This window comes from Eurosta solidaginis, unplaced genomic scaffold (genome assembly GCF_040869045.1).
Source record: "Eurosta solidaginis isolate ZX-2024a unplaced genomic scaffold, ASM4086904v1 ctg00001023.1, whole genome shotgun sequence".
Lineage (NCBI taxonomy): Eukaryota > Metazoa > Arthropoda > Insecta > Diptera > Tephritidae > Eurosta > Eurosta solidaginis.
In genome coordinates this window covers 69,608-141,696 of record NW_027136934.1, presented here as the reverse complement: position 1 = coordinate 141,696, position 72,089 = coordinate 69,608, and the positions used below count along the sequence as shown (strand labels likewise).

At 38.6% G+C, this 72,089-nt stretch overlaps 2 protein-coding genes across 2 annotated transcripts; both read right to left on the bottom strand.

Annotated features, from left to right (window-relative positions):
• Positions 1 to 26,544: 26,544 nt before the first annotated feature.
• LOC137235824 (sex peptide receptor-related protein 2-like) lies at positions 26,545 to 36,865 on the bottom strand. The gene is made up of 4 exons (XM_067758646.1): positions 36,856 to 36,865; positions 32,918 to 33,234; positions 32,637 to 32,855; positions 26,545 to 27,279 (listed from the first exon to the last, which is right to left on the bottom strand). The coding sequence occupies exons 1-4, from the start codon at positions 36,863 to 36,865 to the stop codon at positions 26,881 to 26,883; spliced, it is 945 nt and encodes a 314-aa protein (XP_067614747.1). The 3' UTR covers positions 26,545 to 26,880.
• A 95-nt stretch (positions 36,866 to 36,960) lies between these two features.
• On the bottom strand, positions 36,961 to 57,473 carry LOC137235823 (uncharacterized). The gene is made up of 5 exons (XM_067758645.1): positions 57,437 to 57,473; positions 56,385 to 57,158; positions 40,160 to 40,476; positions 39,879 to 40,097; positions 36,961 to 37,844 (listed from the first exon to the last, which is right to left on the bottom strand). The coding sequence occupies exons 1-5, from the start codon at positions 57,471 to 57,473 to the stop codon at positions 37,446 to 37,448; spliced, it is 1,746 nt and encodes a 581-aa protein (XP_067614746.1). The 3' UTR covers positions 36,961 to 37,445.
• Positions 57,474 to 72,089: the final 14,616 nt, after the last annotated feature.

The following is a 72,089-nucleotide window of genomic DNA, read 5'->3' as shown; positions in this document are numbered from 1 at the left end:
ACATATGTATTCACCAGATAAAATCAGAAGCTGGTACTAACACATAAACATGCATATAGCTAGAAGAAAAACATAAATTACAGATATACATGTATGTAGCTAAATAATCAAGCATGAGATACAACTTTTCTAGAAGGCATACTCGTGACCTTAGGAGAAATTGGGGAACGAGGTAATCACGAATATAAAAGCAGAGCGAATTGAGGAATCAATGGTCAGAACACGCTATTAGTGAATTATAATTTTCATTGTGAAGTACTACCATCAAAGTAGTCTAAATAGAGACCATTTCGCAATACCGAAAATAGACTTGGTTATTCGACAGTTCAGCGATTCGAACGTTAGCAGAAGGTGTATAATTATCAGGAATCTGCCAAAATTCGTTACAATATAGTAAATAGATGTACATACGACCTTTTAGATAAATATTAAATAAGCAAAATAGGTAGGTACTTAGTGCGAAGATACAAATTTTCACGATTCTTGTGGTCTGCATGAGATAGCTATGACCATGAATGAGATATCTGAACAATATATGACGTATACGTAAGTATTTGACGAAATTCGGAGCTTCCCGCCGTTAAATTGGGGCAGTACTTACGACATATATGGTGTTTATATTATATAGACGACCGATCTCAACGATTTTTTCAGACAACAATATATTCTATATACGTAAGCATTTGGTGAAATTTTAAGCTTCTAGCTGTTAAAATGGTATAGAAATTGCGAAAATTTCCATATCTGAGCAATCTCTTCGATTTTTTCAGACAACAATATGCGGTACCTACGTATGCATTTGGTCAAATTTGAAGCTTCTGGCTGTTAAAATGGGGCAGAAATTACGAAAAGTTTCTTATTTGAACAATCGGTTGTACGGGACATATGCTATATATACGACCGTTCTCCTCGATTTTTCTAGACAATAATCAGTTGTATGGGATACATACCATATATACGACTGATCTCATCCAATTTTTCAGACATGTTTTTGTGCAATATACGAAAGCATATGGTGAGGTTTCGTCCTCCAATCTAAAAAATTGAGTAAGATATGACAAATATTCTCTTTTCTCGGTTGTATGGGGATGTATGCTATAGTGATCTGATCTGGCCAGTTTCGACAAATATCTAATAGGATACCAAAATATACCCGCTCGCCAAATTTTATCAAGATATCTCAAAACTAGTTTGCATTCAAACAGACAGAAACATGGCTAAATCAACTCAGCTCTTCATCCTGATAATTTCGGTATACTTATTGGTGGATCTATCTCTTCTATCACTTCTCCTTTAGGGACTTGCAATTTTGAGTTTTGTGACAAACTTAATAAACCACTTCATTTTCATGAAAGGTATAAAAATATAAAAATATTGCCAAACACGCAGCAAAGCGAAAATGTACTTTTATGCATGGAATTGCATTGCATATGCTTTAACTTTCAGTTTTTATACTCAGTTTAGCAGAGCTCATAGAGTATATTAACTTTGATTGGATAACGGTTGGTTGAACAGGTATAAAGGAATCGAGATAGATATAGACTTCCATATATCAAAATCATCAGTATCGAAAAAAAATTTGATTGAGCCATGTCCGTCCTTCCGTCCGTCCGTCCATCCGTCCGTCCGTCCGTCTGCCCGTTAACACGATAACTTGAGTAAATTTTGAGGTATCTTGATGAAATTTGGTATGTAGATTCCTGGGCACTCATCTCAGATCGCTATTTAAAATGAACGATATCGGACTATAACCACGCCCACTTTGTCGATATCGAAAATTTCGAAAAACCGAAAAAATGTGATAATTCATTGCCAAAGGCGGTTAAAGCGACGAAACTTGATAGATGGGTTGACGTTATGACGCAGAATAGAAAATTAGTAAGATTTTGGACAATGGGCGTGGCACCGCCCACTTTTACAAGAAGGTAATTAAAAAGTTTTGCAAGCTGTAATTGCAGTCGTTGAAGATATCATGATGAAATTTGGCAGGAACGTTACTACTCTTACTATATATATGCTAAATAAAAATTGGCAAAATTGGATGAAGAACACGCCCACTTTTAAAAAAATTTTTTTTTAAATTCAAATTTTAACAAAAAATTTAATATCTTTACTGTATATAAGTAAATTAAGTCAAAATTCAACTCCAGTAATGATAAGATGCAACAAAATACAAAAATAAAAGAAAATTTCAAAATGGGCGTGGCTCCGCCCATTTTCATTTAGTTTGTCTAGAATACTTTTAATGCCATAAGTCGAACAAAAATTTACCAATCCTTCTCAAATTTGGTAGGGGCATAGATCCTATGACGGTAACTGTTCTCTGTGAAAATAGGCGAAATCGGTGGAAGTCACGCCCAGTTTTTATACACAGTCCACCGTCTGTCCCTCCGCTCGGCCGTTAACACAATAACTTGAACAAAAACCGATATATCTTTACTAAACTTAGCCCACGTACTTATATGAACTTACTTTATCTTGGTATAAAAAATGGCCGAAATCCGACCATAACCACGCCCACTTTGTCGATATCGAAAATTACGAAAAATGAAAAAATGCCATAATTCTATACCAAATACGAAAAAAGGGATGAAACATGGTAACTGGATTGGTTTATTGACGCAAAATATAACTTTGGAAAAAACTTTGTAAAATGGGTGTGACACCTACCATATTAAGTAGAAGAAAATGAAAAAGTTCTACAAGGCGAAACCAAGAGCCCTTGGAATCTTGGCAGGAATACTGTTCGTGGTATTGCATATATAAATAAATTAGCTGTACCCGACAGATGATTTTCTGGATCACCTGGTCCACATTTTGGTCGATATCGCGAGAACGCCTTCACATATACATCTAAGGGCCACTCGCTTTTAAAACCCTCATTAATACCTTTAATTTGATATCCATATCGTATCATTCTAGAGTCACCCCTGGCCCACCCTAATGGCGATATCTCGAAAAGGCGTCCACCTATAGACCTAATGCCCACTCCCTCTTAAAATGCTCAGGAACACCTTTCGTTTGATACCCTTATCGTACAAACATTCTAGAGTCACCCCTGGCCCGCCCTAATGGCGATATCTCGAAAAGGCGTCCACCTATAGACCTAATGTCCACTCCCTCTTAAAATGCTCAGTAACACCTTTCGTTTGATACCCATATCGTACAAACATTCTAGAGTCACCACTGGCCCACCCTAATGGCGATATCTCGAAAAGGCGTCCACCTATAGACCTAATGCCTACTCCCTCTTAAAATGCTCAGTAACACCTTTCGTTTGATACCCATATCGTACAAACATTCTAGAGTCACCCTTGGTCCACCTTTATGGCGATATCTTGAAAAGGAATCCACCTATAGAACTAAGGATTACTCCCTTTTAAAATACTCATTACCACCTTTCATTTGATATCCATATCGTACAAACACATTCTAGAGTCACCCTGGCCCACCCTAATAGCGATATCTCGAAAACTCGTCCACCTATAGACCTAATGTCCACTCCCTCTTAAAATGCTCATTAACAGCTTTCATTTGATACCCATATCGTACAAACATATTCTAGAGTCACCCTTGGTCCACCTTTATGGCGATATCTTGAAAAGGAGTCCACCTATAGAACTAAGGATTAAATAAATAAATAAATGTAAGGCGCGATAACCTCCGAAGAGATCTAAGGCCGAGCTTCTCTTCCAATTTGCGTCGTGCTCCTCTTGATTTTTCCCTACAAATTGGCCGGACGGGGCCTACATGTTTTATGCCGACTCCGAACGGCATCTGTATGGCAGATGAGTTTTCACTGAGAGCTTTTCATGGCAGAAATACAATCGGAGCGCTTGCCAGACACTGCCGGGGGGCGACCCCGCTTAGAAAAATTTTCTTCTAATTGAAAAATCTTATTTCTAAAATTTTGATGTTGCTTTGCCCGGGAGTTGAACCCAGGGCATACGGTGTGATAGGCGGAGCACGCTACCATCACACCACGGTGGCCGCCACCTAAGGATTACTCTCTTTTAAAATACTCATTACCACCTTTCATTTGATACCCATATCGTACAAACACATTCTAGAGTCACCCCTGGCCCACCCTAATGGCGATATCTCGAAAAGGCGTCCACCTATAGACCTAATGCCCACTCCCTCTTAAAATGCTCAGTAACACCTTTCGTTTGATACCCATATCGTACAAACATTCTCGAGTCACCCCTGGCCCAACCTAATGGCGATATCTCGAAAAGGCGTCCACCTATAGACCTAAGGCCCACTCCCTCTTAAAATGCTCAGTAACACCTTTCATTTGATACCCATATCGTACAAACAGATTCTAGAGTCAGCCCTGGTCCACCTTTATGGCGATGTCCCTAAATGGCGTCCATCCATAGAACTATGGCCTACTCTCTCTTAAAATACTCTTTAATACCTTCCATTTGATACACATGTCATACAACCACATTCCAGGGTTACCCTAGGTTCATTTTCCTACATGGTGATTTTCCTTATTTTGTCTCCATAGCTCTCAACTGAGTATGTAATGTTCGGTTACACCCGAACTTAGTCTTCCTTACTTGTTGTATATATGTATATAAATATGTAGCACAAAAGCTCTCATATAATATGCATAGAATTTGCGCGCCAGCCATAACAAAATGCATAAATATCACTCATACGCCATGGCGTCCACCAAATGCAATGGCATGCATAGCAATGCATACGTAATTGTTATTAAGCCAACATAAGCTTTAAATTATTTATGTGTGTATATATGTAGCGTTTATAAATAAATTATTCCGTTAAAGCAATTTGTTTTTCTTGGGTATAATATTTATTAATATATATTAATTTATAAATTTACTATTAAAACATTTAACTGCACCCGTCGCGAGATAATATCATACTACTCAAAATAGTATGTACCTAAAGACGAGTTAGCTTATTGATATTTCTATTATGTTCGTCGTTCTCGCAAACCACTATGCGCAACAACAAAATGCATCATAGGTTGAGAGTTAATTATAAATATGTATTTACATTTACTTCACTAACTATAAGGTGAATATGGGAATTAGTGGGAATGTAATTGCCACATTACTTCCCTTCTTAAAAAAAAAAAAATTATGTAAAATGAATTTTTGTTATTATGTTAAAGCTTTTACTAAATACAGATACGAAATATTTGCAATGACATAGTTTTATGTATGTAACTAAAAAGTTTGAATGTACGTTAAGAATAACTAAAAAAAAAATTACACGAAAGCAGTTAACTAAGCGTACAATTTAATTTTGTATTGAATTTTTTAATATATTATTTCTTCTCTTATGAAATTTAGTTCAATTAAAATGAAAAAAAAAAAAAAAATAATTAACTGTGTTAGCTTAGGTGTCCTCAGTGGCGAAATATACGGGCTTAAGCCGATCGATTGAAATTGCAGTATTGCAATTTTTATAGTTGACAATGAAATATTTATCGTGCCGTGTGATGACTTCGAACGAACCTTCGTACGGTGATGAAAAAGATGGCCCAATTTGGTCATTGCGAACAAATACGTGAGAACATGAATTGAGATCTTTGTAACAAAAAACCGTACGGGTCCCGTGACGCGATGTCTCGGTTGGAGCTAACGTGTTGAAATGGTTTTTTAAATCGATGAGCACAGTTTGAACGTTGGAATACTTGTTTCATGGAGCTAGTAATTCGCCGGGCAGCCGAATCGGTTCGCCGTATACGAGTTCAGCTGGAGTGGTTTTTATATCTTCTTTCCGTGCTGCACGCAAACCAAGTAATACAGCTGGTAGGGCATCAAACCATGTCTCATTGTGGCATAGTAAAGCGGTTTTGAGTTGCCTATGCAGCCGCTCTACTAGGCCGTTGGATTGGGGCTGATACGGTGTTGTGCGCAAGTGCTTAATGCCAAATAGCCTCATCAATGATTGCAACAATGTTGATGCGAATTGACCTCCTCTGTCAGATGTTATTCTGACAGGCACGCCATATCTTGAAATCCAATTAGTGATCAATGCGAATGCAACTGTGTCTGTATCTCCATTCTTTAATGGTACGGCTTCTGGGAACCGAGTGAATCTATCTATGATCGTCAAACATTTGTTGTATCCTCGTGACGTTGGCAGAGTGACTAAGTCAATGTGTATATGTTCGAATCTTTCTGTTGGTATTTCGAAGCGGGCGATAGGTGACGTCACGTGCCGATGAATTTTATTTTGCTGACATTGCAGGCACGATTTTGCCCATTCACGGCAATCTTTTCGGATTGACGGCCAAACGTATCGTTTACTTACTAGCTTCTGCGAAGCCTTAGTGCCGGGGTGTGCAAGAGAATGCAACGCATCGAATACTTTCTTTCTGAGAGCTTTTGGGACGTATGGACGTGGTTTTCCTGATGAAACATCACAATAAACCGCGATCGGATAATCGTCGAACATAACCTTTTGCCAATGTAGTGACGACGAAGTGCTTTCGATGAGCTCACGTAACTCGGGGTCATTTTCCTGAGCTTTGACCAACTCACGCGTAGTTATTGGTGGTGAAATTGTTTCAACTCGGGACAGAGTGTTTGCTACGATGTTCTCACGGCCAGATATATGTCTGAAATCACTCGTGAACTGCCCAACGAAGTCTAAACAACGAAATTGCCATGGCGATGCTCTATCGATACGCTGTTGAAAGGCATGGAGCAGAGGCTTGTGGTCAGTATAAATTGCAACATGTTTACCTTCGAAAATATGCCGGAAGTGGCGTACAGCTTCGTAAATCGCGTGAAGCTCCCGATCATACGTCGACAATTTTTGTATCGAAGGCTGCAGTTTTCTGCTAAAGAAAGCTAGCGGCTTCCATTCTCCGTTGACCAGTTGTTGGAGTACCGCGCCAATGGCTGTGTTTGATGCGTCGCAGAATATGGCCCAGAGTGCATCAGAATTCGGGTGTGCCAGTAAAGTTGCATTTGCTAACGCTTGTTTTGCGTTATCGTAAGCTAGTTGCAGCTCCGTTGTTATTGTTATCGGCGTCGAACCTTTTACTTTTGGACCTTCCAGTAATTTGTTTAAAGGAGCAAGAATTTCTGCCGCGTTTCGAATGAATTTTCGGTAAAAATTTATGGTTCCCAGGAAGCCACGCAAAACAGCAATTGTAGTTGGGAATTTCAAATTAGTGATGGCCTCAACTCTGTCTGGTAACGGCTTGATACCTCTGGCGCTAATATTATGGCCTAAAAATTTCACTTCATGTTGGCCGAAAACGGACTTCGCCACGTTTATTACAAGACCATAGTCTTGCAGACGTTGAAATAGTAGTTTAAGGTGCTCAAGGTGTGTTTCTTCATTTTCTGATGCGACGAGCAGATCGTCCAAGTAGGGAAAAACGAATTGTAGGTCTCGTGTAGCCTCGTCAATAAAACGATGGAACGTCTGGGCGGCATTTCGAAGACCAAACGTCATGTATGGAAATTCGAATAAGCCGAATGGGGTGATAATAGCTGTTTTCTCTACATCGTCATCGGCGACCGGTATCTGGTTAAATGCACGGACCAGATCTAATACGGAAAATACTGTTTTCCCGTGTAGTGTCGCTGTAAAATCGTCTAGCAGCCTGACTGGGTAGTTATCAGGGATTGTACGCGCATTAAGTGAGCGATAATCGCCGCAGGGTCGTCAGTCACCAGTTTTCTTGGAGACTAAATGCAATGGTGACGCCCATGGGCTGCTTGAAGGTCGAGCTATACCGAGTTGCACCATTTTTCGAAATTCGTCTTGCGCTATTTTTAATTTGTTTGGTGCTAAACTTCGCGCCTTACAAGTCACAGGAGGACCGGGTGTTGTTTTTATATGGTGCATCGCAGAATGCTTCTTTGAGGAAGAGACACCTTCTGGCCGTATGATATTAGGGTAGCTTTGAAGCAGCTTATGGTATTTCGTGTTGCCTTCGGAAATGACTTTAATGCATTCAACACTTGTGCGTATAGAGTTAACGCTCGGGTGCAAGCCAGTGGCTCCGTCGCATAGTTTTTTGCTTTTGAGGTGGATTAACAAATTAAAATAACTTAAAAAATCGGGACCAATGATGGGTCGCGTGACGTCGGCAATAACAAACCTCCAAGTGAATTCGCGACGCAAGCCTAAGTTTAGAGAGATTGTAATACATCCATAAGTCTCTATTAGTGAACCATTCGCTGCATATAGTTGGTATCCTACTGATTCAGGCTTGAATTTCCAATTGCTTATATGGGAAAACTGATAGATCTGAACCGGAATCCACGAGATATGGTGTATTTGTGGTCAAATCTGTGACGAACAGGCGGTTAGAAGAGGATAAGGAGTCGCAATCCGCCACTAGTGACTCCCGCTCCCTTTTCCCACGAACTTGCAGCCTTTTGAACACTTGTACGCATCTTTGCCAAATTTTCGGTGAAAATAGCAAATACCATCCTTTATTGTACCACGAGATTTGGACCTATTGTATGATTTGTTGCTTCGGCCGCGCGATTTGGATTGTCCTCGCTTACGCAGTTCACCGCTGAGTTGATCGAAACGTTTGGTAAGAGCACTTATTTGCTTCTCAAGCTCTTGCGTCTGCATCGCATTTGTGGATGACGTAATGGCCTCCGTGTGTGTTACCTGAAATATTTCGTGCAACTTGTCAGTGGTTTTAGCTAATGATTCTAGTTGTGTCCCTTGGGGAGAAATGGCGAGAAACTCTTGCGTTTTCTTAGGCAAGTTTGCCAGCCATCTTGTTTTCCGAACAGCTTCGTCAACTTTGGGTGCAAGGGCTTTAAGATGGCGTAGAAATTGGGATGGCGATCGGTCGCCGATAGCCTCTCCGTCTAGCAATTGACGCAATTTTCTTCCTCAGATTTTGAGAAGCACTGTATTAGCATAGTTTTAAGCTCGGTATATGGGTTCGTTTGTGGTGGGCTGATGATGAGAGTTTCAACTTCTTGCGCGTATTCGGTGTCTATAAACGAGACGGCATGATGGAACTTATCTTTTTCTTTCACAATTGCGTGTATTGCGAATTGAGCCTCAAGTTGTGCAAACCACAAACTCACTCGCTTCGGGTTAAATGTTGGTGCTTTAAGAGCATTGATTATCAAAGGCTTGACGTCTTCGTCTTCTTTAGTCATAATGAAGTTATATTACGCTGTAGAATTCGACCGCTTTTAATGTAGAAAAAAAAATTGTCAGGCGATACTTTACCTAACGGTGGTCACACAAGAATAAAATAAAAAAAAACAATTTTTTTTTTGTACCGTTCTAGCACTTTATAATAATTTTGTGATTTTGGTAAATCTTTATCCGGCACTTAAAATAAGTGCTTACGTTGCTACTATTCAATTTCATTGAAAGGAATGAATGTTTGTGTAAACAATAATTTTATGCGCTTCCCATTTGGGAAAAACTGTTTTTTGTATTTTTTTTTGTTAGTCGCACTTTCGACGAATAAAAGTCTAAATTTACTTTATTTAAGCGTGTAAGTCGCGGGTCACCAATGTAGCGTTTATAAATAAATTATTCCGTTAAAGCAATTTGTTTTTCTTGGGTATAATATTTATTAATATATATTAATTTATAAATTTACTATTAAAACATTTAACTGCACCCGTCGCGAAATAATATCATACTACTCAAAATAGTATGTACCTAAAGACGAGTTAGCTTATTGATATTTCTATTATGTTCGTCGTTCTCGCAAACCACTATGCGCAACAACAAAATGCATCATAGGTTGAGAGTTAATTATAAATATGTATTTACATTTACTTCACTAACTATAAGGTGAATATGGGAATTAGTGGGAATGTAATTGCCACATATATAACCCTAAAAAACACAACAATGCCAAAAATAATAATCATATCAATAACAAAAACAAATGCAATAACAGCAAATACATATGCGCGCGTAAAATTCAACTACAAAACAGCATACAAAGCAATTTTTGCCTGATTTTTGTAATGCAGCTGCATCTGCGGAAAGATTCGAATTGTAATGCTGTATTTCCTGCAGCAAACAGCAGGCAGTCACACCTACTCCATATGCATAAACACAACTACATATGCATATTTATTTATGTCTACTCCCATATGCATACATGTCATAGCACTTTCAGCAAATAATGGTTCATGCAAATAGACGCACCCACACAAAGTACACTGAGACAGACAATGTAGGAAGTTGAAAGTTTAGTACGCACATATTTGTAAACATCCATACTCATATATTACTTGGCACTTATAAGCATTGGAACGCGTTTAAATTCCAAATAGTAGTCGCTGTAACGCCACAACCCTTGAGTTTATATTTTTCAATTTTAGTTTTTTCAGTTACCTACAGATTTTTGTTTTTGTTTGCTTTACATATGTAGCGCTGCATGCATGCAGTTGTAACAGCAATAGCAAACAAGTTAATTATTCGTACGTGTTTTTGCTGTAATACCCTATTCTGTACAGGAAATCGTAACGTTGTGATTGCGTAGACTGCGTGACTGCAGTGGAAAGGTTTAAGGGCTTATAATAGGTACATGCTTGTGGTAGTCTACCTCGTAAGTACTGTGATGTAAAAGTTTAACAAAATATATGTATATACTCATTAGGTAGAGTTTTCTATTGGCATGACAACTGTCACATAAAGGAAATGAACTCATGGCTAACAGCAACCTGTCTATCATTCAATATTGAAAACAAAATCAAAAAGTAGAGATTTTAAGAAAAACTTAGGTTTACTTTAGGCGCGAAGTCGCATAATGTAAAAAATCTAAAATAAATGAAGTTTTATACTCTTTAGTCTAACATTCCTACACCAAATGCAAGTCAGTGTCAGTCGAAACTTCATTGTATAGGGTGCTCATAAATATAGAGAAAGCAGCGTAACAACAAAAATACGCTCTAGGTGTTTTCTGGGAAGTCTCAACACGTTTGAGGTAAATCCAGCCATATCAAATTAGATCAACTGCATGCTAAACTACAGCATGATCACGTCGCAGCGAGGACTATACGCGGCAACAAAATCTGTAAACACCGGAACCACGCAGTGTGGGGTGTTATCACCAACACTGTGTTCGCTGGTTTTCAACCAATAGCTAAGGCAGTTCGGCCGCAGACCAGGCAAACTAACGACATATGCCATCATAAGCGGCAGATGTCTACCAGCAATCCACTCTCTTATTGATCAAGTGCTCTGGGATGTACATTCCTGGGCGTCGGGAGATGGGTTAAACACTAACACGAAAAAAAATGATCTAGTATTTTATACTAGGGAGCGTAATGCCGCTAATTGGACTAATCCTAGATTTGGAAAGTTAACTATACAGCCCAAAAAATCTAGTAATCGAACAAGATAGTAAGTTGTCAAGGAAACTTCATGTGAAAGAGAGAGCGAAGAAAGCCCATCTTTTATTATGTGGTCCTAGTTTGGTGGACAGCCAGTCAAAAAAGTGCATTTACTAAAAACCAATGAATGACATAACATCAGCATTGCATGCTTTTCTGCACATCCCAGCTACAGACCCAAAGGCCAAAAATCTTGCGTAATCAACTGCCACAAGGCTTAAGTCTCGGCGCATCTTGAGTGCAAGCCGTATGGCCAAAACTTATAGCGCCATTAATGATAGGGCCATAACTTATAGCGGTATTATAGTTTGTTCGACATGAGAGCTTGAAAAATGATCTTCTGGCCACAATACAGCCAGATGGTTGGTACAAAGGCGGGCAAATGGCAGAACATTCTACGCTAGTGTATCCCGATGATTTCGAATCAACAGAAGAGATCGGGGCTGCTTTTTACTACGTCAACTCAGATATAAGTAGATCCTATAGGCTTCCAGATCGGAGCAGTATCTTTCAGGGAAAAATTTTAACCGCAAACGAAACAGCACAGGTTCTGGAGGAAACGTGTTTAGCTGCAGTCGGGTAAATATGTATGTATATTGCTAGCGAGGCGGGATAAATGCAATAATCTCACACAGTACTTCTTCAATAAGTTTCCTGCATAGCAAAGAAGCATTAGAGAAACTTAGCTCAGGCCGGAACAAAATTCTACATTGGGTGAGAAGGTAACGAAAAATACGATGAGTTGGCAAGGGAGAGGATAGCACTCGATGAATCGGCGGAGGACTTCCCAATTTGTTTTGGAGAAATCGTAAGTAGACAGAAGCTGCATTTGCTCGATAAAGCAAGCAAGCAAGGTGGGACAGACATGGCGGCAAAACTTCTAAGATCATGTGCAAATTCCACGACGTTAAACTTACAAAGTTGCTCAAACCTCTAAAGCGAGAACTTAAGGGTATACTAACTGGACAGTGACTGCTGATTACGCATACATACACATAAGTTAGGGCTCCCCAGTAACAGCAGAGGTAGGAAGTTCAAGCTGCAAGACAAAACAGTTGAACGCGTTCTGTGTTCGTGTCTTGCGCACGCAAGGCCAAGGTTCCAGTTGCTTGCGCGGTAGAGTAGCAGGATTTTGGTGAGCTATAAAGAAAGATCCGGGAAAACTTCTAGAATTTTCCAAGCGTATGGAGTTATCCTTGAACATAATTCCTGGTACCTAGTTGGGGCTTTTTGTCGGCTTTTGTTTCAGTCTATGTTAGGTCTTCATTGAACGGCAAGTTCAACCATATATAACCTGAGACAGAATCATAGAATAGTCTCGCAGTTTTATGCATGACATGCTTTAGTGCTTAGAATTTTGAAACATGAAGACAGTTTCTGGCAAATGAAAAGCGAATATTGTTTAAAAAGATAAATGGTATTGTGCGGAATATTAGCAGCACTATGATGTTAGTAAATAATGACAACAACAAAAAAGCAAGCAGCCACACTTATGTACATGTACACATTAAAGAAAGCAGCCACACTTTTGTACAAGACAATGAAGAATATTCCATACACATAATCAGCAACTCGAAGCGAAGGCTTTATTTCACATACACATATGTAGTCATCAGCTAAGAGCAGAAGTTGTTACCTGCACATACTCAGGCATATAGCTAAATAACCAAGTATGAGATGCAACTGTTCCAGAAGGCATGTTCGTGAAAAGTTTAGACCTTGGGAGAAATACAAGAACGAGACAATAAAAGCAGAGCAAGCTGAGGAATAACTATTTACTTTGATTTAGACACGCTAGTAGTGAAGTATAATTGTGAAGTACTACTCCCAAAGTAGTCTAAATAAAGGCCATTTTACAATACTGATTATTGCAGTTATTTATTCGCAGTTCAACGATTCAAACGTTAGGGTGCATAAAATAATCACATCTTCTCAAAATTCGTTACAGTATTATTAATAGGTCGTCTTCGGTACTCGAAGACGATCCTTGTAAAACGATTTCACCCTTAAGAGATGCGTAAGCTATCCTTTCGAAATTAATTTTTACAGCTATGAAATCCGAATATGAGAATTTACTTTGCACCATTTAGTTACGAACTCCCACCTTTTCATAATGACGTAAGTGTTTCATCGGAGACAGTACCTTTCGGAATCATTCCGAATCATTCGTGGACTACTTTGGGACTTTTTCTATACCATTTCAGGATGATTTCGAGAATTTTTGGGTAGAACTTCATTGGCTTGTGATAATCCCAATAGAGAGAAAGATCAAAAACATTTTGACTGTTTGCTTTCAACCTTTCTTTTCCATTCGGCTTTTGATATTTGTAAGTTTCCCTTTTTCTATACATTTTTCAATACAAACAAAATTCGGGCATGTCTATAAAATAAATCATAAAATCAACTATTTTTCGGGTTTAAATTTTCAAAGTAATTCCATATTCAATACAAATACAAATATAACTTTCACATATGTATGTGTCATCATGTATAATTCCATCATGATATGTGTGTTAAAAGGTCACATATGCATTGTCTGTATTGACAGTAAATTTTATTTAAGACCAACAACAAACAGGATTTACCAACGACCGCTAGACTCAGCAGGCAGACAGACAAAATGCATAGATAGTACGCTGAAAATTAATCCCCAACAAACAAAATGAACACACACATACATTCCTATATACAGCACTGTTCATGCATGGCGCAGCACAGTGAAACGCGCTGTGTAAACGTAAACCGATGCTGATTCATCTCAAAAAACTCGTATATTTATATTTGCTGTCTCTGCTGCTGCTCGCCCAACCAGCTGATGTTACATTAACTCAGCATTCAGTCATCCGTTTACACATTTATCCTTTCATTGATTTACTCTTTTTGTACTCGTATTTATGTACGCTGTTCGATACATTAACATAAATAACAATTTTCATTTTCAATGTAACTTTTATGATTTACAACCTCCGTGTCCGTGTGACTAGCTGAGCGAATGCTTATTTGGTATGCATACTTTAGAGCGCTTCTTAGCATATAAACATACTGATTCATTTCATTATTCTGGATATAGCATACATTTTTCGTTAAACTAGAAAATATATGACGTTCACGTAATACGAATATTTGTTGAAATGTCAATCAATTTGAAATATGTTAAAGCTTTCAAAAAGTATGAGGGTTTATGTGGTCACTCATACGCTGTAGAGTATGTGATAGTTTTCACGATTACTTGGAAAATCACAAAATGTGTCTAGCGTTTAAGTGTAAAGCATCCTTATCCTTCAAAAAACCACACAGGAGTTACATACTCACTGGCTGAAATAGGTTAGGTTATGTTGAAGTGGCTTCCCGAGGTCACGTACTATATAGGTCAGTGACATTAGGCACGTTGTGATGCCGCGAAAAGCCAACATCACCTTCCTTCTTCGAACAAAGAAAGCACTGCTTTTTGGAGGTAAACAAAGAGGCACACCAAAAATGGTAAGACCAATGTGCGCTGAATCTTCAAGGAGGCATACGGCGGAGGCTTTCAAGGGCATCGATGTTCATTACATTTTCATATCCTTCGAAGCACCTGCGTTTGTATACATACCTTTTAACTCAGTACATTAATACTGGTTTTCCAGTCGTAAAGGGAAAGAAGTTAACGAAAATGTCAATACGTTGTCCAAGCAGGGTGCAGTACACAATAAATCGACGGCAGACACCCAAAACGGTTGGGAGACATCAAAAGGAGGCAGAAAGTGCATATGATCCATCAAGTATCAAGCAGGAAAGGCGTGGACAATAGCGCGAGGCTGCAAATTTCTAAAACCCACGGCGTAGACTCACAGAGTTGCTGATATACATACTAACTAGACGCTGTCCTCTGGCGCCAGATCCTTATTAGTTAGGCCTCATCAGAAACTGCAGATGTAGGAAGTGTGAGCTAAAGAAAGGAACGGTTGATCACGTTCTGTGTTGGTGTCCTGCGCTCGCAAGTTTGAAGCTCCAGCTACTAGAGGTATCATAGTTGCATGATCCGTAAACAGTAATTAAGCTAGGTCATAAATAAATTCTAATGTTTGCCAAGAGAACGGAGTTATTATATAACATAGGTCTTCTCACATGAGTGGGGTTTTTACGTATGATCGTGAAACAAATTCTGGTAGCATTATGGATACTTTCAGTCTATATGAGGTCTTCATTAATCAGCCAGTTCAACCTGACCGAGTTTGAAGCTCCTCGCATACACGCCGTTCTGCCTCTCGTTTTTACTTTCTAAATACGCGTCGCTCTTCTTTCATTGCACCATCTTAGGCGTTCACCGTTGTACAAAATCTGATACAATGAACTATGGGAACGTCCCATCTTAATTTTTATGTAGCTTATTCACTCTTCGGCTAACCCAAATTGCTTAATGTGTAAGGTAGTTTAGTTCATTTCACTTTTTGTAGAATTCTAGTAGATAATGGAACAAACGCGCAAAAAATTCTTTACTTAAAAACAGCAATGAAACGCAGTAGAACGACTGAGTTTCCATTCCATACATCAGACCTCAACAGATACATATATGCAAATCCGAGCACTTTCCTTAGCACCTCCCTTTGGATGTTGTTCTTTCGAAATATTTGGCTTTGTTTTAAGCAAGAAATTTGTCTCCCATCCATACTGATTTTCTGTCTTTCCTTCCTTTCCTTGCTCTCTTGCTCCACATACGTTTATTTCTTTTCACTAAGCTATTGATTCGGGGAGATATGGCAAATGTGAATGGCTTCTTCTGAGAGGTATGAATCGAAAAGATGTGGGATAAAGATAATTTGAAGCTTTTCCCTGCCATATGTGTTACACTCTTAATTATTCAAATGCTATTTTAGATCTCTATCTTGCACAGCTACTGCGTTAACCAAACATGAAGATTTCCTTAAGATCAGCTGAGGAGTTTGTACGTAGACAAAGGATACCCGCGGAAAGTAAATTAGTACGAATAAAATTTTTTTTAATTTCTTTTTATTCACAATCAAGCTGCTAACTTTTGTGGTCGCCAAATTTGCGCATTTAATAAGGATATCAGCTTAATTGATTTCGTTATCGTTTTCCAAAGCTTAATTAAAGCCTACATGGCTGCCAACCGACAATTTTTGATTGCATCTGCATTCAATTTACGTGCGTCTGGTTAGCTGCCATTATGCCCAAGTCGTGGATGAGAACATATTTTTTTTTTTTTGGCGCATATTAATTTGCATAAAAAAATTTCAAAGCAAAATGGCTATGAAAAAATGCAATTAGCGTTAAAAAATCAAAGAAAAATTGAAATATCGTGCGTTAAATAAAGAAAACAATTAATGACGGGACTGTCTTCGGCTGTGCCGAAGGCTTCATACCTTTCATGAATTTGGCTAAAAAATAATTTTTCCCATTCGTAATCTCCAAATAATCGGATGTATAAGATAAGAAATATATAGTGAACAGATGTACATACCTAAGCGAATTTAAGATAAATAAAAAAAATGGCAAAAAACCCACTTATCTGAACGATCGATAGTATGGAATATATATTATATATAGCTCCGATCGAAATGATTTTTACAGGAAATCTTCTATGATATATTCGAATATAAATCACCAAGTTTCACGTTTTTATATTGGAAATTAAGCGAGAAATGGCTAAAAATCTTTCTATCTGAACGATCGGTGGTATGGGATATATATTATATATAGCTCCGATCGAAATGATTTTTTCATGATATCTTCTATGATATATTAGAATAAATATCACCAAGCTTAACGTTTTTATATAGGAAATTAAGGGAGAAATTTCCAAAAATTTTTCTATCTCAATGATCTGTTGTATGGGATATATACTATATATAGCTCCGATCAAAGTGATTTTTTCAGAAAATCTTCTATGATATATTAGAATATATATCACCGATTTTCACGTTTATACTTTCTAAATTAAGGGAGAAATGGCCAAAAATCTTTCTATCTATCGATCGGTTGTATGGGAGATATATGTTATAGTGGTCCGATCCTGCCAGATCCGGCAGATGTCTGTCAAAAATACATCCTTGTGCCAAATTTCATTGAGATATTTGAGGGACTAGTTTGCGTTCAAGCAGACAGACGGACGGACGGACAGACGGTAATGGCTATATGAACTCAGTTCAGCGCCCTGATCAATCCGGTACACTTGATGGTGAGTCTATCTTCTATATTTCTCAACGTTACAAACATCGGACCAAAGTTAATATACCATTTCATATCCATTAAAGCTATAACAATTAAGGGTTACTAAGTTCGGGTGTAACCGAACATTATATAATCGGAGTGAGTTTAAATTGTACAGTTCACTTCGGATAAATTGCTTTTTCGAATTTCGTTACAAGGCATTCATTTATTTATTTTTAACTCTAGAAATGTTGTGTAATGATTGATCGGAATAGGAGCGTGGAACTGCCCATTAATAAAAAAATGCTTTCCAATTTCCTCTTACAAAAAAACTTTGTAAGTGATATGATGATGATACAAAACTATTTTTCGCTAAGAGATAGCTTATTGTTCTAGCCTACGACCCTTTTAAACGTCTCTTATAAAAAAGTGGGCATGGTCTTTAACCGATCCCATCCATTTTTACTAGACATATTTCCTGCTATAAGGAAAATATGGGTACCAAATGTTATGACGTTCCGTTAATTTTTCTTTGAGTTATGTATATAGAAAATGTGTGAGGTGGGTTTTGTCGAAGGCTGAGGTAAGATCAGCCGCTCCAGGGTCAGGCGAAGGTCCCACTAACCTTTTCCAATTAATAACACAAGTAGTTGTTGTTTTGTTCCGAACACGCACACACACACGATGTGGCTTTTGCCTTTCGATGCCGGCAGCCTTTGATCCCAGAGAGAGAGAGGGAGAGAGGGATAGAGAGGGAGATGCCACGGATGATAGCGCAGGAGCGACGGAAGCGGGTCTCGAAAATGACGGTACGGGTCGCGGTTCTCAGAGAACGGTGGTGATGATCTTCAAATAGAATCTTACCCCCAGAGAAAGCTTACTCGGATAGGTTCAGGCGGATTGCGGAGGTGCTCCTACGGCTAACGATTGACGGCGGCGGGCAAGAAGGGCGCAGTTTCACCTAGGTGAAGTATATAGTATCTATTAGTAATACCCAACGTATAGATGTATTTGTATACATGGGTGCTGGGTAGATTCAGTACTCCTCTCAGAGAGCCTGGGACAAGAGTCCTAGCGACCGTAAGTGGTGTAGTAAGCTCCACCGTTGCATATGTCTCGGCACTTCACCCAGGGAGCGGGGGAGCGAGATGATCCTCGGCAACCCTGAGTGAACTGTCCGCGACAAATGCCACCCGTATTGATACGTATTGGGCCTGGAATGTCCCTCAAGTGGAGCCCAGGACTGGTCCTGGATGCGCCTTGGGGACTTACCCGTGCCCATCCGTCCTTCAAGGTAGAAGGGGAGCGTATCCCCTCCTACCCCGTGGGACGTTGTGCAAAGGTTGGTTTTCCATAGGTGGGGGGGGGGGGGGGAGATCCATAAGCCCGATGGGTTCGCTGAGAATCTTCCCCGTTCACCTTGGGACCCCTTTGATACCTACAATTGTAAGTTGGCCTCAGCCTTACTTACCTAGGTGAAGTATGCAGTGAGTGATGGCGTTTAACATTTCATACTTGGTAGCGTATAATATTGTTAAGAATTCAGCTCATCAATAACTCCTCGTTATGATAGCGAATGAAAAATGCACGCCAGATAGTCAATACCACACGTGCCCCCACCAGCCCTTTTAGCGTTTTATCTTAAAGTGGGCATGGTTCTTAACCAATTTCGTTAATTTTTCTTTGAAGCATTCATTATAGTAAAGGCAACCTCTCTGTCGAATTTTGTTATGATACATTTAACGGTTTTTGATAAATAATATTTGCAAAATTGATTTTTCACAAGTGGGCGGTGCCACGCCCATATTTCTATTTTTTTATCAAGAGTCTCAATATTAACCTACACATCAAATTTCAACACTCCAGGTGCATTATTTGCTAAATAAACTGGTTTTTGTTTTTATTATATATATAAAGTGGGCGTGGTTATCATCCGATTTGGCTCATTTAAAAAAGCGTTGGGGGATGAGTGACAAGAAACCCACATACCAAATTTCAATATTTACTCCAGTTATTGTGATTACAGACAAACGGTAGGATAGATGGACGAAGAGACGGACAAGGCTAAATCAATTCCTTTTTATCCTGAACACTTTGAAATAAGGAAGCCTATATTTATCTCGATGCGTTTATGCCGTTACGATCAAACATTATATTACGAAAGTTAATGCAAAGCACGTTGAGTATAAAAAATACATCAAAAATATCTTATTCAATAACATTCCATTTCAGTTAAAACTTTTCACCTTCAGGGCACAGACCCACCTGGTTGTTTTTTTTTTTTCAATTTTCCAATTCATGCGAGCATTCCGCATAGTTTTTTTGCCACTTTAGTTGTTCGAACTGTATTAAGCATTTGTGTTTTTTCCACTATAATTTTTCAATAGACTTCACATTTTTTTCTTCTTTTCTTCTCTTATCTTTTTGCTTTATCTGTAGCTTTTTTTTAATTTAGCTGAAAGAAACTCTGCAAAAAAGCTTAGCTCAGCTATCAAAATATTTAATTTAATTGATTTTAGTTCTATGCTCTGCTAAAACAAAGTTTGAATAAAAGCTTTAATACTGTCAGAATTACCCAGCAGCATAATCGTTTGAGGTAAACATTGATTTTGTGCTGTAAAAATATGAGCACTCATCTGTGTGAGAAATTTCGTTTGAACAAAAATAGCACAAATATCGTGAATAGTCAACTAAAATTGAAGATAGCGCACAAATCACGTTTTAAGCAATAAAAGCGCCTTTTTCAGAAGAACAAAAACGAAAACCTTGCAGCTCATCTTTAAATCTTTTTTAGTCGCGGTATCCTTTTTGCCCATAAATTTATCTAACTTTTTCTCCAATAGTCCCAAAACCGGTTCACCTAATGTTTTCATGATCCATGCTTCTAAACTATATGGCAGGACGGATACGATAAGTGACTTGTAGAGCATGTCTTCGTTTGCCAAAGAAGACTTTACTTTTCATTAGTTAACTCAGCCCAAAGTCGCATTTTTTGGAAGAAGTGATTCTTATCTTGAATTCTAGAATGCTGGCTCACTTTACTATTTCCAAATTATGGCTACCAACAAATTCGTGTTTGGTAGGACGCCTGTGCTGACTCTTTGCCTGATCACAGCAGGTAATTTGGTAAATTCCCGATGATTATACACATTCTGCTAATTTTCGAATCGCCGAACTGTCGAATAAATAACTCCAATATTCAGTATTGCAAAATAGTCTTTATTTAGACTACTTTGGGAGAATTACTTCACAATTATACTTCACTTCGCAATTAATAGCGTTTTTAATCAAACTGATTACTGAATCTTCAGCTTGCGCAGCGTTTATACTCTCGGTTACCTCGTTCGCCCATTTCTCCTAAGGTTTAGACGTTTCACGAACATGCCTTCTGGAACAGTTGTATCTCATGCTTAGTTATTTAGCTATATACATGTATTCCTGTAGTTTATGTTTTTCTTCTAGCCATATGTGTGTATGTGTAAGTAACACCTTCTGTTCTTATATGCCGGCTATATAATCTCTCTGCTTCAAGATCCTGGTTATGTGTATGGAATATTCTTCGTTGTCTTGTACATAAGTGTGGCTGCTTGCGTTAGTGTGTACATGTACATAAGTGTGGCTGCTTGCTGGTTTTGTTTTTGTGATTATTTACTAACAGCATAGTGATGCTCATACTCGCCACAATATCTTTCACATTTCTTTTTCCAGCCTGTAGTAAGCCAAACTTACGGTGAGGGTGTTCAGGCCGATGAAATCATATTATAGAAATCACATCATAACGGCCACCTTGTACGAAACTTCGTTTAGTTTCGAACGGCTTGGAGAGGTCATTTTGCACAGCCGTATAAGTTTTGCGAAGAAATCAAGTTCAGCCAAAGCAGCATATAAGCAGCTCATTTTAGTGCCTCTTGAAGCCGCACCCTTTTTTCGCACGTTTCTTCCAATATGTGGTGAAAATTTGCACGATGATAAATACATCAAATCTGAAGCCGCACTGATATGGTCCAATGATCCGACTCATTCGCACAATAAGCTTGACCTTAAATGCAGTACTGAGGTGGATGTTTTTGCGATATTTTGCGCAATTGGCAGGCTCCCCTGCTTTTGGACTTGGTAAAAAACACTTTGATTTAAATATACGGGCACGCACCCGTTCAAACGTATTTTGCATAGACGCTGCTGCATGTGTCTTACCAACTCATTTCTGCCGTATTTGTGCAGATCTGAAACCAGTACATCAGAAACCACGCCCTTGTTATTTTACATGCTTATTGGTAATCGGAATTCGTTAAAGTCTGGTGGGTGAACATTAATTTGCTCACCAGTGATTGCGGGCACAGGTTCATCATCTTCCCTCGACGTTCTATCTTTCTTTCCAATTATGAGCATAGAGAAGTATTTGCCTCTGCTTTCTTCCTACAAAATGCGTCTTTCTAACTCGCTGTAGCGCAGACACACTCTTCTTCCCTGTAAGCAGTTTTCTTTCTTTAGGTTACAATGCGGCATTCTCCAAAGATATTTTTCCTTCTTCGGCGATAACCAATTTTTCCCACTCCTGCATTCTGTCGATTTGCTCATGCCGTCAAAGCTTAAATTACAGTCATTTTTATGGACTCATTATGAGGGCAAACTTTTCAAATTTGGTCTATTTTCTGACTCTTTTTCAGCTCCAAATGTTTGCTGGAAAAAAACCTGTATAAAAACTGTTCATCTTGACTTCTTTTTCTTACATATAAAAATTTTATTTATTCCTTTTTTATTGCTAAATACTCAACAAATTACAACAATCATCATTTTTCTCTATTAACACATCTTTTTTAACGCAGCTTAAATTCTAATTGCTTACAATCAACGCTATCGCTTTAGAAGCCGCCGAACCCAGCCAGCACACAGTTAATATTACTGAAAAAGAAATAAGAAGCAAAAAAAAGGTGGAAAAAAAGTGTAGTAAAATTTTCATACAAAAATCTATGCAAGCTCCAAAAAGTGTAAGCTAAAGCCATAAAAAAACCTGAGTGCTATGGAAAATTGTATTAGATAACGCTTAGTATCATGCTATTTTAAGCTTAATTGCATTTATGTTGAATCTGTAAAAAGTGAATCAAAAAAAGTTTATTGACGAAAAATTCTTAAAGATAGATGCAAATAATGAAAAAAGAATAAATGAGAAGTGAGATCGAAATAAGTTGCACGAAGAATTCATGTTTATCTATTATTATTTTAGTGCCATAGCAGTTCTTGGTTCCTCCTCTAGCAAAAGCTGACTCCCATGAGCAATTTTAAAGTAAAAATTATTGTAAAATAGAAAACTGTTGATGAGATTTGTTTTGTTCGAAACTTTTTAAATAACCTTTTTATTTAAATAATCAAAGTAACTTTCCTTCGATGGCTGATATTGACACATTGTTATCAATTCGAACTCCATCCTTGTTATTATCGATACTCTTTATATTTGCACTCTTTTATGGTTTTGGGATGTTTTGAATATGAAAACTCAAAAGCTTTTTCATCAATCTGGCAGCACAGTTAGAAGGCCAAGCAGTGTTTGAAATAGAACCAGTCTTTAGATCTTTGTTTTCGAAAAAATAAACGTTTTAAGCGAAAAATTTGCTTCATACCCAATGCATTTTCCATCTTTTATTCAAAATTTCACGCTTTCAAAAAAAAAAATAACTTCTCATATTTATTGCAAAGTATGTAGAATCTTTCGTACACTGATTCTTTTTGAAGCACTTAAAATGCTTACCTACCAAATTTATAAACAACGTATAAATGGCCAACGTTGGACGCACTAATGTCACTTGATTCTAATACGATTTCTTTAGAAAATAAAATGATTTAGCAAAGATATTTCGATTAGAGGCGGATAACTCACCTGTATAGCGGATTTTCGTGGATATTTCTTAGCAGTGATTGATTTGGCAATGAAAAGGAAAACTCATCTTCCTTACAGATGCCGTTCTGGGTCAGCACAAAACATGTAGGTCCGTCCAGTCAGTTTATAGGAAAAGTCAAAAGGAGAACGGCCCAAATCGGAAGAGAGGCTCGACCTAAATCTCTTCGGGGGTAAAACGAGTCAATTATTTTTTTATTTTTAGCTTGGAAAGATAGAATTATGGCTGTTAGAGAGCGAAAACAAAAGTATTTAAATGCATATGGTAATCATTTTTCTAATTTTTTTTTTAATTTTGGGAAAACTATAAAAAGTATTTCAAAATGTGTTATAATGCACATTTTAGAAAAATGATGGTTGCGAAGATATGTCTAGCATCTCAAAAGCTGAAGCTAGCTAGCTCAGAAAAATTAGCAATCTACGTTCGAGAGCTATTAAACAAATACGCTTCCGTTTGCATACCAGCTGTAATATGAGTCCTAAGATCGAAGTGATGCTAAAATGCTTAGAGCATGTTGCTTGGTTGTCGAGTGAGGACTTGCCTTTTAAACTGCTTACTCAGCCTCAAAGTAGCACTTCATGTCTGGAATATTTTCAGCTGTATTTCAAAAATAGATTCATTTTTTATCTCATTGCTAGTTTTCGGATTCACAAAGTTCTTTATAGTTAATGACTATCCTTTTCCGCACACACCTTAGGAAATAACAGAACCACATTACGGCCGGCACAAGATACTTCCTACACACTTCTTTGAGCTTTTGCAAGCTGATTTCCACCTTAAAAAAATAAAAAAATAAATGTAAGGCGCGATGACCTCCGAAGAGATTTTAGGCCGATCTTCTCTTCCAATTTGCGTCGTGCTCCTCTTGATTTTCCCTACAAATTGGCCGGACGGGACCTACATGTTTTTACGCCGACATCGAACGGCATCTGCAAAGCAGACGAGTTTTCACTGAGAGCTTTTCATTTCAGAAATACATTCGGTGCGCTTGCCAAACACTGCCCAGAATCGACCCCGCTTAGAAAAATTTTCTTCTAAATGAAAAAAATTTTTCTAAAATTTTGACGTTGCTTTGCCCGGGGTGTGAATTCAGGGCATACGGTGTGGTAGGCGGAGCACGCCACCTTAAGTATTCAATTACTTTAAACTGACGGGATTTAGGGTTGTTCTTCTTCCAAAATGCTATATATGTGGGAAAAGCTCAGAAATTCATTCAGCCAGCAAGAGCCATTGTCTATAATCATTTCCTTTGAGATGATAAGATCAAGAAAAACCATGTCTTTCTCCATCAGTCTTACCGAACTCAGTTCAGGTCTCCCTTACATCTGCTTTTAAGTACCTGTCCTATCGGAAGGGTTTTTTGAACAAAAGGTCTACCTTTTTTTATTCGTTATCCTATTTCAATATCTGTTTGAAGCTCATGCAGCTCATACAGCTCATCATAAAACTCCTTCGCTATATACAAATAAATAAAATACCATAAATCTTGCCGAGTGATTTTCGCCCTAATACTCTGAGAGCTAACCCATCCATATATCAGGACAGATATGTATTACGAAATACTTATAGAACTTTTCATTTGCCTCATTTTATTTTCTTTTCCATTTCCAAGCTGGAATTCTTTCCATTATTAATGCTTACTTGCAGTAGCATAGGCCAGCCACTGTACGTTATTACTCGTATTATAGATAAAATCTGTGGCTAGAAAGATTGCTTATCCAACTCATTTTTCAACCCCACCTACCAGTGGTGAATCCTGTTTCCAAAGCAGCCGAAGCTCTGGCGACCCCATGTTCCTCATGGAAGTAGGGGGTGGTGGGTGGGATGGCCTAAACCCTTCAATGGGTTGCCAGCGTAATTTATAGCCGCTCCTACCCAATTGTCAACATTACCTATCCATGGCGAGTCCTGCTTCTTTAGCAGCCGGAGCTCTGGGAACCCCAGTTCCTCATGGAATTAGGAGGAGGAATCGTGATTGCCTAGAAGGTTCAATGTGGTCATATTAAATCGTTATCGAAATAGAATGGCTTGTTACAAGAACGTTATGAAGTTATATCTATTATATATTCGGAGAGTGTTTTTAATGTTACAACAACAACAACAACTTCGCTCAGGCGTGACCATACATATTATACTGTATTCCCAGCCATAAAGATATAGAGTGTAACGAAAAGGCCGATGAGTTAGCAAAGAAGGGCGCTCAACTCGTTGAATCGACGGTATACGTTGCAATCGTCTTAGGAGAAATGAAAGGAAAACACAAGTTGCATATGATCCAGTAAGATGTGGACATAAGTGCGAGGCTGCAAAATTTCTAAAAACGTGTGCAAATCCTGCGATATCAAACTTGCAAAGTTGCTCATATTTCTAAAAAAGAGAAAAGACGTAAGACTCATGATTGTCATACTAACTAAACACCGCCGTCTGGCGTCACATACATAGCTTTATATGTCGTCAGTAACAGCAGCTGTAGTAACTGAGGACTGCGGGAAGAAACGTTTGAGAACATGTCGTATACGTGTCATACGCTCGCGAGGTTAATACTCCAGCTACTAGCAGGGGAAAAATGGTCAGATCTCGCGGCTTCTGTTAAGCTAGGTCTTAGAAATCTACAAGCACTTGCTTAAAGGACAAATTTATTTTATAACCTAAGTCCTGGTGCTTAATTGGGGTTGCCCGTTTGGACATCAAACAAATTCTGGTAGCACTGTGGATATATTGCGCCTATATAAGGCCTTTGTGGACCGGCCAGTTCAACCTCACTTTAACTGTAGTTTCGTAGGGGTTTGAGTGGCTTGGCGAAATCCTTCTCTCAGGGAGCTGGTAGTGCTGTTCAGCGTCATTTGCAAAAGCTTAAAGAATTTAAAAACAGTTAAAGCGTTTACTCAATAATTAACAGCTCTGGTTTACATTTTCCCATCTCTGATAAAAGTAGACTAGAAGTAAAAGTCGATTCGTTCCATTAGCTTTATTTATATTTTACAATCAACAATTTTGTTTGTTCATATTTTTCGCTAGCTTGCTTAAGCTATGCACAGGATTAAATGTATATGTATGACTAATATACTAGCACATAAATAATATAATTAAATTATTTTGCTGATTCGATTGCTTATACAAATAAATTTTAATCTAATACTCAGCCAGCATAAAACAAACAGCCATTTCGACGACTGTTATATACTTACATACATATATCTAGTCAATTAGGTACTTAACAGTAAATCACTTAGCAAAAATAAAAACAATTCACTTAAATTAAAGATTACAAATATTTACTAATAAATTCTAACTAAATTTAATTTATCAATGATTTTAATATTCAACTTAAATTGTGAAGTGTTTGAGAACACGCGCACATATAATGACAGAACAACAACAACACGAATGAATGCATACTATACAACTAATACAAATGTACAGTTAAATGACTTTTGCGCTAAACGCTGCGTAATTCACCACACGCTCTCTCTCTCTCTCTCTCTCTCTGTCGCTCATGCTCACTTCACCACCGTCGCCGTTGACGCTGTTGGACGATAACGTCGGCTACCATTCAATGCTTGCGTTGCATGCGTACTCGTATAGAGACTCGCACTGGCGCTCGTATTACGCGCATGTCCACGATATTTACAGCCGGATATAAGCTCGCGTACCGTCTTGCGGTACTTGTCTGAGAGTACGCAATAGAGGAAAAAATTCGCTGCTGCATTAATGGCAGCAAGAAAATTGAATATGTTACCGATGACCGCTTGCACATTATTATCGATATCGACATTTTCAGAAACGATTAAATAAATTGCCCATGGTAATTGGCAAACGATGAAGAGCAAGACGACTGCAATGAGTGTGACGGTGATGCGATTCTCCTGTGAAACGGATGAGCTGTGAAATTTGCGTGACTGTGAAAAGGAGAGAAAGAAAAATAAAATAAGATAAAAAGGCAGCGAGAGATAATAATTAAATGGTAATTTCCGATCAGTTTTATTAATTTATATGTAGTTTTTCAGCTTTACTGATCTATTAGGGTCAAGTGCAAATAAAATGTTATTTATTCCACCATTTAGCCCAACGTTTCGATAATTATCCTTATCTTCTTCAGGGGCGGTCTATATTTGTTTATAACAAAATACAAAAGACAAAAACAACATTAGAAATAAAATTAAACGATCTAAATTACATAGTTTCAAACAAAGTTTTTCACAATTATAAATTTGAATTTTACATGAAATATTACTTCATAAACAATTATTTATATTCACTCACATTGGTATTTAAAAAACGATTTTATTATTACTTTACAAAAAATTAATTAAATGCTACCATCACTATATGGTAAACTTGTCAAACTAAAACTAATTATCTGTGTCATAGGCATAATAAGTAAGTCGCGGCTATGTCTTGTGTATCTTCTTTCTTGTTCATTGCCTTTTCTCTGTTTTGCATTATTCTTAGGCTCTCGAGTGTGTACCTTGTTCTTTCTCTCGTCTCTTTGTCTATTATTTTTGTTGTTGTGAAATCTACTGTGTGTTTGTTGTTTACCGCGTGTTGTGATAACGCCGTGCTGTGTTTTTCTTTGTTGATATCGGCTTGGTGCTCTGCAAGTCGTGTGTTTAGCGCCCTCTTCGTAGTGCCAATATATATTTTGTTGCAATGTTCAGTTTCATTTCCTTTGCACTCTATTTGGTATACCACGTTACTTTGTTGTTGTATGTCGATCGGGCTTTTTGTTTTTGTAAAGAATGTTGATAGAGTGTGGTTAGATTTGTAAGCCAGTGTTACTTTTGGGTTTTTTGTTATGTGTTGTGCTAGATTTTCTGAGAGCCTGGGAATATAGGTCGTACTAAAATATTGTTTTGGTTCATTCGGCGACTCTTTCGTTGTGGTTTGTGTGGGAATATTTATTAATTCTTGTTGTTTACGGTCAATTAGATTACATATTAATTTATTGGGATAATTGTTACTTCTTAGCGTCATTTTGATTTTTTCTATATTAGCGTTATGAAAACATTGATTGCTGATGGTCAGTACTTTATGTATAAAATTTTTGGCGGTATTTAATTTATACTTAAAGGGTTGTGATGAAAAGAAATTTATTAGGCGACCAGACGATGTAGGTTTTTTGTACCGGTCAAGTATAATTTTATTGTTAGCTCTATATATGCGGGTGTCTAAGAAGGGGATGTTGTTGTTTTTTTCCATTTCAATGGTAAATTGCAGTCTATTGTGGTATTTGTTCAGTGTACTTAAGATAATTTCCGTGTCGCTTCGTTTTATTATTGCAAATACGTCGTCTACGTATTTGACAAGAAATTTGATACCAGTGTTTTGTTGTTGGTTCAGCTCAGAGTACATATTGTGTATAAGGTCGTCCATCACAATGTCCGCTATGGTGGGGGAAAGTGGGTTACCCATCGGCATTCCAAAAGTTTGTTGGTAAATATTGTTATTGTACATGAAATAGTTATTTTCTTTTAAGCAGAACTCTAATATGGTTAAAAATTTGTTTTTCGGTATGTTTGTGTGTTGTTGGACTTTTTCCCATTTTTTCATGACTATCTTTATTGCTAAAGCCGTCGGTATGTTGGTGAAGAGCGAGACGACATCGAACGATACTAACACATCATCATTGTATACATTTACATCAGCTAATCTATTTTTCAAGTCAAATGAATTTTTAGTGTTGTAGTCTTCTGATATTAGTGGCGTCATGATTTTTCCTAAATATATGGACAATTCATAACATGGAACATTTATAGAAGACGAAATTGGACGTAAGGGGCATTCGGGTTTGTGGATTTTGGGTAAACCATAAAGTCTCGGTGCGGTTGCTGCCAACTTTTGGAATGCCGATGGGTAACCCACTTTCCCCCACCATAGCGGACATTGTGATGGACGACCTTATACACAATATGTACTCTGAGCTGAACCAACAACAAAACACTGGTATCAAATTTCTTGTCAAATACGTAGACGACGTATTTGCAATAATAAAACGAAGCGACACGGAAATTATCTTAAGTACACTGAACAAATACCACAATAGACTGCAATTTACCATTGAAATGGAAAAAAACAACAACATCCCCTTCTTAGACACCCGCATATATAGAGCTAACAATAAAATTATACTTGACTGGTACAAAAAACCTACATCGTCTGGTCGCCTAATAAATTTCTTTTCATCACAACCCTTTAAGTATAAATTAAATACCGCCAAAAATTTTATACATAAAGTACTGACCATCAGCAATCAATGTTTTCATAACGCTAATATAGAAAAAATCAAAATGACGCTAAGAAGTAACAATTATCCCAATAAATTAATATGTAATCTAATTGACCGTAAACAACAAGAATTAATAAATATTCCCACACAAACCACAACGAAAGAGTCGCCGAATGAACCAAAACAATATTTTAGTACGACCTATATTCCCAGGCTCTCAGAAAATCTAGCACAACACATAACAAAAAACCCAAAAGTAACACTGGCTTACAAATCGAACCACACTCTATCAACATTCTTTACAAAAACAAAAAGCCCGATCGACATACAACAACAAAGTAACGTGGTATACCAAATAGAGTGCAAAGGAAATGAAACTGAATATTGCAACAAAATATATATTGGCACTACGAAGAGGGCGCTAAACACACGACTTGCAGAGCACCAAGCCGATATCAACAAAGAAAAACACAGCTCGGCGTTATCACAACACGCGGTAAACAACAAACACACAGTAGATTTCACAACAACAAAAATAATAGACAAAGAGACGAGAGAAAGAACAAGGTACACACTCGAGAGCCTAAGAATAATGCAAAACAGAGAAAAGGCAATGAACAAGAAAGAAGATACACAAGACATAGCCGCGACTTACTTATTATGCCTATGACACAGATAATTAGTTTTAGTTTGACAAGTTTACCATATAGTGATGGTAGCATTTAATTAATTTTTTGTAAAGTAATAATAAAATCGTTTTTTAAATACCAATGTGAGTGAATATAAATAATTGTTTATGAAGTAATATTTCATGTAAAATTCAAATTTATAATTGTGAAAAACTTTGTTTGAAACTATGTAATTTAGATCGTTTAATTTTATTTCTAATGTTGTTTTTGTCTTTTGTATTTTGTTATAAACAAATATAGACCGCCCCTGAAGAAGATTAGGATAATTATCGAAACGTTGGGCTAAATGGTGGAATAAATAACATTTTATTTGCACTTGACCCTAATAGATCAGTAAAGCTGAAAAACTACATATATGATAATAATTAAATATTATGAAAAAACAAAAGTTCAAAAAGACTGTAGAGACTTTGCGAAAAATATTGGCCCAGGTCCAGTTGTTTGTTATTTTTGAGTTTCTCAGAACGAGTTAAGTCCGGATATCTACTGATAATGGCTACAAACTCCTTGAAGTCATACTCTACGAACTGGTGCAGATTACTCACAGGAAGCGCTGTATCGCGCCACTTAGTGCCAGGCAGTTGCAGTTTGCATGAACCACTGCTTCTTTCTCTTCATCGTCCATGCAACTCCTGCAGCATCGACGATAAGGCGCTCCTAGCATTTTTGCATAGCTACCTACATATAAGGCAGTGACTAGTTTGTACTTCCATCAGTGTAGAGATTTTATCCCAACTTAGAGATCTTTTTTCTTAGATGTCCGATAACCCGATATTAGTATCCATATTTCTTCGTCTTGACAGTAGATATGCTCTCTAAGCTTGCATGTGGCAAGGAGCTTATCTATCTAAGCGTTCTTTGTCGGGAAGAATCTGCCTGGTCATACACTGCCTAGCTAGCTCGTCTGCAATGCAATTTCCCCCCGCCTGTGCCCGGGAACCTATGTGAGATGTACACGGCTCTGTTGGGTTATTTCTTAAAGTGATCGATATCAATTAAGTTTTAGTTCAAAACTGAACGAGTAAGAGCCAAAGAGATTTGATAGCCGCCTGGCTGTCGCTGAAAATAAATATTTCCTTACCGATATTGTGTATCTCTATCCCTACTGCGGCTTCCATAATGGCTGATACTTCTGCCTGGAATATACTACAGTGATCGGGCAGTCCGTAGGAGAGCTGAATGTCCGTTTCCCTTGAAAATACTCCTCCTCTCACTCTGACGTTTGGTTTATAGCCGCCAATGTATATGGAAATGCTGTCGTCAACAGTAAGGCTTCTGTGATTACAAAAAAAATTGCTTTCCGCCAAATTTATGGTCACACAGCTATCCTTGCTGGGAGGAAGAAGCCGTTAACTTAGGGTCGCCGGTGTATATAGAAATGCTGCTGTCACCAGCGAAACTGCTATTCGACTCGGCCAAATCATCTATGCTGGGAATATTTATAATTTTGCTGTTCCAATTGAATAACCCTCTTTAACGCAGGGCCGACGTTGCCGCTGCTAGATAACCAGCAAAATCTAAGGGTAGGATGTCAAAAATACGCCGAAGAGCTTCCCTAGTCTAATACTAGATCTATGTACTTTACCCAACAAGTAAAGCTTTGACGCCTTGCTCTAGGCTGACCACCGTACAACTATCCCATACAGCAGTATGGTTCGAATAGTTGCGGTATTAATCCATCTGCATATATTGTGGATAAGTCTCTATATTCCAATGTCTCTATTTCACGCACTTGTATAATGCCAAGTACGCTTTCTTTTAGCGCTGAATAACGTTTGTCCTTCCAGTTTAGCTTTTTATCGAGAACTAAGCCTAGAAATTTGGGCTTGTCTCCAGGTTTATGTGTAAATTATGTAGTTCTGGCGAGTTCACCGGTGGTATTTTATAGCGTTTGTTCGGCTTTTTTGAATCGACAGTGGGTACGCATCCGGATGCACATAGGGACCCTGATCGCAATGCTACCTGAATCAGGTCTTAAAAAGGTTTGAGGGAACCTGCCTCTGTAAGCTAACGTAACTAGGTCATCAGCGTATGCCACACCCTTCCCAATTGCCCATCTTGTATCTCTCGCTAACGAATTTTACGTTTGGTTCCATAGGAACGGGGAGAGAACTCCACCCTGTGGCGTGCCCCTTTGGGCATAGCGTGTTAATTGAACATTCTCTAGTGAACGAATTACTTTCCTTCGGCAATCAAGTTTTTCTACTCTAGCCTAAAACCATTTAAGGTCCAATACAAACTGTTACTCATGAACTGTATAAAAATAATAACAGGAATAACAGGTTCCGGAATAGCTGCCGAATTATTAGTGTTTTAAACCCCTAAAAAACTTCAAACTCACCTCTTTCCCACTCATACGCGACCTCCGTATGCTATTCGCATTTGTCATTTCACCACGTAAATTCTTTGAGCGACGCACCAACATAATCAAAAAACAATTAAACGTAGCCAGCACGAATAACGGTATCAAAACGAAAACAAAGAGGGTTAAAAAATACGAGAGGCACGTGTAGAGCGCATTCTCACCCAAACTTGACAAGGTTTTTTGATAGTAAGTAACCTAGAAATTATTTGAAAGTTATAGTAAACTGAAAAAAATAAAAACTATTACAGTTTACTCACCTCTTCACAATAGTCCGTTATATTGAAAAATAGTGACTCATTCTCTTGCGTTGTTTGTTTTACTTGAGACTGTGTTTTCCACTCTTCCGCTCTTATGTTTGCATCAGCTGGCAACTGTTCATGCTCTATCTCTTTCTTATTGTTCTCGTTATCGTATTGTTGTTCTTCTTCTACATCGTTGCTTTGAAGTGGTGTTGCAGTGCTCACCAAAAATTCGCTATCAAGCAAAAGATCCGAATTGACATCCAAAGCAAAATAATTTGCAATGATTCTTGGTATTTGCCTAGCGGCTGGTGCTAGTAGGGATCTTTTGAGGCCTAAGGATAGTAAGTGAAAAAAAAAAAATGTTGGAATGAATGATAACAAGGAATGGCAGAATAGATACTCTCTACCCTATAAATACTTTTCAAGTCGTGTTATGGATATTTGCTTTCGGTCGCTATCAAAATATTAAATACTAAACGCGTGAATTGCACCGATCTCATTTTTTTACAAAAAAGTTGGTGAGGTGGGCATTGTCGAAGTTTGAGGTATTACAGATTCAATACAAAGTAAAATAAGCCCTAATTCCTTTATAAAGGAAAACACTTTGTGGCTTCATTTGCGCCAGCAGCACAGAAACACCGTGACGAATGGCTGTAACTACTCGAGATGATGGGAAATCGAGCTGCAATAGATCCCCGATGAAGGTATGCTAACAAGCAGTTAGTGGTGAATTCGTTGGATAGTGCCAAAGTTGCCGCTAGATTCGCTTAACGGATGGCTGATGTTAGAGTTGCAGGTGAAATGTGTAATAGGTGAATCGGTGGCCGGAAACCCAAATAGAATCCATGACGGAAGAATCAATGAGTTGGTAAATTGGTTAACGAATGCCTCAAAATGGGCGGTGAAACAGGTGAGCGACGATTCAATTTCTGAATACCCAAATTCACTAATATAGTCAGAAAACGATGAATCGGCGACTGGTTAATGGTAGATGGTTAGTTAAACGGCGCATTCAAGGCTCATCAGCCGATACCAAACAACCGATGGATTGGCGACCAATTAATCGAAGTTTAAGAACCGGTGGATCAATCGCAGGTGGATGTCGAGACTCAGAGCAAATAGCGGGAACCTGGGCGCAGGGACAACAGTAGGCTCTTAAAAAATGAGAAAAATGGAACGCCACCCTGAAGTAATGCGAAGGTGGTACCGGTGGGCGACGGTTTTAAAACTAGGGCTGTTTTTTAGTGCATGGACACACGGTTGCTGCGAAGGCAGCCCATATATTGTGGGGAATGTTAGCGATTTCGAGGCGTCACTGTGCCGTTAGTAAACATATGCTATACAACAACAGTAAACCATATACACACATGCATAGAAGGCAACGAACAATATGTCACATACACAACCAGCAGCTTGAAGCGAAGAGAATATTTCACACGCATAGACATCAATAAAGCATATACAGATATACATTTATATAGCTAAATAACCAAGCATGATATACAACTGTTCAAGAAGGCATGTTCGTGAAACGTCTAGACCTTAAAAGAGATGGGCAAACGAGGTAACAGAGAGTTTAAAGCAGTGCACGCTGAGGTATCTGGAATGAGTTCGATTTTAACACGCTATACGTGAAGAACGCGAGTATTGTAATTGTGGAGTATTACTAAGTACCCAAGTAGTGTAAATAAAGATCATCTGGCCATACTGAATATTTGAGTTATTTATTCGAAAGTTCAGAATTTGGAACGTTAGCAAAAAGTGCATAATTATACCACAAAATTTGTTTCGCATTCGGCCGAACCATGAGCGACTGTCGTAGTCGCCAACAGCCAACCCTTCTATTTAATAGAACTTAGGCTTAAGAAAACCTAAACATGAATTTAAATGAATTTAGCTGAATTTTATATTGAAGGTTTTTACATATGTACCTTTTACGTATAAGTATGCATCGTGAATTATTTGCATGTACAAATACGTATATTCTAAATTACGTACATATTCCTTATTAACGTTAAGTATTTGAGACGTTTGTATTGTACGCTAACACGCCAGCGTATTTCACCTCTCTGGCAACCCCAACAATGGGTTGACAGATGTGACTATCTACACATACATATATTTATTATTGTTTTTTGACTTTTTACTTTTTATTATACATTCGAATTCTTTGCCAATCCCGTGTGTGACACAAAATCGAAAAAATCTCACCGAGTTATAGAAAATAGTTTTATTACACATTATACAGTGCCTTTTTCTTAGTGAAATACCAAAGAAAGTGTACTCTCTGTTTAACACTTAAGCATAATAAGAAGCAAGTAGTTTGAAGTCAAATTCAAAGAAAGTGCTCGTCATCACGCCGCCTAGAGTCACGGGAAAGGGAAAACACTCTTATACAACCGCATATCAGGAACTCTAGAATCATTGCCATCGCCACAACATTATCGCTATCACCCCCGCAGCAACCGCATCCCAAAAAAGGAAGGTAAATTTATACTCCAACCCCCCTAAACAGTGGTCCTTCGACGCCACTAAGGAAACCAGCGCAATAAAAACGCAAGTACCTTCGCCCTTTTTGTAAACCGTGAGTATTAAATGAGATATAATACAACCCAATCACGGAAAAAATATACATAAAAGAGAAAAATCAAGGCAATTTTCATTTTCGAGGATTAGAATTTCCCGCCAATAATCCTCATTTCCCGCCAATACGTTATTACTCGTATTATAGATAAAATCTGTGGCTAGAAAGATTGCTTATCCAACTCATTTTTCAACCCCACCTACCAGTGGTGAATCCTGTTTCCAAAGCAGCCGAAGCTCTGGCGACCCCATGTTCCTCATGGAAGTAGGGGGTGGTGGGTGGGATGGCCTAAACCCTTCAATGGGTTGCCAGCGTAATTTATAGCCGCTCCTACCCAATTGTCAACATTACCTATCCATGGCGAGTCCTGCTTCTTTAGCAGCCGGAGCTCTGGGAACCCCAGTTCCTCATGGAATTAGGAGGAGGAATCGTGATTGCCTAGAGGGTTCAATGTGGTCATATTAAATCGTTATCGAAATAGAATGGCTTGTTACAAGAACGTTATGAAGTTATATCTACTATATATTCGGAGAGTGTTTTTAATGTTACAACAACAACAACAACTTCGCTCAGGCGTGACCATACATATTATACTGTATTCCCAGCCATAAAGATATAGAGTGTAACGAAAAGGCCGATGAGTTAGCAAAGAAGGGCGCTCAACTCGTTGAATCGACGGTATACGTTGCAATCGTCTTAGGAGAAATGAAAGGAAAACACAAGTTGCATATGATCCAGTAAGATGTGGACATAAGTGCGAGGCTGCAAAATTTCTAAAAACGTGTGCAAATCCTGCGATATCAAACTTGCAAAGTTGCTCATATTTCTAAAAAAGAGAAAAGACGTAAGACTCATGATTGTCATACTAACTAAACACCGCCGTCTGGCGTCACATACATAGCTTTATATGTCGTCAGTAACAGCAGCTGTAGTAACTGAGGACTGCGGGAAGAAACGTTTGAGAACATGTCGTATACGTGTCATACGCTCGCGAGGTTAATAGTCCAGCTACTAGCAGGGGAAAAATGGTCAGATCTCGCGGCTTCTGTTAAGCTAGGTCTTAGAAATCTACAAGCACTTGCTTAAAGGACAAATTTATTTTATAACCTAAGTCCTGGTGCTTAATTGGGGTTGCCCGTTTGGACATCAAACAAATTCTGGTAGCACTGTGGATATATTGCGCCTATATAAGGCCTTTGTGGACCGGCCAGTTCAACCTCACTTTAACTGTAGTTTCGTAGGGGTTTGAGTGGCTTGGCGAAATCCTTCTCTCAGGGAGCTGGTAGTGCTGTTCAGCGTCATTTGCAAAAGCTTAAAGAATTTAAAAACAATTAAAGCGTTTACTCAATAATTAACAGCTCTGGTTTACATTTTCCCATCTCTGATAAAAGTAGACTAGAAGTAAAAGTCGATTCGTTCCATTAGCTTTATTTATATTTTACAATCAACAATTTTGTTTGTTCATATTTTTCACTAGCTTGCTTAAGCTATGCATAGGATTAAATGTATATGTATGACTAATATACTAGCACATAAATAATATAATTAAATTATTTTGCTGATTCGATTGCTTATACAAATAAATTTTAATTTAATACTCAGCCAGCATAAAACAAACAGCCATTTCGACGACTGTTATATACTTACATACATATATCTAGTCAATTAGGTACTTAACAGTAAATCACTTAGCAAAAATAAAAACAATTCACTTAAATTAAAGATTACAAATATTTACTAATAAATTCTAACTAAATTTAATTTATCAATGATTTTAATATTCAACTTAAATTGTGAAGTGTTTGAGAACACGCGCACATATAATGACAGAACAACAACAACACGAATGAATGCATACTATACAACTAATACAAATGTACAGTTAAATGACTTTTGCGCTAAACGCTGCGTAATTCACCACACGCTCTCTCTCTCTCTCTCTCTCTCTGTCGCTCATGCTCACTTCACCACCATCGCCGTTGACGCTGTTGGACGATAACGTCGGCTACCATTCAATGCTTGCGTTGCATGCGTACTCGTATAGAGACTCGCACTGGCGCTCGTATTACGCGCATGTCCACGATATTTACAGCCGGATATAAGCTCGCGTACCGTCTTGCGGTACTTGTCTGAGAGTACGCAATAGAGGAAAAAATTCGCTGCTGCATTAATGGCAGCAAGAAAATTGAATATGTTACCGATGACCGCTTGCACATTATTATCGATATCGACATTTTCAGAAACGATTAAATAAATTGCCCATGGTAATTGGCAAACGATGAAGAGCAAGACGACTGCAATGAGTGTGACGGTGATGCGATTCTCCTGTGAAACGGATGAGCTGTGAAATTTGCGTGACTGTGAAAAGGAGAGAAAGAAAAATAAAATAAGATAAAAAGGCAGCGAGAGATAATAATTAAATATTATGAAAAAACAAAAGTTCAAAAAGACTGTAGAGACTTTGCGAAAAATATTGGCCCAGGTCCAGTTGTTTGTTATTTTTGAGTTTCTCAGAACGAGTTAAGTCCGGATATCTACTGATAATGGCTACAAACTCCTTGAAGTCATACTCTACGAACTGGTGCAGATTACTCACAGGAAGCGCTGTATCGCGCCACTTAGTGCCAGGCAGTTGCAGTTTGGATGAACCACTGCTTCTTTCTCTTCATCGTCCATGCAACTCCTGCAGCATCGACGATAAGGCGCTCCTAGCATTTTTGCATAGCTACCTACATATAAGGCAGTGACTAGTTTGTACTTCTATCAGTGTAGAGATTTTATCCCAACTTAGAGATCTTTTTTCTTAGATGTCCGATAACCCGATATTAGTATCCATATTTCGTCGTCTTGACAGTAGATATGCTCTCTAAGCTTGCATGTGGCAAGGAGCTTATCTATCTAAGCGTTCTTTGTCGGGAAGAATCTGCCTGGTCATACACTGCCTAGCAAGCTCGTCTGCAATGCAATTTCCCCCCGCCTGTGCCCGGGAACCTATGTGAGATGTACACGGCTCTGTTGGGTTATTTCTTAAAGTGATCGGTATCAATTAAGTTTTAGTTCAAAACTGAACGAGTAAGAGCCAAAGAGATTTGATAGCCGCCTGGCTGTCGCTGAAAATAAATATTTCCTTACCGATATTGTGTATCTCTATCCCTACTGCGGCTTCCATAATGGCTGATACTTCTGCCTGGAATATACTACAGTGATCGGGCAGTCCGTAGGAGAGCTGAATGTCCGTTTCCCTTGAAAATGCTCCTCCTCTCACTCTGACGTTTGGTTTATAGCCGCCAATGTATATGGAAATGCTGTCGTCAACAGTAACGCTTCTGTGATTACAAAAAAAATTGCTTTCCGCCAAATTTATGGTCACACAGCTATCCTTGCTGGGAGGAAGAAGCCGTTAACTTAGGGTCGCCGGTGTATATAGAAATGCTGCTGTCACCAGCGAAACTGCTATTCGACTCGGCCAAATCATCTATGCTGGGAATATTTATAATTTTGCTGTTCCAATTGAATAACCCTCTTTAACGCAGGGCCGACGTTGCCGCTGCTAGATAACCAGCAAAATCTAAGGGTAGGATGTCAAAAATACGCCGAAGAGCTTCCCTAGTCTAATACTAGATCTATGTACTTTACCCAACAAGTAAAGCTTTGACGCCTTGCTCTAGGCTGACCACCGTACAACTATCCCATACAGCAGTATGGTTCGAATAGTTGCGGTATTAATCCATCTGCATATATTGTGGATAAGTCTCTATATTCCAATGTCTCTATTTCACGCACTTGTATAATGCCAAGTACGCTTTCTTTTAGCGCTGAATAACGTTTGTCCTTCCAGTTTAGCTTTTTATCGAGAACTAAGCCTAGAAATTTGGGCTTGTCTCCAGGTTTATGTGTAAATTATGTAGTTCTGGCGAGTTCACCGGTGGTATTTTATAGCGTTTGTTCGGCTTTTTTGAATCGACAGTGGGTACGCATCCGGATGCACATAGGGACCCTGATCGCAATGCTACCTGAATCAGGTCTTAAAAAGGTTTGAGGGAACCTGCCTCTGTAAGCTAACGTAACTAGGTCATCAGCGTATGCCACACCCTTCCCAATTGCCCATCTTGTATCTCTCGCTAACGAATTTTACGTTTGGTTCCATAGGAACGGGGAGAGAACTCCACCCTGTGGCGTGCCCCTTTGGGCATAGCGTGTTAATTGAACATTCTCTAGTGAACGAATTACTTTCCTTCGGCAATCAAGTTTTTCTACTCTAGCCTAAAACCATTTAAGGTCCAATACAAACTGTTACTCATGAACTGTATAAAAATAATAACAGGAATAACAGGTTCCGGAATAGCTGCCGAATTATTAGTGTTTTAAACCCCTAAAAAACTTCAAACTCACCTCTTTCCCACTCATACGCGACCTCCGTATGCTATTCGCATTTGTCATTTCACCACGTAAATTCTTTGAGCGACGCACCAACATAATCAAAAAACAATTAAACGTAGCCAGCACGAATAACGGTATCAAAACGAAAACAAAGAGGGTTAAAAAATACGAGAGGCACGTGTAGAGCGCATTCTCACCCAAACTTGACAAGGTTTTTTGATAGTAAGTAACCTAGAAATTATTTGAAAGTTATAGTAAACTGAAAAAAATAAAAACTATTACAGTTTACTCACCTCTTCACAATAGTCCGTTATATTGAAAAATAGTGACTCATTCTCTTGCGTTGTTTGTTTTACTTGAGACTGTGTTTTCCACTCTTCCGCTCTTATGTTTGCATCAGCTGGCAACTGTTCATGCTCTATCTCTTTCTTATTGTTCTCGTTATCGTATTGTTGTTCTTCTTCTACATCGTTGCTTTGAAGTGGTGTTGCAGTGCTCACCAAAAATTCGCTATCAAGCAAAAGATCCGAATTGACATCCAAAGCAAAATAATTTGCAATGATTCTTGGTATTTGCCTAGCGGCTGGTGCTAGTAGGGATCTTTTGAGGCCTAAGGATAGTAAGTGAAAAAAAAAAATGTTGGAATGAATGATAACAAGGAATGGCAGAATAGATACTCTCTACCCTATAAATACTTTTCAAGTCGTGTTATGGATATTTGCTTTCGGTCGCTATCAAAATATTAAATACTAAACGCGTGAATTGCACCGATCTCATTTTTTTACAAAAAAGTTGGTGAGGTGGGCATTGTCGAAGTTTGAGGTATTACAGATTCAATACAAAGTAAAATAAGCCCTAATTCCTTTATAAAGGAAAACACTTTGTGGCTTCATTTGCGCCAGCAGCACAGAAACACCGTGACGAATGGCTGTAACTACTCGAGATGATGGGAAGTCGAGCTGCAATAGATCCCCGATGAAGGTATGCTAACAAGCAGTTAGTGGTGAATTCGTTGGATAGTGCCAAAGTTGCCGCTAGATTCGCTTAACGGATGGCTGATGTTAGAGTTGCAGGTGAAATGTGTAATAGGTGAATCGGTGGCCGGAAACCCAAATAGAATCCATGACGGAAGAATCAATGAGTTGGTAAATTGGTTAACGAATGCCTCAAAATGGGCGGTGAAACAGGTGAGCGACGATTCAATTTCTGAATACCCAAAATCACTAATATAGTCAGAAAACGATGAATCGGCGACTGGTTAATGGTAGATGGTTAGTTAAACGGCGCATTCAAGGCTCATCAGCCGATACCAAACAACCGATGGATTGGCGACCAATTAATCGAAGTTTAAGAACCGGTGGATCAATCGCAGGTGGATGTCGAGACTCAGAGCAAATAGCGGGAACCTGGACGCAGGGACAACAGTACGCTCTTAAAAAATGAGAAAAATGGAACGCCACCCTGAAGTAATGCGAAGGTGGTACCGGTGGGCGACGGTTTTAAAACTAGGGCTGTTTTTTAGTGCATGGACACACGGTTGCTGCGAAGGCAGCCCATATATTGTGGGGAATGTTGGCGATTTCGAGGCGTCACTGTGCCGTTAGTAAACATATGCTATACAACAACAGTAAACCATATACACACATGCATAGAAGGCAACGAACAATATGTCACATACACAACCAGCAGCTTGAAGCGAAGAGAATATTTCACACGCATAGACGTCAATAAAGCATATACAGATATACATTTATATAGCTAAATAACCAAGCATGATATACAACTGTTCAAGAAGGCATGTTCGTGAAACGTCTAGACCTTAAGAGAGATGGGCAAACGAGGTAACAGAGAGTTTAAAGCAGTGCACGCTGAGGAATCTGGAATGAGTTCGATTTTAACACGCTATACGTGAAGAACGCGAGTATTGTAATTGTGGAGTATTACTAAGTACCCAAGTAGTGTAAATAAAGATCATCTGGCCATACTGAATATTTGAGTTATTTATTCGAAAGTTCAGAATTTGGAACGTTAGCAAAAAGTGCATAATTATACCACAAAATTTGTTTCGCATTCGGCCGAACCATGAGCGACTGTCGTAGTCGCCAACAGCCAACCCTTCTATTTAATAGAACTTAGGCTTAAGAAAACCTAAACATGAATTTAAATGAATTTAGCTGAATTTTATATTGAAGGTTTTTACATATGTACCTTTTACGTATAAGTATGCATCGTGAATTATTTGCATGTACAAATACGTATATTCTAAATTACGTACATATTCCTTATTAACGTTAAGTATTTGAGACGTTTGTATTGTACGCTAACACGCCAGCGTATTTCACCTCTCTGGCAACCCCAACAATGGGTTGACAGATGTGACTATCTACACATACATATATTTATTATTGTTTTTTGACTTTTTACTTTTTATTATACATTCGAATTCTTTGCCAATCCCGTGTGTGACACAAAATCGGAAAAATCTCACCGAATTATAGAAAATAGTTTTATTACACATTATACAGTGCCTTTTTCTTAGTGAAATACCAAAGAAAGTGTACTCTCTGTTTAACACTTAAGCATAATAAGAAGCAAGTAGTTTGAAGTCAAATTCAAAGAAAGTGCTCGTCATCACGCCGCCTAGAGTCACGGGAAAGGGAAAAAACTCTTATACAACCGCATATCAGGAACTCTAGAATCATTGCCATCGCCACAACATTATCGCTATCACCGCCGCAGCAACCGCATCCCAAAAAAGGAAGGTAAATTTATACTCCAACCCCCCTAAACAGTGGTCCTTCGACGCCACTAAGGAAACCAGCGCAATAAAAACGCAAGTACCTTCGCCCTTTTTGTAAACCGTGAGTATTAAATGAGATATAATACAACCCAATCACGGAAAAAATATACATAAAAGAGAAAAATCAAGGCAATTTTCATTTTCGAGGATTAGAATTTCCCGCCAATAATCCTCATTTCCCGCCAAATTTTCTCAAGTTCCCACTAAAATTGCACATACCATTTCGTATATATATATATATATATATATATATATACATATAGCAATAACCCCATATTGCAAAACTCAGTACGGTATATGTGCAAAGCAAAATAAGAAAAACTCAGTAGTTAGCTACAGTGGGCACACTTGCTAAAAGCACCCCTTATATTTTAATGCGACAAATCTCTTAATAATTTAAAATTTCCTCATTTAAATTAAAATATCTCTTGTCGTTAATTAAATATATTGCACACCCTCTGCTAACTTCTGATTTCTCCCCATTGAATTAATAAAAAAAAAAAAAAAACGCAAGCAAATTTTCTCGGTTTCCTCATTTGCGTATACAAGAAAGCGACATAAGCGGTGAAACAAAATCTCATACAGTGGTACAAGAGTGGTTCAGTGCGTACACTAGCGTTTGAAAAATATATCTCTCTTGTGTAAAGCTAAAAAATTTTCCCGAGTAATTTAGTATTTCACTCTGTATCCCCATTTATACAGTCCACAAAAATATCGATAGTGAAAATCTTAAAAAATAATTACTCATATTTACATATCTGATCTGGTAACCTTGCCGTGCGCGGACGTGTTTTTGATCGCTCTTCGAATTGTTATTCTTTTTACTTTGTAAACAAGTTTTGTCTTTTATAAATATTTATTCATATAATAGAAAACAGTTTATAAGTTTAATTTCGTATTAAATCTTTACACAGTGCAATATACATAGTGGCTTTTTGTGCAATTTAAACATTCAGTCTGTGTGTTCATATATCATAGATTTTCACGAAAAATTGTGATAACTGCATACCTTTTTATTGGTAGCTGCTATTAGCAAGTCATTGTGTGCCCTTTTTGGTTTGTGTTGTGTTCGCTGCTAGCTATACGCTGCCTTGCGATTTGCATCCAGTGCTCCAAAATAACTCTTGCCCATAATTTTTGAACAGCTGTTCAATTTATCTTATACTTATAGTTTCTTTTGCCTATTTTTCTTTTGGGTTTGTTTAACTTTGCAATTATGTTGGATTGCTGTGTCAAGAAGTGCACCAATCAAAACAAAATTTCCCGTGGTGATAATTATGTTTGTTGTTGGCTCTGTGATAATATGGCTCATGTTATCTGTGCCGGTTTCTCTCACATAGGTGGTCGGGTGGTTGACCTAATATCCAGCAAAATTGGACTGAACTGGACATGTCATGATTGTCGTTCCGTAGAAAATGACATGCGAGCTTTTATGAGGCAAACTCAGAAAGAGTTCAACAACATTTTTATTGGGTTTCGTGACCTTAACGAAAGATTCAAAACGATGGAGGCTCACTTTAAAAAATTGAAAGTGATATCTGAATCCCCAAAACGAAAGAAATGTATGCCCAACAATGACTCCAACTTGTCTTCGAGTCAGGGGCAAAGCTGTCCTCCTACGAATGTCCCTTCAACCGCGTTGACTAATACGAACAGGCTAACCAAAGCCGTTATGAACAATGCAGCTCAGGAATCTCCACAAGAATCTACACAAGGTTGTGTCGAGACTTCCAGTGAGACGATCTATGGCAAATTAAACGATGCACGAACTAATAGTGGTACTTTTGCGGCTGTTTGTTTTACGTCACCAATGTTGATTTCGCTGGACTCCCCAATTCATCCTACACCTCCACCCGTATCTTTAGCTCCAACAATAACAGTTACCGATACTGGGGTTGTTGCTAACGATACAAGTGTACCTGAAAAAAATAGTACGGGCTCGATAACCAACGCTATAACGGCCGCACCTTCCCAGCTCTCTGGTGCGCTATCCGCTACTCCTTCGCAGGTGACTGCCGTGCCACCTCGTAGGGCTGTATTTGTGTCCCGATTACATGCCTCGCTTACCGAAAATGACATTGCTCATTACGTTTGCTCTAAACTTGGTGTTGCACCCACTAGTAACATCAATGTGTATAAATTTAACTTTAAATATCAGAGAGACATCTCCTCATTTAAAATATCCCTTTCAGATGAATATTTCGATAAGGTACTTGATTCCTCTTTTTGGGCCAAGCATACTGTGGTTCACTTGTTCACGAGAAAGGCGAGGGCCGAACCTGTTTTATTACAGCCAAAAAACGGTATGACGAACACAGTAATAACAACACAAAGGTAATTGCTGATCTGTCCCGTCTTCTCATTAATTATCAAAATGTTCGTGGTTTACGATCAAAACTTGTTCCATTCTTCCTTAATTCTTTCAACTTTTCTGCACAAGTTGTAGCTTTTACGGAGACCTGGCTAAAGCCTGATAATTACAATTCTGAGGTTTTTTCAAATAAATATGCTGTTTATCGGCGTGATCGCATCTCTAGAGCGGGAGGTGTCCTTATTGCTGTTGAATCTAACCTATCGTCTGAGTTGATTTCGCTGGACAATATCTAGGCTTTCATTCGGTAGCTATAGCGTAATTGTTTGCTGTTCGTATATACCACCTCGTACGGATATGGATGTTTATGCTAGTCATAGCTCGGCTATCTGTGATTTGCATTCGCAGTTGGGAGATAACGATCGACTTGTTGTTGTTGGTGACTTTAACTTGCCAACAGTTAGTTGGGTTAATATAAGTGATTCAAACTTTTTAACTCCCACTGCTCAACATGAGTTTCTCAATTGCTTGTTAGACTCATCTCTTTTACAGATTAACAATGTTCCAAATAGTGGAAATAAAATGCTGGATTTAGTATTTGTGGATGGCTCGGTGGGTACTGCCCTTACGCAAATACTACCTTTATCCCTTCCAGAAGACCCTCTTCACCCTACGCTAGAGATATCACTTGATAACAGCCTACCCCGTAGGATTCAAGTACAGTCTCGTCCCCGATCTAGATGCTTCTACAAAGCGAATTTCATTATGCTCAATGACCTGTTGGCTTCTCATGATTGGTCGGATCTCTATGCTTGCACTGATGTCGATTCGGCTATCTCTATATTTTACAGTACGCTTGGTAGCTTCTTTGATACCTGCATTCCTACTCGCTATACCCTATGTTCGAATAAGCCCCCTTGGTTTTCAAGGCAACTTATCAGACTTAATAACATCAAATCTAGGCTTTATAAGAGGTTCAAGAAATCTGGAGCATCTGCAGACCTCTCTAAATATCTAATAGCTCGTTCTAAATTTCACCGTCTTAATCAGCTTTGTTATAAAAATTACTTGAGTTGTTGTAAAGCCCAATTTTTTAGAAATCCCAAAAAGTTTTACAGTTTCGTAAATTCAAAGCGGAAAACTTCTGGGTATCCTTCCTCATTAACCTTTGGAGGTAAAAAAGCTTGCACTGATGACGACGTTGCTGAACTATTTTCTGAGTTCTTTAAGTCCACGTATTCATCCAGTGGTTTTCATTCTGGTCAATATCCCTATCGCTTAGATAGCTCGAATTACATTAGGAATCCTGCTATTGATGGTAATATTGTTCTTCAGAGTCTTCAATCTTTGAAGCCCACCTTTTCTCCGGGACCGGACGGTGTTCCTAGTTGCGTGCTTAGGTACTGCGCCGAAAACATGTATGAGCCTATTTTAAAATTATTTGAGCTATCTCTGGGATCTGCGTCATTCCCAGCACTTTGGAAACAGTCTTTTATTATACCCCTGCATAAAAAAGGTAGTAGGTCAAAAGTTGAGAACTACAGGGGTATTGCTAAACTTTCAGTCATTCCTAAAGTCTTTGAAAAGATTGTCACCAATCAACTGCAATATCAGTGTTCTAGTCTTTTATCTCCATGTCAACACGGTTTTATTCGTCAAAGGTCTACCACTACAAATTTGCTTGTATTCACCTCTATAGTTATGGAAGGATTTTTAGCGAACAAGCAAACGGATGTCATCTACACGGACTTCAGCAAAGCATTTGATACCGTCAACCACGAGTTGCTTATTCATAAGCTTGATTTACTGGGCTTTCCGTTTCACCTATTAATGTGGCTGAAAAGCTATCTTTCTAACCGGACCCAAAAAGTCCTGTTCAAGTGCAATCTGTCGGAATCGTTCGGAGTTTCCTCTGGCGTACCCCAGGGAAGTCATCTAGGCCCTTTGCTCTTTGCCCTTTTCATTAATGACTTGCCACAGACAATATTATATTCCCATACTATAATGTATGCGGATGATGTAAAACTTTGCTACACTTACTGTCCTACCGATTTGAGTTCCTTGGATCTTCTTCAGGCCGACTTGGACTCGTTCCAATATTGGTGCACAACAAATTTACTAGCTTTAAATTGCTCTAAATGTAAGCATATGACATTTCACCGAGTGAAGTCAGCATTGAAATCTTATGTAATAGATGGTACGCCTTTGGAGCGTATATCTATTGCAAATGATCTAGGTGTCCTTTTTGATCCGAAATTGAATTTTAACATGCATATTTCATCTATTGCCAACAAAGCGTTGGGTTTACTTGGATTTGTTAAAAGATGGGCTAAAGAGTTCGATGATCCGTACCTCACTAAGGTTCTTTACACATCGCTGGTTCGTCCAATACTCGAGTATTGATCATGCGTTTGGTCCCCTGTTTCTCAAAAGCATATAAAGCGTCTTGAGTCAGTTCAAAAGCAATTTTTGATATTTGCATTGCGCGGCCTTAATTGGGACTCAAGTCTCCACCTTCCTCCATACAGAAGTAGACTTCTTCTTATTAACTTACCCACTCTGGAAAATCGGAGAATATTACTGGGGGTATTGTTCATCCATAAGCTCATTATTGGAGAAATTGATTCCGCGGACCTCCTCAGCCGCTTGTTTTTTGCGGTTCCCCCTAGAGTATCCAGACACTACGTTCCTTTCTATTTACCACTTTGTCGACGAAACTTTGCTAAAAATAATCCTCTTCTTATCTGGTGCGCGCACTACAATGACTTGTATAGCTGCATCAGTCTTGAAGGTACTTTTGCCACTATACGTAATGCAATACTTGCCTATCTAATTTAAGAGATACAAGCTAATTTAATTTGCCGGCATTTTATTCCTTCGATAAAACACAGGAACTATCTCGCTTAAGGATGGAGGAACATTTATCACCATGTATCATTAAGAAGGAACAAGACAGTTCTGTGTTGATTGGAATCTGGTGCATTCCAACAACGTAAAATACATGCTTTTTCATGAGTCACTGACCGGAATCGTATGCATTCCGGCAGTATAATCTTATGGGTCAGGCATCGAGCTGATTGGAATCCGGTGCATTCCAACAACACAGGTCATGTTACTTTTTTATGCCTTGTGATGGCGTATCCTCATTACACTACTCTTAGCACTGCCGGATTCCCATGACATGCTGATTGGAATCTTGTTGCATTCCAACAGGGAGATTGGAATCCACTGCATTCCGAAATCATGCTGAGCGGAATCTGATGCATTCCGCCAGTATAAAATTTCGGCATAAGATCTTATTTCTGCTCATATTTCTTATTATTATTATATTCTGAAATTAAATAGTAATGTTCATTAATATTTCTTTGTTTGTAATATAACATTGTTGAAAGCTCGATATATCTTAAATTTTATCTTTTGAGTTGTATATTTATATATCTTTTATATTATGCAGTCGACCATAGTTTGTCGTCGACTTTAAATAATAAATAAATAAATAAATAAAATAAATAAATAAATAAATATATATATTTGTATTTTTCCCACGTATATTTAAACCACCCTCATATACATATATTAAATATAGTGCAAACGCAGCACAGTGGTAAAATTTTCTCAGTCTCACCCTCAAATAAATTTAACTAAAAAACTTTTTTTGGTTTTGAAAAGTATTCTCTCTTGCTATTTAACGTGAATATTTAAACGTAACTCCCTCACAGAGTTAAAAGCAAATACTCTCTCTTCAAAAAAAAAAAAAAAAAAGTTTTCTCTCTGAAGTTAAATTTTTTGTTAATTCTCAACTCTAAGTGACATAAAACAAAGCTCAAAAAAGAGTGACGATGAAACCAAAAAAGGTGGCTCCAAAACTCAAGGAGTTAAAAAATTTAAAATCTCGTCTGCCCCCAAAAAATTTACATCCGAAACGGACAATTTTTTCGAATATTGTGCTCGGTTTAGGTCGACGTCGCTCCAAGACAACACGGAGTCCTCACTCAAAATAAAAAACGCCAATATAGACAAATTTTGGAATAGAGTCCAAACCGTCTTCGATAAGATTGTCGAAACCCCAGATCAGGACCTGCCCGAAGATTTTCCAACATCTGCGAATAGCATATACAGGTCCTGTCTCATAGCATACGAAGACACAAAAGCCCAGATCGAAGACCAGCTTCAGTTGCTTAAACAAGCAAATGCCCCCGCTCCCCCTACCGTCACACCAGGACCATCCGATAACTCCGGTATTTCGCTAAAAATTCCTCCCTGTAAAAGTAAATTCACTCCTCCTCAAACTAGGCCGCCATTTAAACCCCAACAGTCACATGCGTTTCCAAATAAACCGACCTCCCACACCCAGTCCCATGTGACAGAGCAGCGGACAATGTACAAGTGCGCTATGTGTAAAACCTCATCTCACCCCCTTATAAGTTGCTTCAAATTTAAGAAGCTGTCGACCTCTAATCGCAGAAGGTTTATGAGAGAAAACAAAATGTGTTTCAATTGTCTCTCTCAGTCACACATATTGAAAGACTGTTCCAGTACTCAAACTTGCAATCAATGTCAAGATCGGCACAACTCAGTTCTTCAGGAAGACTCATCTCAAGTGCCGAAAAGACAACCCTCACGATTGCAAAGGACAGCCTCACAAGCCGCGACCACGAATTCCACAGTCTCACCCGGTAATACTCCCGATCAAGCCAATGCTCTGGATGAAAGCCCTTCATGCTCGCAGAAAAGCCAAGTGCAATCGTTTTATTCCGAAAACGATTGTGAAATAATTTTACCCACGGCTATCGTTTCTGTAGAGCATAAAGGAGAAATTTTTAAACTACGAGCTCTTGTGGATCAGGGATCTGAACGAACCTTTATCTCTACCAGAGCCCAATATAGACTCAAACTCCCATTCAAACCCTCTAGATTTGAAATATCAGGGATGGGCGGCAAGGTAGTTCAGACCTCAAACAAATTGTGCTCTCTGACTTTGGTATCCCCCGATTTCAAAACCAGAATAAGTGCAGAGGCAATAGTATTACCCCGGCTAACAAAAATGCTCCCCTCGCTTAAGCTCACTGGCGAGCTTCAAGCAAAATGGGCACACCTCAACCTCGCAGACTCGAACTGTCACTCTCCCTCGCAAATAGATCTCGTCCTAGGCAGTGATGTAATACCGCAAATCATCCAAAACGGCGTTGAGAAACTTTCCTCCCATCTTCTAGCGCAGAAAGGGGGGTTTGAGTATAAATTTACCTTCCTTTTTTGGGATGCGGTTGCTGCGGCGGTGATAGCGATAATGTTGTGGCGATGGCAATGATTCTAGAGTTCCTGATATGCGGTTGTATAAGAGTTTTTTCCCTTTCCCGTGACTCTAGGCGGCGTGATGACGAGCACTTTCTTTGAATTTGACTTCAGACTACTTGCTTCTTATTATGCTTAAGTGTTAAACAGAGAGTACACTTTCTTTGGTATTTCACTAAGAAAAAGGCACTGTATAATGTGTAATAAAACTATTTTCTATAATTCGGTGAGATTTTTTCGATTTTGTGTCACACACGGGATTGGAAAAGAATTCGAATGTATAATAAAAAGTAAAAAGTCAAAAAACAATAATAAATATATGTATGTGTAGATAGTCACATCTGTCAACCCATTGTTGGGGTTGCCAGAGAGGTGAAATACGCTGGCGTGTTAGCGTACAATACAAACGTCTCAAATACTTAACGTTAATAAGGAATATGTACGTAATATAGAATATACGTATTTGTACATGCAAATAATTCACGATGCATACTTACACGTAAAAGGTACATATGTAAAAAACTTCAATACAAAATTCAGCTAAATTCATTTAAATTCATGTTTAGGTTTTCTTAAGCCTAAGTTCTATTAAATAGAAGGGTTGGCTGTTGGCGACTACGACAGTCGCTCAAACATCGTCCCCGCCCTAGGCGCGTTCAGCGGCTATAGCCTCTTGCAGCTCTTGAAGAGTTCGTAGCGCATCTCGTACGAGGAGGTCAGACACCTTTCCCCTGAAAGTGGCAGTTTGCAGCCCTTGAGCGGTGCACCGAACAGTGCGTCGAGCGGCAGTAGATGCTGGCGGTTGTGCTTCGGTAGCTGGACGAGACCGAGAGATAGCTGGGCGAGAACGGGGTCGCACGGTGGGGGCAGAGGGTACCTGAGGTGGTACTACTTGGCGACCAGGCCGGGGTGCCTGGGTATGACGTGGGATGCTCGGGATTGCATCCCGTCGATGTAGCAGAGAGTGATGTCGTAAGCCGCAAGTTCGGCAGCGATCATGTGAGCTGCATTCATCTGTGGCGTGCGATAGCGCTAAGCAATTTAGGCAGAATTTATGCGCCCTCGCGAGAATCCATCGTTGTGGCGGCTTCAGTTGCTTGAAGACTCTGCAATTGCGAAGAGCGTGGGTTTGCATACATACGCGGCATCGTCGGTAGTCGATTTGCAGCGGCGGGCTGCGCGCGACCACTGCTGACCGCAAGGAATTTCGGGGTGCCCGTTGCTGCTCGCGATTCATGACAATCTGAAAGTATAGTTGTAAATGCCTTTTAGGTGAGAGAAATGTTAAGGCAGGGAGTTTCAGTTGGCATTATGTTGCGAAATACGACTATTAGTGACAGCGATGTGGTAAGAGTGGACAGAGGTGGTTTGAGAGTAGCTACGAATTCTCCGGGGTTGCCCGAGAGGGTGGGCTTCCAATCTGAGGGAGGAAACAGAGCTTGACAAGTGGTCGTGTGAGGGTGCCGGTTTGAGTACGAACGTCAACAACACGTATATGGCCGTCAGGACCTGGATGTATTTTTTCAATACGTCCAAGGCGCCATTCAGTCGGGGGAAGTGAGTCGTCGTGAATGCAGACGCACTCACCGACCTTGGGTTCGGGTTGTGGATTTTTCCACTTCTGCCTTTTTTGGAGATCCTTTAGGTAGTCTTCCTTCCACCTTTTGCTGAACTGATGATGTAAACTTTTTACCCTGTCCCATCGGTTTATAAGAGATAAATCCGCGTGATCCACTTCAGGGATAGCGAGGAGGGGGCTACCTCGGAGAAAGTGGCCGGGGGTCAGCGCGGTAAACTCTGTGGGATCTTGGTATAAAGGTGAGATAGGACGAGAGTTTAATACGGCTTCAATTCTTACCAAGAGGGTGGTAAATTCTTCATATGTGAACTTGTGGGCTCCTGCAGTCCTCTTGAAGTGCAGTTTGAAATTCTTCACTGCAGACTCCCACAAGCCGCCCATGTGGGGAGCTCCGGGTGGAATGAATTTCCAATTAATGCCCTGGGGAGAGTATTTTGCGATTACTTCTTGAGAGGCAGTTTTCATGAAGTCAACGAACTCTTTTGCCGTCGCTCTTTTAGCTCCAATAAACGTTTTGCCGTTGTCACTCATCATTGTGGCAGGATATCCACGACGTCCGACGAAGCGAGCGAATGCTGCGAGAAAGGCATTTGTTGTTAGGTCCGAGCACAGCTCAAGGTGGACAGCTTTTGTCACGAAACAGACAAAAACGGCCACGTAGCCTTTCAGTAAGGTGTGAGACCTTAGCAAGGAGGATTTTATTTGGAAAGGCCCCGCAAAGTCGACACCGGTAGTGGTGAAAGGCGGAGCATATGTGCATCGTTCCGGGGGCAAAGCCGCCATGATTTGCGATCGCATTTGCTGCTTGTGGAGGGTACAAGTTTTGCACTGATGTATGCATCTCTTTATGAGGGGTTTAAGTCGTGGAATACAGAGATCCTGTCTGAGGCATTGCTGCATGAGACGTGTTTCGGCATGGAGAAGAAGTTCATGGAGGTACTGTATATAGATGACAGCGAATCTTGATTTTTCTGGGATAATAACGGGATGTTTTTCATTGTAAGTCAACGTCGAATGAACTAGTCTACCATGAACCCTGAGGAGCCCGTTTTCATCGAGGTATGGGTTGAGGGTTAGTAGAGAGCTTCTTTGATCAATGGGTTTTGCATTTTCCAAGCATGCTCTTTCGCGAGGAAAATATCGGGTTTGTGTTAACGTCACAAGTTTATTTTTCTTTTTGCGGAGATCTTCATGAGACAGAGAGGAAGTGTGAGCGGGTTTAATGCCTCGAATTCGGTCCTTGAGATTATTAATGAACCTGAAGGCATATGCCATGACCCTGAGGGCGCGAGGAAAAGAGGAAAATCGATCCAATACATCGGGGTCATCTTCAGCTGAGTGTAGTGCTTCGACTCGGCGCATTTCAGGCGGGTTGATGCTGCGGGTAGATGGTTTTGGCCAAGCTTCGGGGGGCTGGGTCAGCCACGCAGGGCCATTCCACCACAGCGAAGAATTTGCCAAGTCCATGGGTTTGCATCCTCGTGTGCCCATATCTGCTGGATTGTCGCGACTGCCTACATGCTTCCAGGAGGCGCTTCCGACGAGATCCATAATTTCAGCTGTTCGATTGGATACGAAAGTTTTCCAAGCGTGGGGAGGCTTTTCGAGCCATGCTAACACAATGTCCGAGTCAGACCAGATGTAAAGATTTTTAAGAGAGAGCTCGAGATGGGATTGTACGAAGGCGATTAGTCGGGCAAGGAGTAGAGCTGCACATAGTTCTAGTCTTGGAAGACTGGTAGTGCGACGAGGGGCAACCTTGCCTTTAGCGACCAGAAGGTGGGACGAAGTGGTGGCACCGTGGGTTGTTCGCAGATATATAGTGGCGCAATATGCCTTTTCTGACGCATCGCAGAAACCATGCAGTTCAACCTGCTGGTTCGGCATGTAGTCAACTCATCGAGGTACCTTTATCTCTGAGATGTTGGGTAAATTTTTTGCGAACTGCGTCCATTTAATGAAGCGGAGGGGCTTCACTGGTTCGTCCCAGCCAGTTCCGTCTATCCATAGCTCTTGGAGTAAAATCTTGGCCTGAATCATAATCGGCGTAAGCCACCCTGCGGGGTCAAAAAGTTTTGCGACCGAGGAGAGAATTTGTCGTTTTGTATTAGCGGACGAGAGGGGTATTGAGTCCACTGTATACGAAAACGTGTCGGTCAGAGCGTTCCACTGTATGCCGAGAGTTTTGTTGTTGCTTGCTTTCTCGAATTCCAAAGGATTGGTATCTAGCAAGTCCTCTTCTTTGATGTTTTTTATTATACTGGGGTGATTGGCCGTTATTTTCCGTAATGGAAATCCTGCTGACGCTAACACTTGGATGACTTGGGAGAGAGATGTTTCAGCAGAGAGAATTTCATGGCTGCCAGAGAGAGTGTCATCTACATATGTTTCTTTCGTCAAAACAGGGACGGCTTTGGGGAAATTTTCCTGTACATCTTTGGCCAGTTGGTGAAGAGTACGTATGGCGAGGTAGGGGGCACAGTTCACACCAAATGTGACTGTTTTCAGACGATAGTCTTTTATGGGGTCGCTCGGAGATGAGCGAAAGACGATCCTCTGATATTCTCTGTCGTCTTCATGCGTTATGATTTGACGATACATTTTTTCTACGTCTCCGTTAAAAACAAATTGGTAGGTACGCCACTTGAGAATCAGAAGCATCAGATCGGGCTGGAGGGTAGGGCCGGTATACAGAACGTCGTTGAGCGCATGTCCAGATGCCGACATCTTTGAGGCGTTAAACACGACCCGCACCTTTGATGTCTTTTTCTCGGGTTTGACAACTGCGTGATGAGGAAGATAAAATGAGAGGCATTTTCCTCCGTCAAATTTTTCATAGGAGCCGGTTTCCTCCATATGATCGAGGGTGAGGTATTCTTCTAGAATACTATCATATTGAGTCTTTAAATCCGCTTTCTTCTGCAGACTTCTCTCCATTCCAAGAAACTGGCTTAGAGCTGAAGACCGAGAGTGGGATAATGAGACTGACTCTAGGCGGCGTGATGACGAGCACTTTCTTTGAATTTGACTTCAAACTACTTGCTTCTTATTATGCTTAAGTGTTAAACAGAGAGTACACTTTCTTTGGTATTTCACTAAGAAAAAGGCACTATATAATGTGTAATAAAACTATTTTCTATAATTTGGTGAGATTTTTTCGATTTTGTGTCACACACGGGATTGGCAAAGAATTCGGATGTATAATAAAAAGTAAAAAGTCAAAAAACAATAATAAATATATGTATGTGTAGATAGTCACATCTGCCAACCCATTGTTGGGGTTGCCAGAGAGGTGAAATACGCTGGCGTGTTAGCGTACAATACAAACGTCTCAAATACTTAACGTTAATAAGGAATATGTACGTAATATAGAATATACGTATTTGTACATGCAAATAATTCACGATGCATACTTATACGTAAAAGGTACATATGTAAAAAACTTCAATATAAAATTCAGCTAAATTCATTTAAATTCATGTTTAGGTTTTCTTAAGCCTAAGCTCTATTAAATAGAAGGGTTGGCTGTTGGCGACTACGACAGTCGCTCAAACAATTGGGTTGCCAGTCAAAAATAGATAGAAGGTAACGAAAAGTCCAATAAGTTGGTAAAGGAGACTGCAAGCACTGGATGAATCGACGGTAGACGTACAAATCCGTTTGGAAAAAATCAAAAAAGGCAGTAGTTGCATATGACCCATCAAGCTGACAAGTTGTGGACAAAAACGCAGGGCTGAAAAATGTCAAAGATTATATGCAAATCCCACAACGTTAGTCACATAAAGTCGTTCATATGTCTAAAGCGAGAATACTTCAGTTTCACGATTAACTGTTAACTGCCTTCTAGCGTCTCATGCTTATAAGCTGTAGGAAGGAATGGTTTAGCACGTTCAGCTTTCGTGTCCTGCGCACCCAATTCAAGGCTGCAGCTACTAGGGGCGGCAGATATCGAGGTAGCAATTAAGCTAGTTTCTGGAATAGTTTCTGGAAAACTTCTAGTTTTTTCCATGAGTATGGAATTGTTTTATAGCACAATTCCTGTTACCTAATTAGGGTTTTTTCCGTTTGGTTGTCAAGCAAATTCTTATAAAACGTAGGACACATACAGTCTATGTGCGGCCTATTTTGACCGGCCAGTTCAACCTTGCCTAACATAAATGTGTCCACAATCAGTAAAGAACCCGTACAACCTTTACTTCCACTACACTTTCCTTGCCTACTTCCTTCTTTTCAACGTCGTCCATATCAATAACAAACACATTTCAATTCCTTTAATAAACCTGCACGCACTCATTTTACCACACAATCGCTTTCGGTCATTCAAGCGTAAAAATTCGCTTTAAGCTCTTGCTGACACCATTACAAAATCAACTTCCAACACGGAGCGCGCTACTTTACTTTCATGGCAATATTTCACATATGTGCTCACGCGCACACTAAAACTCTAGCGCACACATGCACACATTGCGCATACACTATCTAAAAACAACCTTATGCAACCTCATACGTGCCCATGCAAATGGCCATATTACTCACCTTTAGCATGCGTGACCTTTAGTATGTGTGATGATGCTGCTTCGCCTAAAATGGACCATTCACGTATCTTCGTACTAATGCTTGTTAGCTGCGTAGGCAATGGAAGAGTTGTGTGATATGTCGTAGGTGCAGTCAACTGTGCCGTAGTGGTGTTGGTGTTGGAATTGTAGTCTGATGTTTGGTTTGGTAAATCTACTGCATGTTTCAATTGACGCATCGATATTACGTCCGGTGTTAGTAGCTGCCGTGATGCGGTGTTGCTGGCTTCTGTATTGCTCGCTGCTTCTTTATTATCCCACTCCTTCTCGTTGTAGCCACTTCGTCTACTGCTAATACTACTACTTTTGCTACTGCTATCCCAATTTTCTTTATTTTTCGTTACCCGCGCTGCGCCTATTTCCCGTCTCTGCCAATGGCGTTCAGTGCGCTCAACCGCGTCAACTACCTGACCACCGCTGCCTTCGAAATCGTTGTGTGGCGTGGGCGTCATTAGTGTTCTGTTGATCGACAGTGACATATAATCTTGTAACGGTAAATATTGTTCGTTGTTTTGTTGCTTCTCATGTTGTTGTTCGCTTTGTTGTTCTTCTTCTTCTTTATGTTGACGCACATTTTCATTGTAATTCAGTTGTAACAATGACAGTCGCTCCGTCGCATTCGTTTGATGTGTTAAATTACATGCACTACCATGGATATCAATTGATTTCTTAGTGATGTGATATTGATGTTCGAAAGCTGTCGAAATTGTGGAGAAGAGGCAGAAGAGTGTAACTCCTTTTTTGCGTAATTTTTATTTTTTATTTTTTAGATGCATTTATAGGTGTTGTTTCGTTTTTTCGCAGTTGTAATTTTTATATTGTTGTTTTTGTAGCCGTGAGGCATCACAATCAGTTTGATTGAAGACCAGCGAACATGAAGTGCATGAGTTGGAGTAGAAGAATACATCAAAGGGTAAATATAAAATGTATTTATAAAGTGCACACAAAAAAACAAGAACAACAACAACAACTCTTGTCAAGGTAAGATCCGCGCAATGCAGCAATAAGATGTACCTCTTGTTACAAATTTCCACTTATCATATGAGTGCATATATTATTCAGCTTGCAAATCGTATGATGCAAATACAAAAATTTGTTCAAATTTAAATTCTTTGCTACTTTAAATTTAATACACTTTGACTACTTCGTATTGTAGTTGTTGTTGTAGTTCCCTTGCTATCCGCAATTTCACAGCTGATGTGCATACATGAAATGCATGAGAGCGCATTTCCGTGCAAATTAACTTGGGTATGTCAACAAAAAAGTATGTTGCTAGTGATGGACATAAATTATCGGAGCTTAATTTGTTCATAATATAGGTGTATAACTATATGATTCTTCACTTATTTGTGTTCTGATTTGTACGCGTAACATTTTTATCAAATTGTCATTGAAAATGTGAATATATCTAGTGATGGATAAGATTTATCGAAACTTTATTTAACTTTAATCTAGATATAAGCAAAATATATAAAAAATTTTACTTTTACTTAGTTTTTCAAAAAAAATATTAAAAATTCAGTGATGGGTGACAGTTATCGGTGCTTCATTTATCGATTATTCAAGCACATAACTATTTCTTCACAAACTCGATATCTGATTTGTACTTGCAGTACAGTATTTCAAAGAAAAAGCGAATATGTCTAGTGATGGATAACAGTTATCGGAATTATATTTATCAACAATTTTGATTCATAACTACTTCACCAAAAGTATATATTTTGATTTATAAATTAAATCTTAAGTTAGTGTTTCAAAACAAAAGTGTATACTTAGTGATTGGTGACAGTTATCGGAGCTCAATTTATGCATTATTCAAGTACATAACTATTTCTGCACAAATGCGAGATATGATTTGTACTTGCAACATTTTCCTTAGTATTTCAGAGAAAAAGCGAATATGTCTAGTGATGGGTAACAGTTATCGGAATTCTATTTATGGAGAATTTAGATTCATAACTACTTTACCAAAAGTATATATTTTGATTGGAAATTAAACTTTCAGTTAGTTTTCCAAAAAAAAAACTTGTATATTTGGTGATGGGCGACAGTTATAGGAGATTCATTAATCGATAATTTAAGTACATAACTACGGCTTCACAAATGCGGTGTCTGATTTGTACATGCAACATTCTTATCAGTTGTTCAAGCGAGTGGAGTCAGTATTGAGCGAACTGCGTATCGAGACGGTTGTACACGGAGCGAATTTGTATTAATAGAAAATATAAGTATATTCAATGCGATTTGTGTCTTTATTTAAAAGGAAAACATAATTTGGTCCTACGAGCCGAAGGGTTTAGTGCTTACAGAACACTTATTTCGGGCTATCGGCAGTGAATTTGAAAACTAAAATAGAAAAAGTTGTGGTGTAGATTTCAGCGTGTACTGCTATATATATACATATGTATGTGCAAAAAGTGGAATAGCAAAATTCAGCGAATAGATTGAGTGTTTTACTTCCGAAGATACACGGTTCAGTTGTCAGCAGGGTTCGCTCGTTAAGCGTATTGCTCTTAACGTCGGCGAATTATACGTTATTCTGTGTTGCTGATTTGCGTGGTCGTCGTTGGCTCTGTATTGCGGCGAATATTGCGAACACTTCTGTTGGCAGCAAAGTCAACTCGTCGACGCCTTGCGAATTTCGTTGTGTTGTGTTTTGTATTTGCTGCACTCAGCTCTGCATTTGATTCATATTTCGGCGAATTTGGTTGACTTATTTGAACAGTGCACTCATCACAGCGGCGGCATGTATGTTATTCTGAGTAAATAAATTGCATCGGCGCCTTGCGACTTTGGTTGTGTTGGGCAATGTATTTGTTTTTGCGGCGCTTGCTTCTTGCGCTTATTTCTGCGTTTGCTTTATATTTCAGCGTTGCTGCGACTTTGGTTTGTGTATGTTTTGAGGTGTGTACCCCTTGGGAATAATTGTGAGCGATGATCTTATGGTGAAGAAGAGTTGTAAGAGAGGGAATGAAATTGAGTTGTGGTTTCAATTTCATTTTACAGTGAGTAAAGAATAGTCTTGCAGTGTTTTCTTCGGCGTATTTGCGACTTTGTTTTGCGTTTTTATTTGGAAGAAATTAAAAGCGAAAGTTCTGACTTTTCGGCGGCTTAGCTGCGATATTATTTTGTGTATTATTTATATTTGGAAAAAATAAACAGCGAATATTGTGATGTTTGAGTAATGCTTCGGCGACGTAGAAGAAGCGCAGCGTTGCTACCTTCTCTTCGGCAATGGTGCGTTATTATTTTGTTTGTGGAGAATAATACAGCGATAATTGTGTTTTTTGAGCAGTGCGCTCATGGCTCCGGCGACGGAAAAGCAGTTCAACAGTGTTGCTTTTACTCCGGCGTAATAGCGATGTTTTTTGTTTATGTTGGGAAATAAGCTAGAATTTCGGTACTTAATTCGGCGTGTCATATATATTTCAGTTGTTGGGTTATTCGTTTGAGCAGTGCTCTCATAGCTTGGGTGACGTAAAAGCCACGCAGCGTTGTTGCCTTTCTTCGGCGTAGCTGCGATATTATTTTGTGTTTGGATTATTAAACAGGGAGAATTATGGCAATCGAGCATTGCTGATTTTACTTGCTGTTTGTTTTGGAAAAAAGGATCAGCCAGAATCCGGCGATATATATACATAGATATATTAGTTGTCAGTTCATTCGCTTCAGCACTACCCTCATGAATTTAGCGTCTTATTGGCAGTTCAGCCTTTCCTTTTACTTCTCAAAATTTTGAGTTTATTTGTGTTGTTTTGGGAAATGCATTAGCGAGTTCAGCACTTCTCTAACAGCAGCAATGCTGCCCCTTTCTTCGGAGCCATTGCAACATTAGTTTGCGTTTATTTGGTGAATTTAATATTTGAAAGTTACTCTCATCTCTGCGGCGATACATAGGAGGCGTGACTGCGACTTGGATTTGCGCTTGCCTGATAGGTCCTAAACTGTAGTATGTATACAACTTGGGTACTGTTGAGTGTTATGCATACCGATTAACCGTTCCGGTCATCAGTTTGACTGTTTGAGCAGGATGCTCATCACTTCGGCGACTTATATGCAGCGCAGCGTTGCTGGGCTTTATTAGGTGTAGTTGAGATTCATTTTGTACTTATTTGTAGAATTGGAATATTTCAGCGACTTCTTTGAATAAAGTAAAACAGCAAAATTGGGTAAAATTCGCCGAAGGTTGCGTTATACATACACAGTAGGTAGATTCTGGTTCTCGTTTCGTTCATCGTAGCAGCACGCTCTGCTCTTAGGCGACATAAAAGCATTTCAGCGACGCTCCCTTTACATTGGAAAATGAGACGAAAAACAGTTGTACAAAAGTCAGCGCTGAATATGTATATTTGAGTAATATGCTTTTTATTGTGGTGCTTTGTATGCAGCTCAACATGGCAGTTTCACCTGAGTGTTTGTTTGCCTCTTGTGATGGCGGTTGCTCTGTTGAGCTCAATTCTGAATTCTGTTTTTATTCCGGCTTAATTGAACGTGATGATCTTATTCCAATAAAGGGAATCAGATCGCGAATATGTTGAGCGACGACAATTCACTTTCTTGTGGTTTATCATTGAGTAATATTCCATGCTAAAGGTTTTATTCTGATAATCACTCAACGAATGGGTTGGCTATTACAATAAAATGCGCGCCCACAAAAATTGTTCACACGTAAATGCGTTAGTTCTCGTATGCGGCTCGTTAATTAAAAGCGAAGTATGCTTAATGCTAGATAGTTATTCTTGTGGTATACAGACAAGTATTGGCATTTGGAGCGTGTTCAGCCAGCGCGAAAGGGACGAGAAAAACCTGCAACGCGACAGTGAGCGGAGGGAAGGAATAAAAAGTTGGCAAAATGGTGTGAGCGTAGTCTTAGGTAGCAAATACATATATTCGAATGCCGAGCGCAATAAGGAAATTGTCTGCGAATTTAGGTTAATTATGCTATGTTCCACAAAGAATTATATGGGCATAAAATGTTTTCGGCGTATGAACTTTCGACGACGAAGAGGCAGCGAATCGAGCGACATGTTTCCTAACGCATTATCTCAAAGATTAAATTAACTTACAACAGCGACTTGTCGTTTAAAGGATTAGATATAAGGTAAAGTGCTTATGAACATTACCTGTTTTTTTGTAAGAAGCTGTTGTGTTTGGAAGTAAGTTCTCGAAGGTATTAGAGCAAATTAAGAACATTCAGCCAGTGTTATCAACGATCATGTATTTGGAATATATATCGAACCAGAGAGTTTTCAGGGCCGATTAAAGATAGTTTTGGAGTTATACTAGATGGCTTACATATTCCAATATGCTGGAAAGCCATATCTTTTATTGGTAGGTTTTAGGGAACAAGCGAAGGACCGTAATGCTAAATGGAAAACAAGAAGTAAACCATAATGGTGCGTGCGTAGTCCTAGTTAGCCAAAGTAAAGGAATGTAAGGTGTGATTTGGAAAATATCTCCGAATCTGGGCTCTTATATTAACCAATTATTGAATGTTTGTAATATGTTTTCCGAGTATAAACATTTGCATGAGAAAGGGATGAGCTTATTAACATATTCCCAGGTTTATATGTATTGCGCGTAATTACAAACATTTACCTGTGACCTCTGGTCACGTACAGAAGCGGCGCATAGGTGTGGAATCATATATTTTTTTGTAGTTAGTTATATCACTTTGGGAGTAAAGCTGCGACTTTCGGCGTAATTTGAAACACGTATACAAAGCGAAACAGCGACTTGATGTGGTTTTGGAGAAGATGCATGGGTTATGCATGTAGGCCCGCGAATTGTAAAAACCAAACTATAATAATAAATAGTTAATTGTAATTATTATTGAATTTGTCGAAGGTCAGTTGACGGATCAATTAGGGAATTATCTGCGACTTATTTGAATAAAGTATACATGTAAAAGTATAAATAAATGCGTAGGTAGTGGTGTTTCGGTTAAGGAGACTTTTGCGATTGTGAAGGGTTTCTGTGATTATTCCATGGGAGATTTTAGCGCAATTTTGAGATAATTGAGCAAATTTAGTTTGCCGATGCGTAACTGACATAAAAATTGGCCCAAACATTTGGCTATGGCGATTGATGATATACTGTTGGAACTAAAAAATTTACAGATTCCATTACGCTGGTTTAAAATACGTAAAATTTCTCGGTATATTTCAGGTGAAAGGCAAGAGACAGCGATGCTAAGCGACAGGCAGGCGATAAGTGTAGAGCCATCTGTAGACGTCACCATGAATAGCCAGGTTTCTCAGGGGGCTGAAGATATAAACGTGGGAGTTCGCGCTGAGCTATGCCAAAAGATAAGGCCTTTGGAACCAATGTTACCCGCAGTAGCTTGTAGTCATACAAACAATCGGGCAGTACAGCTGCAGTTCGCAGAACTGCCTTTAGCAGATCGATTGCCAATAAAGAGTGGCTCCAATTTAGGGACATGTTTACGGCGTAAGTTATTCAAAATCTACATCGCACGAACTTACAACAACTCCGGCGCCTACAAAGCTGTGCAATAGGATATACAGCTAGAGCCATGGGCTATTGGCCTCAAAGAGAATACAGCTGTGTCGAGACTAGGGAAAATTTGTTTCTAGCATAAGATTATTAGTATTTGTGTCACGCCGCACATTGATCTGCAATTTATGGCCTGCCCGTTTGGCCAAAGGTCAATCATGCATCAATTAGGAATATGTTGAAAGTTACGAGCAACGATATGCGTATGGTTCCAAGAGAGTTAAGTGCAGATGAGCAACGTAACTTGTTGATATGAAATTTCCGAAGTCCCCGTTAGACTACTGTATATAGTTATTGAGAAAAGTTCAGATCACACACCGCATTCCTCAGTTAAACGATGAATATTACACTTGACTTTAGCGTCGGTTTAGAGGTTTACTGACTCATGCAATGATACCTACGTCGAACCATAGAGATCAGAGCAGAGTCAACCAACAAATTAGTCAACGTATAAGGCTCAACAGTTCAGCGATATCCAACTATTATCTCTGCCTTTATTGTCCATGAGATCATGGCATCCATCGGTGACCTGGAATTGAACGAAATGCTTAAATCGATTAACCAACTAGGACTCTGCCAGAACTATTTGAAAATTGTATATATTGTGCAAATTTGCTTAGCCAAAGGTTGTCAAAGATGTACAAGCTGACCTCACAACAGCATTATAGGTTCAAAGCTATTAACGAATTGTAAAAAGGAGCCGCGAGCCCATCGACTTTAGCTACAGTAACAGAGGACGTAGAAAGGGAGCAGCAATAGCAGTTAATGAGTTACAACAAAGCCGCCCTTATGGCTTTTAACATTGCCTTTTCGTGCCAGTTGGCCGATAATACGCAATCAACAACTACCAAGGGCGTAGTCACATATTTCAAAAACAACTTGGTATGTACAATTCAGGCGCGTTTCTTTAATAGTAGACTATTAAGTGTGCCCACGGTACGTAGGTAGCCGTGATCAGCAGAGATGTGGCGACTTACAGTCATTTATGCGTTAGACGTCTCTTTACTACGCTGGATGGCTCTTTACAATGATGGTCTCCTGGCACAAATTACCGGCATAGAGGGGTCGTCGGAGTTTGGGGGAATCGATGCAGGTAAATTAAAGGAATACTGGCTGACGCAAATGTCAGTGGAATGGCCGGAGCCCCTACTCGCCTATTGGAAATCTCTTCAAAAAAACCAAGCATTGGCTTTAGAGTAGTAGCGATATAAATAAACTGCAACAAGGTCCAAACTGGCTGCCAATTAGACAAACCCTGGAGCAGGCAACATGGGGTTCCGAAAACCGAATATTTATCAAGTCGAGTCACGGCTTTGCGCATCTAGATAGAAATGGGTCAATCCGCATAGCAGCACTTTATACTAGCAATATCAATTCACGTCTAGTTCAGAAGAGAGGGGTAATATCCGTAGAACTTATTGAGCCTCGATCGGCATCGAGTCTCAAGGCCGGAGGGTGTTCAAGCGAGTGGAGTCAGTATTGAGCGAACTGCGTATCGAGACGGTTGTACACGGAGCGAATTTGTATTAATAGAAAATATAAGTATATTCAATGCGATTTGTGTCTTTATTTAAAAGGAAAACATCAGTCTTCCAAAGAAAAAGGGAATATATCTAGTGATGGATAACAGTTAACGGAACTTAATTGGATTTAGATTCATAACTACTTTACCGAAAGTATATATTTTGATTTGAAAATTTAAATTTTATTTATTTAAGATCGCGGGTTCGAATCGAGCTCAAGGCCTAACAATAATTTTTTATCATTATTATTGTTATGATAAATTTTTTCTTAATTGAAAAAATTTTTAAATTAAAATAGAAGAAAGAAAAAATTTAGACAACTGCCAAAGCTCGTTGTATAGATCCATTTCGGGAACTGCTAAATTCCTTCATCGGCAACGTTTAGGCGCCGCTGCTATAACCATTCAGCCATCACAGCGGTTTTTTGTTTGTCTTCATTAATCCTACTTCTATTCTGGTTCGTGCCAATTGATATTCGCAACACTGCGACATCTGTTGCAGAATGATTGTGAAAATTGGACTTGTTTGGTGGCAATGCTGCCATAGTGTCATATTTTATTGACACTTTTCCCCGTGCTCTGGGATGTATTAAAAATTGTTGTTGTTATAGCGGCCTACTGATTTTAAGATCGCGGGTTTGAATCGAGCTCAAGGCCTAACAATAATTTTTTATCATTATTATTGTTATGATAAATTTTTTTTTTAATTGAAAAAATTTATAACAACAAAAATTGTTTTATTTATTTATTTAACGACAATTTAGATACGTGACTACTTTATGAGGAAAATTCAAATATTTCAATTTTCAAATATAACACTAGTTTCAAATTTCACTTAAGTTTCTAGTGGTTTTTAACAACTATCGGAACTAAATTTATCGAAAAACCGGGCACATAACTATTTTTAAAAATCTTGTATTAGGATTTTTAATATTTCCTGTTTATGCATAAATTTAACTTTTTATTAAGTTTTTCGAAATAAGCGTGTAAATCTAGTGATGTGTTATAGGTATCGGTACTTGATTTATCAGTTTTTTTTTTTTTGTTTGTTTTGTTTTCAAGATTATATGTTTTAATTAGTATAAGTAACTTTTAAGTCAGCTTACAGTTTTTAAACAATAAATTAAAGTTCGTAGTTTGAACTAAAATTATCGGTTTATTTTTCGATAATTTAACACGCAACTACTTTTATATATTTTTCGGTTTTTTAACTGTTATAGGAATTTAATTTTCCGATATTTAGGTTGCACAACTAGTTTTATGTGCGTGATTTTATTCTGTATGTCTTTAAATTGTAAATGAATAACGTATTTTTAAACAATTTCTTGAAAAAGAGAGTGTATACATCAATGAGAAAGAGCATTTATCGAAACTTGATTTATGGGTATCTTAAGAAAGTAACCACTTGGTTTTTTTGCTGTGTGCTTTGCTTAATAGATGTAACTTTCTAAACAAATTGCAAGAAATTTATATATGTGCTGATGGCTGAAGGTTATCGAAACTTTAGTTATCGATAATTTTTGTAACTATGTTTTCTTTTTTTACATATGCTTGACTTGTATATAAATGAAGCTTACGATTTTCAGTAAAAGTTCATATATCTGATGTTTAATAAAAAAAAAATCCTATCATGGCTGGTCAAATTTGTTTTGAAAACAAACCAGTATCGACATTTGGCCATCTTCAGTGTCATTTTTCGCTCTGTATGTAGTGATTGATGACATCAATGGCTTGCTTTACCGAGAGTTAAAAAATTGTTTTTGTTTTTTAATATCGGCCTCTAAGTGGGCTATCGGCTATTTCTACTGTCTCCTCCAAACAAAACAATTCAGAAAATTTTTGAAAATTATCCCATCTAACGATTTGGTTGAACAGCGTCCTCATTTAGATGCACTATCTCTGTTCGAATTGCATAAGATGGAGCACTTTTTGGTCCAACTAAAAAAAAACGCTCTTTTTGGTAACAAAAATATCCGGGAAAGAGCGCTTTTCGTTAGTACTTTGCGATAACTATCAGAATTTATCTTATTAAAAACTGTATGAATTATTTTTCTAAAAATATCATTTTATATTTTTCTAACACATAATTTTAATTATTATTTTAGACTATGCACTTTAGATATTCTATCAGCTTAATTAATCGGTTAATATTGCCAAAATATTACTTTTAGGTTAAAGTACCCGTTAAATTCATTTTATCGGTGACTATGTAAGTAAAGCTCGCTTGATTGCAATCGATATCTATACTTTTTATAAATTCAAATAAACAGCAACAATTTTTGTAACTCGCCAAAGTTTCCAATGAGTGGGAGTTATCGATTACAAGATTTGACAATCACTCGATGAATCGTTTTCCATCACTATCAAACACACATCTCTCACACGCACTAAAATTGCGCACAAAGTCGCGGCGCACTCATGTGTAATCGTTCTCCTGACGCTCATATTCTCACTCACACACTCACCTGTAATGACTTTCTTTGCCAAGGATTCCGTGCAGAATGTTTGTCGTTTAAGCGGGTAACGTACCGCTATAAATTGTTCGATCGTAAAACACACTGCAATGTAAATTGAAATATATGCTGCGCAAATGACAACAACAACCATTGCAAACAACAATGTCAATATGCGTGTAGTGGTATTTCCATCAGCAAATTAGATGTGATGTGTAAAGTGATGATATTGAAGCACCAAAAAAATAAGAAGAAGAAAAAATCATATTAAAATATTAAGGCACAGAAGGGTACTTGCGTGAACGCAGTGAAAGGGATAAAAGCGCCGATGGGAGAAAAAGTAAAAAAAAAAACAACTTACAACAGATGAGTAGCGCAAATTAGCTTTCGTCGCCTCGAACTATTTGGGCGTCATTCTGTTGCCGTGTAGTTGGGCGCTTTTTAATGAGCTTAGTATGTTTTATGGGGCCTCTGTGTAAAAACATGTATTTTACTGTAGCTTTTTTTAACTTTTTTTTATATATACTCTTTTTTAGTCTAGCCACTTTTTAGCTTAAAATTGTGTCAAGTTCTCGCAAACGAAACTCCAAAAAGTTGTATACGTAGAAATTTTGCACAAATACTCACCACATGCATCACATAGCCACACCACATAGCCATAGTATTTCCAAAAGATCTCCACATGTCGCTGCACATAATCATAGTGTTTTAGCGAGAGCAGCAAAGCCATTGTGAAATAAATAATATCGATGATTGCGAGGACGGTGAGGTAAATATTTGTTGAGCAACGAATGCGTTTTCTGCAAAAAAATTTTAACAACCACGAAAGCATTTAGTTCAAGTTTTTTTGGTATAAAGCTATTAATCATGTGGGCGATTTTAAATTTTTGTAAACACATTTCTGATTCTCTATTCTACACAAATATTAATAATAAAATAAATAAATACAAGGTGCGATATACTTTCAAAGAGAATTTAGGCCTAGAAAGCAAATCCAATTTGCGTCGTGCTCCTTTTTGATTTTTCCTACAAATTGGCAGGACGGGATCTATATATTTTACGCTGCCTCCGAGCGGCATTGAAAAGGCAGATGAGTTTTGCTGAGTAGCTTTTCATAGTAGAAACACACGCGGAGTGCTTGCGAAATTCATGCCGAGGGGTGAACCCGCTTGAAAACAAACCTAATTGAAAAAAAAATTGTTTCTAAAATGCTGATGTTGCTTTGTTCGGGGCTTGACCCCAGAATCTTCGGTGTGGTAAGCGGAGCAAGCTACCATCCCACCACGGCGGCCGCCTAAAACAGTGCATGATTATTATAATGGTAGCGAATTTTGAGAATTATAGAAAATAGTTGGACTATGCTGCTTTTATCCTTTCTGTTCGCCTCGTACACCTCTATCTCCCAGGGTCTATACTTTTCTTGAATACTTGCTTATTTATTGTTGTTCAGCATTTATTACTAGCAGCATAGTGATGTATCGAAACTGCTAATATTCGCCACATTGTTATTAGGTACTGATGCACTGCGGCCTTTATTTATATCTATTGTGCCTATTGTATTTAAGTACATCTTCAGACTTTTTACTTCTTATCACGAAGGTATTTAAAGTCACGCAAATAGATCGGACAGTATCTTCCTTTGCAGAGCGATGCATTTGCAGAAAATATGAACCAGCGTTTCATCCTTCGGCTCAACCTAGCGGCAGATTTTGGTGTAGTAAAGATTTAACTTACTTAGGGGGTTTCGTAGACAACAATTTCCCGTATAGTAGCCAAACTGTCTCTAAGTTGTTGATATATCTTTTCCCGAGAGTTGAACCCAGAATATTTGATGTGGTGGGCGGAGCACCATACCACGGCGTCAGCTTTACATTATTTTTATAGCGCCAATATAACCATCATTTGAAAGTTAATTAAAAGTTCCATCTTTCCTTTATATGCTAGCTTATATTTGTACTTTTTTAATTTTATTTACTGCTTACTTATAAAATTGGCGGCCTCCGTGGTGTGATGGTAGCGTGCTCCGCCTATCACACCGTATGCCCTGGGTTCAACTCCCGGGCAAAGCAACATCAAAATTTTAGAAATAAGATTTTTCAATTAGAAGAAAATTTTTCTAAGCGGGGTCGCCCCTCGGCAGTGTCTGGCAAGCGCTCCGATTGTATTTCTGCCATGAAAAGCTCTCAGTGAAAACTCATCTGCCTTGCAGATGCCGCTCGGAGTCGGCATAAAACATGTAGGACCCGTCCGGCCAATTTGTAGGGAAAAATCAAGAGGAGCACGACGCAAATTGGAAGATAAGCTCGGCCTTAGATCTCTTCGGAGGTTATCGCGCCTTACATTTATTTTTTTTTTATAAAAAATTATATGCACATAAACAAAATAAATTTTCGCCTCATAAAATGCTGGAAATTAATCAATGTAGCAAATTTATTTATATTTGTCTTCCTGTTAATGAGCAAATGAGCTTTAGTGTTTGAACAAATTTTGCAGTGTCGACTTTTTGTAAACAAATTTTTAATATAATTGCTTTCTTCTTTTTTGAAATGACCATGGTGGAATCACCAGGTGAAGTAAATAAAAAGAGATAGAAGATGTACGCTATCTGAAACGGTAGGGATGTATTTTCATCGGTCAGAAGAGGGTAAAATGTTTACCCGCTTTGGAAAAGTAGGAGTAGAAAAATAAATGCCTTGCTACGAAGGCCATTACAGACTGTTTTTTTCAGTGTATCAGTGCAACCTAATGCCAATATAAAAAGGGATACACAGGACCAGTGCGAGCTTATATTACTTTGGGCATCGAATAAAATTAAGAACTTAAACTGCGATGAGTAGTAAAATTCAATAACTTGTCTAAAGTAAACTGACCTCAACTTCAACTGCAGTTGAAGCTTTTATCGAAAGACCGGACATAAGTGGGAGAGGTGTTATCCATTATATAGTTGAACTGTAGGAACTTTGCGCACTTAAATGGGTTTCGGGTTTGATGAAAAGTTTTACAGTCACACTTGGAAGTGATCGTAATACTTTTAAATGTGTTTCGATCTCTAAAAATCCAATGTTCTTTCCATCTGCTCTGTTGATTTGACCTTTAGAGTCGGAAGTAAAACATATGACCTTCTAATATATTGCCGGATTCATATATTCTAAATTAAAATCTGTAACTGTAACATTTCTCTTATCTTAGTGGTCTAATTTTTAGGCCAAAACAACAATAGTGAGTAACAATTTTTTGTAACTGTATTTAGAAATCCATTGTTTTAGCGAAGTGTTTACATAAATAAGGTGTAATACGACAGTTTTGGAAATGACTAAGCGACACATAAAATATAACTCAACGCACAATGTGTTGTTTATTTAAGATTCACTTTTTTTCAAAATTCTTTGTACACATTAAATTTTATATTAGCTTAAAGAGGAAATTTCATGTAAATAAACATGCATATATCAATATTTAAACATATGGATATAACAATTTTTATTGAGTGCACATCGAGTTGTGAATTATATATTTTTTCATGTTTTCTTGTTGGGCCAAATATATTCCTTATGCTTGCTTTTATGGAGCTTTACGGCCGAGAAATTAGAAGGCAAAAATTAAATTTTCCTTTTCCCTTATATATTTTTTCTTTTTTTTATGAAACAATTTGCGCATACAGCTCTCTTTTATAAACTTTGATTTAATTCGAAAATACTTTGTGCGACTTTTTTCAATTGATTGGCAAAGAATAAGACAGTGCAACAAAATTTTAACAAACTGTTTGTTGCCCAAATCATTATTATTGATTATGATAGAATTTTCCACGTCAAGTTCAAGTCTGATCTTTGAAATTTGTGGTTTGATCTAATTTTAGCGACCGCTGACTCGATTCAGTAATGGCATGGCTCGTTATCGCACACCATACTGAATTCGCTCGAATCTTGCACCTGCTCTTTCCAACGTTGAACAACTGACCTTACTCAAGCAGTCAGTGTGCTCTTCAAAACGGACCGCTTTGTCGGCCGATAATCGATTGAAGACATTCAAGACATGCATTAATGAATGTATAGGCCTCTGGCAATTACAAAATCACGTTTTGTCATATTCAGTTTATACTTTCGCAATTACGTCTGACGCTTTCTCATTTATAATTGACTATACTCATTCCCTTATCACGCTTTCGCATTTACATTTGACGCTCTCTCATAATGTGCCGGCTCTATGTATTATGTTCTATGTATATGTCGGAAAAGAATTTACCTCAGACATTCTCTTGCCAGTGTGACACGGGTTGTTGCACCGTTCGGGCAGTTCTGTGTTAGAACCCAACGTTCGTCGCCCTGAAATTTCTACAAATAAGCTTTCTCATTTTGAAGTAACTATTCTCAATTACAAATAACATTTACGCATTTTCACTAGATGGTTAGGATTTGACGCTCTCTCATAATGTGCCGGCTCTATGTATTATGTTCTATGTATATGTCGGAAAAGAATTTACCTCAGACATTCTCTTGCCAGTGTGACACGGGTTGTTGCACCGTTCGGGCAGTTCTGTGTTAGAACCCAACGTTCGTCGCCCTGAAATTTCTACAAATAAGCTTTCTCATTTTGAAGTAACTATTCTCAATTACAAATAACATTTACGCATTTTCACTAGATGGTTAGGATGGGCTCCAGGGACTTAAAGTAATTAACAGGCAGACCTCCTTACCAAACAGATTACAGGTCTAGGGGCCTCTGTGAACCCACAAAGGGGCACACTAAAGAAAACATAAGTTACTGAGAAACAAAGCGTTTCAGACGACACTGGATTGAATGCCTAGGGCAAAGACAGGTTCAATTGTTTATATTTCCAGCAACGAACGTATCAGCCAAACTCATTGATCTAAGGAGCGAGGATCTACAAAGTCTCGCCGGGTACTATACGGGACAAAACTGTCTACTATATCACTTAAATTGAATCTATTCATTACAAAAATCTCTCACTTTTCAGAGCTGGAGGATAAAACTCCCGTTCACATTCTTTTTTTTTTTTTTTTTTTAATATCATCTTAAGACCCGCAAAATCGAATCACGCTATATTGTGCTTTGAATATTAATTAAATTTAAATTTTTTTTCAGATCTGGTGGTCATATTAATGAGACGCATTTGGAGACAATTGATATAAAAATGGTAAGTCCCAATCATATACTA

Coding starts and splice junctions, on each gene's coding strand:
- LOC137235823 (XM_067758645.1), bottom strand. CDS start 57,473: ATGCACTCATATGATAAGTGGAAATTTGTAACAAGAG. Junction 40,098..40,159: donor TAACGGACTATTGTGAAGAG/GTGAGTAAACTG, acceptor AATAATTTCTAG/GTTACTTACTATCAAAAAAC. Junction 37,845..39,878: donor CGCGTATGAGTGGGAAAGAG/GTGAGTTTGAAG, acceptor TCCTTTTCACAG/TCACGCAAATTTCACAGCTC.
- LOC137235824 (XM_067758646.1), bottom strand. Junction 32,856..32,917: donor TAACGGACTATTGTGAAGAG/GTGAGTAAACTG, acceptor AATAATTTCTAG/GTTACTTACTATCAAAAAAC. Junction 27,280..32,636: donor CGCGTATGAGTGGGAAAGAG/GTGAGTTTGAAG, acceptor TCCTTTTCACAG/TCACGCAAATTTCACAGCTC.